Consider the following 72,089-nt stretch of genomic DNA (forward strand, 5'->3'; position numbering starts at 1 on the left):
CCCTCCCCTGCAACCATGTCTTCTTCCTCTTCCTCTTCTTCTTCGTCAGATCTTTCCCACGTGTCCTCTCCCATCCGAGAGTCGACGCCCTCGTGGGGTACGCAAGCGGCGTACGACATCCTCGCCCCAGCGAAGTGGGACAAAGAGGACCTTGACTCCTCCGTCAGGTCCGAGGATGACAAATCTCTGACCGACGGGGAGAGCGACCTCCGCTTCCTTGCCGACGGGGAACCGGAGGAGGAGAGCGATGACGATCGCTTCTCCTGGGCAGACTTCACCACCTCCGAGGAGGTGAAGGAGGAGGAAGAGGAGGAGGAGGACGAAGACAGCTCCTCCGACGAGCCACCGGCGAAACGCCGCCACCTCTGGCCCGGGAACCTCAGCGACGTCGACAGCGACGACGACGCTGACGAAGAGGATGAAGACAACGAGGGCCCCGTCGGCGGCCGCTAGAGCAGCGATGACGAGCCGGTAGGGAGTAGCGCCGACGATGGCGATGCCGGCGACGACGACGACGAGGGCGGCAGCGGCCCCTAGATAGGATCTTAGCATAGGGCTAGCGGTAGCGAGCGGGGCAATGTATCCCCCTAGGACTTCCTTTTGAGAGCAATCAGCTCTTCTATGTAAGAAATCCGGCTTATTAATGAAGAAATTCCCCAATTTGATTTTGCCGATTCCCTTTATGATAATTTAGCCGATTGTCCTTCGTTCGATTCTGCCGACTGCCAATCTAGTCAATGCCCAACAAGCCGATGGCATCGCATCAGTCTCTCACGATAAATTTCGAGATAGATCCACCTGGACCCAAACTCCTCGTCAAACAAGGCCAAGCCATAATCGCGCAAATCCTAGGAGTTGTAAATGCGCATCTCTCAAGATGGCATGTTAAACTTAGCGGCAAGACTCCCGAAATAATGTCCGGTCTCCTTATTAACTTTAAATTTCAGACATTCTTCTGCCGCATTATCCCTCCGACTTCCGCTCGCTCAGCTCCGGCAGCTTCCTTCCGCAATAATCACTCGTCTTTCGAACGAGCCGTCACGAAGAGTGAGCCGATTTCGACAAAATTGGTTAAACCTCGAGGGCGAGCTGCCCCCGAGCCTCGCCCAAGGCGAGGATAAAGAATGGACCATCACCAGCCTTCCAACCGTGGCGCCGCATCTACCGATTCCAATCAAATCGGTCCCCGCATCATTGATATTTCGTGGGGGGGCTCAACCTCGTCCAAGAGAGCTATCCTGCAGGGCCACCAGCCGATCACCTTTCTTCCGTCGAGAGTCAGCCGATCACCTTTCTTCCGTCGAGAGTCTATACAGCCGATCCAGCAGGCTATGATAATTTTGCAACATTAGCACCATTCTTCAGGTAAGTTGTGGTGCAGAGTTTAGCCGATTCCAACGAAATCGGCTCCCGAGCGCAGAACCTTCAAGGCGAGCTGCCCCCGAGCCTCGCTCGGCGAGAATAGCGATGAGCTGATCACGTCGATCATCCTCGGTTTCCAACTCGCAACGCAGTATCAACCGATTCAACAAAATCGGTTCTTTAGAGTGAGGAAATTTCAGGGCGAGCCGCCCTCCCCGAGCTTCTTCGGCCCAATCCTTGCGCCTTGCCGATCGGATCAGCTCATCATCTTTGGCAGGCTGCAGCAACTTCTCGGTGAGAACGTCTTCGCATTTCGACGCCCTCCGGACTCCGGGCGCAACATCTCCCGGAAGTGACATGCTACGAGTCAAACGTGGCAGCCGATGGCGTCGTCATCGGCGGTTCTCCTGGTCTTGGAAGAGATATGCCCCCTTCGTCAGGCTCAACCCTACCCTGACTTGTGCGTTTTAGTCAGGGTCTTAGAAGATGTCACGTTCCTCGCTGCTAACGCCACCGATCTTGGAGACTTGCGAATGGGAGGGAAGATCCACCCCCTGCTCCATTGATTCTTAAGTCGATGCTTGCGCATCGGCTATGCTCGAAAATTTTTGAATTTTTTCGGCCGACTTGTGTATCGGCCCCCATACTCCAATATCTATCATCAAAGGGTGAGACTGCTTTTCCTCGTGTTTTATCCTTCTAGGTGCCCCCCCGAGCCGATTCTGTCAAGAGAATTGATGGTATCGGCTCTGTTGGATCGTGTGTTGAACTCAGGCAGACTGGATGTTGAGGATAATTTTGGCCGATCGCTAGAATCGGCCTCCCATTGCTTTCTCGGTGAAGGTTTTGTGATGTCCCTTCACAAATCTTTTTGGGGCCGATCACAAGGATCGGTCTCGCCACGTTTATCCATCGACATCTGCTTTCGTTACATGGTCAGGCCGGTGGATAAAACCAGCCTAACCCCGTTCTTTGTCACGTCGATGCGCTCACAGTCGTCCAAATTGATACCTGAGAGCGGCTCTTGGCCTGATGTCTCCCAAATGTCCATGCCGGCTGTTGAAACCTCGACCGAATCATCTGCACGGACGACTTCTACTTCATCTCCATCCCACCGTATCGTGCATTGGTGCATCGTGGATGGAATGCAACAGATTGGCGTGGATCCAATCCCTCCCTAGTAGGACAGCGTAGGTACTCTTGCTCGTCGACGATAAAGAACGTCGTAGGGACAGTTTTTCTTCCTACTGGCCGGATCCACATTCGGAACACCTTGTGCGTCGGATGCTTGGCCGTTGAAATCGCTCGGTGTTACGTTGGTCTTGATCAGATCCGAGCTGGAGCGTCCCAACCGACGTAGCATGGAGTATGGCATAATGTTGATCGCCGCTCCGGTGTCCACCAACATCTTGTTGACAAAGCTGCCCATTGATGTAACCTCGCACGTACAGGCCTTCGGATGCCTCGTAACTCCTTTCCTTTGGCTTCTCAAAGATGACCGGCCGTGGGCCGCAGTCTAATTGCGCCACAGGTGCTTCATATCGTCTTGGAGCGCTAAACTCCGATGGAAGGATGAAGACCATGTTTGTGCCAGCCGATGTATCATCATCGGCTTTCCTCTGCTTGGGGCGCCACTCTTTTCTTTGTGGCCGACCTTCTTCGTCCGTGGTTCGCCGAATTTTGGCGGCCGGATCAGGCCGTGCCTTCCTTAGCGTGTGCAGGTACAATCTTTCAGCCTTCTTCCAACCCACGCAGACGCCGAACCCTTCGCTTTGGGAACGGCCGAGCCCATCGGGGCACCACCGGGCCGATGATACTTATCTTCTTCATCATCGTCCTCTAGTTCCTCGAGATCTTCTACCCGAGTGGGCTCAGCATACTTGCTCCGAGGTGGGAGGGGCCCTAGACGCTCGAACACGGACACGTTGGCTGCCTCCTTCTTCTTCCGGTTGCATTCTGGGCAATTCTCGATTGTTGGCAATCGGCTCATTCCTGAGTCCCAGCAATGTTTGAAGAACGGACAGCTCCAGTGCCTATCCATGTTATCCTGCCCCCTTGACCTTCCTTCAGTGCGACGATTGTATCCGTCGTCGCTTCTATCATGTTGACGCGTACCTCCCGACCTCCGCATCGGACCGACAATTCCTCTCATCATCTACGTCGCAGCGCCGACGTCTGGTCGTGTCGCTGCTCATATTTGTCGAGGAGGCGCTCGGAGAGTGGACGTTGATACCGCACGCTTCTCATCCCCTCCCCTGCCGGGTACCGCCTGTCATCATCTTGGGGCCGGCCGCGTGGATCGGCCTCCTCTTCATCGTTGCCACGGGAGTGGCTGCTTTCTCGCTCGTCTTTGCCGTGGCGGCTTGCAAGCCCTGCCATGTTGACACCAAAGGAGGACTTTGGCTGGCCTATGGAGTGGCTGAGATCCACCATGTTGACGCCGGCGACGGACTCGAGTCTCTATCGAGCTTGATATCGTGCGGCCGGGTCTTCTCGGAGGAGCCGATGAGTTCGGCTTCGAGGGTTGCCTTGATCTCGTCATGTTTCCTTTTTAGCTCCTCGGCGGATCCTCGTACTTCGGCTGACCTGGTGCGTTCTTCGACGGGGCGGATGAATCCACCCCATCGAGTGCGCCTTCAGTGCGAAACCCTTCCACCCGACGCCATGGGAGCGGGTTCGGTGGAAGGAGCCGATGAATTCGGCTTCGAGGACCGCCTTGATTTCGTCATGCTTCTTCTTGAGGTCATCAGGCAGGTCCTCGTACTTGACCGGAGTGCTTTCCGCCATCTCGGATGTAGATGGCGATATTGTCGATGTCGAAGGTCGTCCCACCGGCGTGCTGCAATGTGTTGACGTCGAAACCCACCGGCGGGCGAGACGGGCAACACCGTAGAGCCGGGAACAACTAGGGCTGCGGCTGGCCCTAGTCCCTCCGAGCGACGGCCCGCAAAGCCTCCCCGGTCGCACGCACCGATGTTTATCACAAGGGCGTGCCACCTGACCTATACCGGTCGTGAAGGTGTGGATGATGCCTCGCTTAGTTTCCTGCGTGGGCACACACGTAAACGTTAAATACGAGCCTCGATCGGCTCTCGAGTTATCCCGTGAATCGGCTCAAAGAGCCGATCCACCCATGATTCGGACGGGGTGTCCGAATATATGGTGGTCCCGCTTGATCAAGGTAAAGCTAATGAGATCTACGACGATTTAGGGTTTTCACCGCATAATCGGATCATCCTACTCAGGTTCGGGCCTCGCGCTCGCGCACGGTGACCGTAAGCCGATCCTAGACAGGGCCTAAAAACCAACACGAGGTTGATCCCCGGAACATCCGTTCTAGGACTAGCAAACGCCACCCTACACGCCGCTGGATCCTCCGCCCCTTGTAAGGCCTAACTATTGCAGTATATTAAACTAATCCTTGTAGAACAAGGAGCAATCGTAACGGATCGGATCTACTAAACTATGATCAAGCGGGTGCCGCCCTACACCTGAGATAGGTGTAGGGCGGCTAGACATGCAAGGGTTGCACTACGAAAGCATGTAACATGAAGAACAATGCTAACCCTAACATGTCTAAGATAACTACGTTGCTCGCCATCAAAAAGGCTTCAGCACGAGCAACGCATGAACAACGTAGGCAGGCTTGGCTGCCTAGATCGCAAGATGCGATCTAGGCAAGCATGATGCTTACCAGTAGAAACCCTCGAGACGAAGGAGTTGGCGATGCGCCGAGATTTTTTGTGGTTGAACGTTGGTTGTTGTTTATTCCATAAACCCTAGGTACATATTTATAGTCCAGGGGACTTTCTAATGTGGGCGTGCACTAAACCGTGCACGGGTAAAACTCTAACTTTTAATCTAGATACAATCTACTGTAATTAAAGATACACGGGCAACCTAGCCCAAATTCTCCGTGCAAGGCCGCTTCATAGATCTTCCATGTGTAATCTTCCAAGCCCATCTTGATCGCGGCCCACCTCCTGATTTAGCCCAAAATCTGGTGATAACATTAGGGTAATTATTTAATATTTGAATTTAAAATTCAAATTCAACTTTGGTTTGAATTCAACCATGCCACTTAATTTAGAATTCAATCATGCAACTTAAGTTTGATGCAAACTCTCCCCTCTCTTCTCAAAACCCTAAACTAGTTAAGTGAGATGCAAGTTTGTCGCACTCTCAAAACCCTAACCCTGTAAGGTGTCGAGAGAGAAACTTGTCCCCCTTCGATGCAGTTGTTGTTTAAAAGCGCGAAATTTCCCCAGAATTTGCAATGCAATGCACATCCCTTTCTAAAATCTACCCCTCGATCGTCTCTAAACCTGGGACATTACAACTCGTCCCCGTCTTCGATGGCGCGGCGAATGTTGGCCTCGTGGGCCTCCTCCGGGTCCCACTCCGGCGTCGGCTCGCGGGAGGGGGAGGACTGGGTGGAAAGACCCGACGAGGCAGAGGAGGAAGAAGACATGGTGGCAGAGGAGGGCTTTTGGAGTGCTAATGCGAAGGGGATGAAGAAGCGAACTGTTTGGAGCGGTTAAATAAAAGGGGATGTAGTGGAGATTCAATGCCACAGCAGTTTCCGAGGAAGTGGTGCCCAAAGAAAAAAAATTTGCCAGGTCACGCGGAGAAGCGGAGGAGGCAAGGCATCATGATGATGGATACTGCGACGGTTCTGCTCTGCCACAACATGACCCGACGAAGAAAAAGCAGAGTGATTTTGGAATTGTCATTTCCAAAACCAGGGGGGCATGTGTTATCACCAGAATTTCACCGGATCAGAGGTGGGCCGCGATTGAATATGGGCTTGAAGAATATACATGAAGGAATACATGAATCGGCCTTGTATACAAAGTTTGGGCTAGTTTGCCCGTGTATCTGTAATATAGTAGGATACGTGTCGGTTAGATAGAATTTGGCTCGTGCACGGTTGGGATTATTCCCACGTTAGAAAGTCTACGGACTATAAATATGTATCTAGGGTTTCTGAAATAAACAACAATCACGTTCACCACAAACCAATCTAGGCGCATCGCCAACTCCCTTGTCTCGAGGGTTTCTTCCGGTAAGCATCATGCTGCCTAGATCGCATCTTGCGATCTAGAGCGATACACGTTTATTCGCTGTTCATGCGTTGCTCGTGCTGAAGCCTTGTTGATGGCGAACAACGTAGTTATCATAGACGTATTAGGGTTAGCATTGTTTCATCGTATCATATGCTTTCGTCCGTGCAACCCCTAGACGTCTAGCCGCCCTTACACCTATCTTAGGTGTAAGGGCGGCACCCGCTGATCATTATTTAGTAGATCCGATCCGTTATGATTGCTCCTTGTTCTTCAAGGATTAGTTTAATATATGCATAGTTAGGCCTTACAAACGGGTTGAAGGATCCAGTGGCACGTAGGGTGTAGTTTGCTAGCCCTAGACAGGATGTTCCGGGGATCAACTTCATGTTGGTTTTTAGGCCTTGTCTAGGGTGGGTTTATGATCACCGTGTGTGGCCGCCAGGCTCAATCACGCGTAGGATGTTCCGATTATATGGTGAAAACCCTAAATCGTAGTAGGTCGTTTTAGCTTTGTTTTGATCAAGCAGGACCACCATCTGATCGTACACCTCGTACGAATCATGGGTGGATTGGCTCCTTGAGCCGATTCACGAGACAACTCCGAGAGCCGATCGAGGCTCGTATTTAATGTTTACGTGTATGCCATGCAGGAAACTAAGCGAGGCAAATCCATCACCTTCCCGACCGGTATAAGTCAGGTGGCACGCCCTTGCACCAGACATCGGACGTGCGTGCCGAGTCTTTGCGGGCCGTCGCTCGAGGGACCAGGGCCAGCCGCAGTCCTGGGAGCCTCCCGGCTCTACTGTGTTGCCCGTCGCTGCTCGCCGGTGGGTTTCTGACCGCAACACATTCTCTAGTTCGGCGAAGAGATAGTGAAATACAAGTGGTATGAATGAATATGAGCAGTAGTAACGGCGCCAGAAAAGTGCTTGATGGCGTGCAGTTGATGGTAGTAATATTGCAGGAAGTAAAGATGCAGTAAAACAGTAAACAAGCGATGATTGCGGTATTTGGAAACAAGGCCTAGGGATCATACTTTCACTAGTGGACACTCTCAACATTGATCACATAAATAAATAAGTTCTCTTCCTTTGTGCTACATATACTCTTGTTTGATAATGAACACCATTCATTGTGTAGGGCTACAAGAGCACCTCAATGCCGGAGTTAACAAGCTCCACAACATTCGACATTCATATTTAAGTAACCTTTAGAGCATAATAGATCTTTGCAATTTAAACCGAGTACTAACATAGCATGCACACTGTCACCATCACACTACGAAGGGGGAATAAATCACATCAATACTATCATAGTAATAATTAACTCCATAACCTACAAGAGATTATGATCATAGCCTACGCCAAGTACTACACGATGCACACACTGTCACCATTACACAGTGAAGGAGGAATAGACTACTTTAATAACATCACAAGAGTAGCACATGGACTAATAGTGATACAAAACTCATATGAATCTCAATCATGTAAGGCAGCTCATGAGATCATTGTATTGAAGTACATAGGAGAGAGATTAACCACATAGCTACCGGTACAGCCCCGAGCCTCGATGGAGAACTACTCCCTCCTCATGGGAGACAGCAGCGTTGATGAAGATGGCGGTGGTGTCGATGGAGGAGCCTTCCGGGGCACTTCCCCGTCCCGGCGGCGTGCGCGAACGAGACTCCTGTCCCCCGGATCTTGGCTTCGCGATGGCGGCGGCTGCGGAAGGTTTCTCGTACCGTGGCTTTTCCGTATCGAAGTTTTAGGTCGGGGACCTTTAAATAGGCGAAGAGGCGGAGTCGGAAGGCCGACGGGGCGCCTCACAATAGGGGGCGCGCCCCCTGGGCCGCGCCGCCCTATCATCCGAGTGGCCCTGTGGCCCCCCTGCGGTTGCTCTCGGGTGTTCTGGAAGCTTCGTGGAATTCTAAGATGCTGGGCGTTGATTTCGTCCGATTCCGAGAATATTTCCTTACTAGGATTTCTGAAACCAAAAACAGCAGAAAACAGGAACTGGCACTTCAGCATCTCGTCAATAGGTTAGTTCCGTAAAACGCATAAATATGACATATAATGTGTATAAAACATGTGAGTATCATCATAAAAGTAGCATGGAACATAAGAAATTATAGATACGTTTGAGACGTATCACTCCGCCTGCGCCCTCGCCCGGGTCCTTGCCTCCTTCCTTGCCGCCGCCGCCTCCAGTGCCTCTAGCCATGCGAACTTGGCGTTGGAGTCCTCCTCCTCCTCCTCCTCCTCCTGGCCGTCGCTGCCAACGGCGCCTTCGTCCTCCTCGACCTCCCTCGGCGGGGAGCTAGGGTCGCTGGGCGTCGTAGCCGTATCCCACCAATGTCGCCATCCCGGCGGCTTGCCCTCGCTATCCGTGTCCTACGGCAAGGACAAGTTGCTCATGGTGGCCGGCTAGCCGGTGTTGGAGAAGAAGAAGAAGAATGGCAGCCGGTTTGACGTGAATTACAGCAGGCGCAGGGGTTATATTCAGCGGGGATTAATGGCGGCGCGTATAACGAAGAGGCATGCGGTTGCTCTTCCGCGGCGGTTCGGCGCTCCATTCCGGCGGTTGGCGGGTTGATCGGCGCGGTTGCCACTCCGGTGGTTGACATCGACGCGCTTGCTGTGCTTTAATTCGCGCCGATCGAGCTAGGGTCGCTGCCAGGTGGGCCCGCGAGGGAAGCAAGCGGATGCTCGACTTGACCGTGCAACGTCCGCGGAGACGCAAACGTGCCGCATTTTTCCGTCGCGTTTGCGTCGCTGCAGACGTCCTAAACACGATGCATCTCTCCGCTGGAGCAAGATGCATACACATTTCCGATCCGTGCGGATGCAAACGATCGCGCAACCATCCATTTGGATCCCGCCGGTTGGAGATGCCTAAGGGCATCTCCAGCGGCGCGACGCAAACGGACGCTCAACGACCGTTTTCGTCCGCCGTGACCGGAAATGCGTCTGGGGCCTGTTCCAGCGGGGCGACGCAAAGTGACCGGGACGTCCGCGGACACGCAAACCTGGCCCAAATATGCGCCTCGGATGTGTCTCTGCGGACGCCCGGAAACGTCCGCTCGTGTCTGGCGGACGTTTCGGCTGGCCCGCCTGGCAGCGACCCTGCGTCGATGCGTCTTCTCAAACGCGCCAGCGACTCCGCCGCTGCGTCGCTGCGTCGCTTCGGCACTCTGCGCCACGTTAATGGCGATGATGCCTCGGCTGCCGAGCATGCCGCCGGCCTATATAAAGGGGCCGCGCGTTCTTCTTCCTCATCCACTCCTCCAAAGAAACCCTAGCCGCCACAAAGCTCGAGCGTAGCGCCGCCTAGGTGTTCCTGCGACGCAACCAAGCCCGCGAGGAAGTCCTTGGCCGGTCCTGGTGGCCGGCGAGGCGGTCGAGGCCGCGGCCCTGGGCGCCCCCGTGGCCGGGGTAGGGCCCGCCGTGGTGGAGCAGCTACGGCCCCACGCTCGCCGTCACCTGCGCCCTCCTCGTCCTCGCAGGAGGAGCGCTGCTTCGAGTTCCTCCTCCGCATCGACGACGACCCACTCGCCATCAAGCGGCTACCGGACAAGTTCGCCGAGTTCGTCGACGGCGTCGAGCCGGCGCACTTGCGGCTACGGGAGGCCGGCCGCAACCACCGCGCCTGGACCATGGAGGTCCTGTTCGACGGGCATGGCAAGATGTACCTGCACACGGGGTGGGACAAGTTCGCCCGTGACCTCGACCTCGAGCCCGGCTGCCAGCTCACCTTCCTCTACGATGGGGACGGCGAGATGATCGTCAAGGTGTTCGACGACACAGCCTGCTGCAGGCACTACCACACCGACGACTCCGGCTCCGACACCGATGGTTAGAACGTTGAGTGTTCTTTCTTTGCAGCGAATCTGGCTACCGGCCGGACGAAGCCGATAGTCGAGGTTTCGGATGTTCGCTTCATCGGTAGAACCAACAAGGGCACCATATCCTCCCATCGGATTTTCCGAGCTTGGGTGATCTGGTGCTCCTTGAATGTTCTTTCTTGGCAGCGAACATACGGAAATCAACACAACTGGCTTCTTTTTAAAAAAAAATTATATTTGTGTCAACCATGGTTCAAACTATGTGTTAGTTTGTGTAAACCATGTTCCAAACTATGTGTTAGTTTGTGTAAAATCATGTTTCAAAATGTTATATTTGAAACTATGTTTAAATGGAGAAGATGGGAAAAAGGAAAAAAAATACGAGCAGACCCCAGACGCAAACCAACGCGCGGACAAAAACGGTCATTTTTGCGTCTGCAGCGCGACGCAAACGAACGCTCGCGGACATTAAAATGCGTAGCGCCGCTGAAGATGGCCTCAAATCAAACTGTAATGCGATGTGTTCGCGCCAACAAAGCCAGACTGAAGAAGGCACCGAAAAACGACAAGATGCGTGGACCCATGACGGCACGACCCATCCGGTGAGCCGGTGAGGGGGCCCGTCGGCCAATGGGCGATACGGGCAGCCCGCGAGCGCCACGTACAGGTGAGCAAAGCGGTCAGGCCGGGCGCGTCCGGACGTGCGCTAGCTCCTGCATCGCATCGGCACAGTGCGGCCACCCAATTCCGTAGCCCCATCTGTGCTCGGCCGACCCGACAGACAGGACCGACTATCTTGATGGGCTGCCCCAGGACCTAACAGCACGCAATTTAAGGCCACAGCACATGCCGGCACAGTGGATCTGTACTTCGCAACGCGACAAACGAGTCCTCCCGTGTACACGTGGAGGGAGGGTCTGGTTAGGCGTCTCTTTTGTGAAACTTCATGGTCTAGGTTCTCTGATCTGCCAAATTCGCCAAAAAGCGGTACTGCATAGACTAGCCCTATGCTCTCTTTGATCCTGCATGTAATTGATTGCGCAAAGAAATTGTTGCTCTAAAAAAATGCACCAATAAGTTGTTGATCTAAGCAATTGCACCAAGAAATCAGATTTAATGAAAAAATTAAAACCTTCTTAAAGTTTCCAAGGCTACAAATCAAGCACACTCCACAGATTTTTACTGAAATCCCAACACATAGTTCTCGGTAGAGTCCTACATCATCAAGTTTCGCGATGAACCAACTTTTTTTGTGGTCTATGTAAAAAAGTGAAAGTTTATCTTCTGAAAAGGCTTATTTTTAGCATTAAATTTTATCTTTTTTACACACGCCACACGATAAGTCGTTTTTTCGTGAAACGAGCATGTAGCACGTGAAGCTGTACGTGTGAATTTTTTGTTTCAATTTTTTGAAATTTTAAAATATATGTAACATGCATTTTAAAATAAAGGGAGCATATGCTCCCATGTGCCAAAATACCATTTTCTTTATTTAGGCTATTTTTTTTATGTAGGGATACATGAAGGACTAATAAACAAGTTAGTACGGAGTAGCTCCTTTTTTAGAGGTAATTGTACTTTGATAACTTGGTTTAGTGCTATGGTGACAATCCACTATATCTCAAAGCAAACACCTCCTTCACTAAAGAAAACTTGTTAACTTCTCCATCAGTGCAAGTGCAACCCCACGCACTCCTCTCCCTTTATAAGCACCAGACCCCTTCCCTCGGAGAAAAGATCTCACACTAGCTCGAAAGCAGGGAGGAGCTAGGAAGTCAGACATATCGAGTTGATTAACTAGCTAGCGAGAAGAAACTAAGATTGCATCCATCCCCTTCATGGCCGGCCTGAGCGTGCTCCTAGAGACCCAGGAGAGCAGCTGCATCAGGCCCCAGATCGTGAGCAAGGCCACCCTCCATAGCCCCAAGATCCCGTCCTCCTCCCCGTGGTCGCCGGCGGCGACGCCATCCGCAACCACTACCGGCTCCTTCCTGCAGCGCTGCTTCCTGTGCCACAAGGATCTCGCCGAGAACAATGACATCTACATGTACAGGTTAGCTTGCTAGCTAGGTTTCTCGTGCTTGCCGAGATATATGTAGCTAGCTTTGTTCGTGCATGTCTGACGTCGTACGTCGATCGATCCATGGGCAGAGGGGACAAGGCGTTCTGCAGCGTGGAGTGCCGGTGCCGGCAGATCTTCATCGACGAGGACGCCGGCAGCAGCAGCAGCTTCTGCACCAACGGCGCCTCCGCGCGCTCCGGCCGCCGTGCCAGTGCCACCGGCGGCGGCGGCGGCGTCGTCAGCTTCGCGTACTGATGTGCCCCACCACCGAACAACCGGACGGACGCACATACATGAACGTAACGTACGTGTGCGAAAGCAACAAGAAAAGAAAAGCGAGCTGGTTCTAAGTAGAGCTGGTACTACTAGTACGTGACAGCTCGTCGGCGGGCGCGGGGCCCGCGCACGGGGAGCGTACGTGTCTCGCGGTCGTACCTAACGGATAAGACGGCCGGACAGCTGGCCCCACCTGACCTGAAGCGGATCAGGATCCTCCAGTGAAATGACGACACTTTTTTTTATATCTTCTTTATTGTCACGTCTCCTCTCCACCCGGTGGAGATTAGCGTCTGCACGCAAGGTTAATCAATTAACTAATCATGGCGAGAGGTGAGCTCAGGAATCTGTGATCTGCAGCGAGAGCATTGCAGAGTGAGTGATTAGGATACAGAGGTTTGGTTTGACCTGACTAATGTCCCACAAGGAGATGGAGCTGTTTATTTTTTCCTAGTAGGGAGTATTGCTTTCGTTCAATGTTTGTATTTTTTTTCTTGGTGTAACAGTAACAGCTGGTATTAATTGGTGTATATTGTTTGTATTTAACGGGAAAAGTCTCAAAGGGCCCTGAAACTGCATTAAATTATCAGCGGTACGGTACAAATTACACAGAGGACCTTAGGTACTCCCTTCGTGTGCATGAATAGAAGATCACATTGTTTTTCGTGTCAAACTTTAACAAATAATCTAGTCAACCAAAGATAAGTTATATTTTATTTATAAACATATCATTGAAAAGTTCATTGGAAATATGCATCTGATGATATAATTTTTGAACAACATGTAACTCACATTTGGTTGACCCAATTAGTAATCAATCTTTTCCTAAAAAAAATAAAGTGGCATTGTATTTAAGAACGGAGGAAGTAGTACATAAACTAGAAAACGTTCCTCAACTTTTACATCACAAACCTTAAAACAAAAAAAAGAAGAAAAGCTATCGGGTCCGCTTTTTTCCACCGCATGGATTCAAAGGTCTACAACGACAGCCTCACTCACCAACACCAGGGACGAAACCACTTAGTGGTAGGAGGAAATGAGAAGCCACTGCTGGACCTTTGGAGGGCCTTCGATGGAGGTTGATTTTAACCTGACGTGCCTCATGGGTTGTTCATGCATGGAATTGTTGTCCGGCCAGCACCTTGAGATGGCCACCACACGCAAGCGACCGAGGATGAACTCCAAAAACTAGCAGCTTAAGATCTCCCCCGATCCCATCCGAATCTGTATACTGTCGCACCTACCACTCTATCCCCTTGCCACCACGGTAGGCCAGAAAGAGAGGCATAACGACTAAACTCCAGATGACGAGAAGAACCAAAACAACCCGCTTATTGAAGAAGACCTCACCATAACCGCCACACTCGTCTAACCTCCACCTTGAAAAGTTGATGGGGAGCATCACCGACGACCGTCAGGCACCACGGGAAAGCACAAGAATGACCAGCCTCGGAGAGATTGGGAAAACAACCTTATTGTTGGAGATACCTTACTCCATATTCCTCACATGCCACAACTTCTGCCACCGGAGCAGGGTAGCGAAGAAGACCAAGTAAAGGAGACGCCATATCCGGTCGAAGAGATCTAGCGACCTACTCCAAAACTTCACAAGGATATCACCTAAATCTATCGGAGAAGCTACCTAGGCCGGCACCTCGCCTCCACCATCTCCGAGCGGCAGCGGCCGCTAGAGAAGGCTTTGGTTTGGCCCGGGGTGGAGAAGGAGACTCTCAAAGTTAGCAGGAGAGAGAAGAGAATGGGAGAAACTAATTGCATGGGTATATTGTTTGGCTAATGAGTTGTTTGTGTCTCCAAGTACCACTCCTTTTCTTTCCTTTTCTCCATATTGCATATGCCAGGCCCCCTACCTAACACGAATGAGAACCCTTATATAGCTTCTCTACCATACACCTTAAAATTCTGGCCTTTAAAGCAGGTATAAGTGCAAACGGTATTAGGTTTTGCCGTTTGTGTTTGCTGATCTATTTAGCCGAAGCCCACATGAGACCTTAAAATGGTTTTTTTTAGCATTTTAGCACATTTGTGCGGTTTAAATAATAAGATGTAAATATGTCAACAATATGAATGTTTTAAACATCACACAATACAACAAAATTTCAAATTACATCAATGTTTGTATTATTTTTCTTCATTAGCTGGTCTTGACTGATGTACTATATTGTTTGGCTAATGAGTTATTTTAGTCATTTAGTACCACTCCATTTCTTTGATGTGTATTTAACTGTTCTTATCCCTAGATAATCAATTTAATTATATTATAAAAAAATGTCATTGGAAACTTTAGAAGTTGTTATATTTTTGAATTGTATAATTTGAGATATTATATATTTCCTCCGTCCCACAAAATATTATGTCGGACATTGGTTAAAAGTTGGATATATATAGGTACTATTTAGTAACTAGATATGTTTTGTGGGATGGAGGGAGTGCTGGGTACATCAAACAGATGATACGTTGATACAAATACGTATACCCCCGAGAGTATATGCAAGGCTAACGCAACAGAGGGAACATCAAATTAATGCTTGAGCTGAGAAACACACTGCCAAATCGCAAAAGAGCTGCTTAGAACTGTCATGTGTCAAATTATTTGAACATAGAAAAAGATTAGGCCGTGTCTTTAAAAACCAGAAGCAAAACAATTAATTTAGCTTTGGTTGGGGCGCGCCAGGCCCTAGCAGTAGTGCAACGCTAGGGTGACACGGGACCCAAGCAGCAAGCTGCCTTGGTGGGCCCTTCCCCAGAAAAAATAAATTTAATATCAGTGAGGACGAGGCCTCACATATCAGATATTAAACTGATAAGAACAGATACTACACTTGATCTTAGCCAAAAGGCCGAGAAAGGTATGATTTGCTACCGCGCCCCGCCCCTCCTCTTATACCCGGCTTGTCCTGCTCTGCTTCTCTCGCCAGGCGAGGTGGGACTAAACTTTCGTACCGCTGCTGCTCCCGACCCCGAGCGCTGCCAGCGGAAAGGCGGGCCGTGATGGGCTGAATGCTGTATCCGGCCCATTAACGAAACGAGATTTTCTAGAGCTTGCTGTTGACTTGTCTGGTCTCCAGACGCCGCGAGCGAATCGACGGGATTCCCCTCCCTCGCCTATCCGCTCCACCGGATCGCACCGGCCGGCCGCTCGCCGCCGCGAGAACCTGCCGGCGGGCAGGTTGGCCCCGATGAGCCCTTCTCCGCCGCCGCGTCCGGCTCCCAGCTACCGGCTGCTGCTACTGCTGCTCTTCTTCTCGCCAATCGCGTCGGCTGGTACGAGCAATCGCGTGCGCGAGCGCTCTCGTGATCTCACGCGCGTATTCTTCTTTCCTTGGTATACGCTGCTTTTATCGGCGGGATGAGTTTGCTTTTGAGTCGGCGTGTGTGTTGCTGAGAGAATCCTGATAGGTTTTAGTGGATCAGTGATGTGCTCTGCTCCTAGCCGCTGGAATTGTTGCTGTGTATGTCTGCACTAAGGTACTAGTGTCAGTCTCCCTGGATGTCTAGGCTTACTTCAGTTTGTAAGTTACTAAATCTTGATTTTGCTTCAGAAATGACCGTGCATTATAGGTCACTTTCCAATCCATGACATGGGTTGTACGAATTATCAGTCCGTACAGCATAGGATAGGAAGATCTGTTATCACTTATGATTATATCAAGCTTACATTTTATTTCTAGAAGCTTTGTTGCCCTATTGTTTAGTAATGTCAGTTTCCGGACATTTTTTGCCCATCACAATTCAGATGAACACAGACACTTGCTGTCAAAGCAATAGCTTGAGTCCCTTGCTTGTATACGAACGAGCCTTGTGGTTTCAGATTGAATCGGTGCTTCCAGTTAAGGTAGAGCAGGAGGTTCGGCATTATCTTATTTGGATGGGCAAACGGGCGTTGACCGTTCTGATTTGCACCCTGTGGAACAAACATTTCAAAACTATCTGATATACTAATGCTATTCAGTTTCTTGCTCGACAGGACAACCGAAAGGCGTATGTGTTTCGCCTGGCGGACGGTTCCCTGCTTTCTCATCCGAAGGCAAGCCTCCGGGAAAAGCAGCAAAGGGGCGCAAAGATCTAGCACTATGTAGGATATTCCGCCAGAACACGTGTTGCGATGTGACGCAGACCTTTCCTGCCCTGGTTTCAGTGAGAAGGCTCTCGTCAACTGGCGAGGGCAGTGGAGAATGCCTTCATTTGTGGGAGTTGCTCGAGTGCTCGATTTGCGATCCACGGGTGGGTGTCAGGCCTGGACCTCCTGTTATATGCGCGTCATTCTGTGACATGGTTTTCGATGCTTGTTCGGAGGCATACTTCTGCGTTGATATGAAAACACAGGTACACCCGTTTCTGAAGCTATGTGAGTTATGTCTAATTTAAACCGTCTGGATGTCAAATCGTTTACTATTCTGGAAGTGCAAGCGCAGTTGCCAGATTAGGCTTCATATTTCCATAGTCAGATCATAGCTTATGCAATCATGTTTAGTCAATATCTATTCAGTACCCTGGAATAGCTATTAATATTGCAGAAATTTGTCTTTCTTGTCTTTGTTGAAGTATGTTGTAGCTAATAGATCTTTTTTGTTGGTTCGATTTAACAGTTTGATTACTGATATGCTCCCTTTCTGCTATGCCAGGCCTTATCTCCTTGTGGTTTAGGTGACATCCTTTGTGGCAAAGCAAATAAGTGGGTTTCTAACGGCACAGAGCTATGTCGCCTAGCTGGTTTCTCTGTGAAAGTTTCTGATACCAGTCCTAGTGAAGTCGATGATTTCTGCTATGGTGGGAAAGCAAGTTTGGATTCCATCTCAGGTACATGGACACCTTCAAAAGAACGTCCAACATTACATGGTGTGACCTCTTGGGGTCTCAAAGATTTTCAGAGATGGACAAAAGAAATGCCTGTTGGTGAAAGAATTTCGTGGGCAATAGGAGGAATGGTTCTTACAGCAGGCCTTATTTTTACCAGGTTTTTAATAGTTCCTTCTCTCTTCTACTCCTGGTTTGGCATTATGGTTTTTAAGATTACATATTTACAGTATTTGCACTTCTGCGCACTCAATTTTCTGTGAAACCTCACTTTTATATGTGCTGTGCAGCAAAAGAGAGGCCTACAGGCGTCGTCGAAAGCAAGCTTCTGTTGCTCAAACTGTGAGAAAAAAATGGACTCAGGAGCTAACCCGTGGCAACTCAAACAATGCTAGGAAGACATAGGCACCTGTAGCATTACTAATAGATGATGATCTCTTGGATTTGTACTTATGCCGCTCTGTGGTTATATTCTGATCAACTATGAATGATAAGGTCGTAGGCTATCCTTATCCTGGTATGTAGATACCACCTTTTGTCATTTCTGTGTGAAAGAAAAGCTAAGGTGGTCTATGAATTGTACTTGAGATTCTTTTTGAATGCAATTTTTAGTTTTGCTTGAGTATTTGTATAGTATACTGTTAGAGAGGTCAGAAATAAATTCTTCAGAGGTTAATCTGCACTCACCTATTTCTGCCGGTATCCAGTTGCCATGATTACTGACTCACCTATGTCTAACTAGGGCCTGTCTATATCCACAGGAGAAAATTTCATACAAAGGCTGTCAATTTGTTATAAGCACAATGTAGAGCGTACAGCTTTGTTCCAAATGGAGCCTTGAATAGTTCCAGGAAAGAGGATATCAACTACCAGAGCGGTTCATATTCTAGTAAAGTTCATGATCAAGAATGGAGACCATATTTTTGCATATCGACGTTTGATGCATGATTTGTTTTCTTTGGTCCTTTAGATTCTGGAATCGATTTCAATTAATGAATCTGAAATATATACCGCACATGGAACTTTTCGAAATTTGAAAAATTCCAGTTCAGTATAGAGTTTTATAATATGAAGAATCTGCTATTGATAATTGGATCCTTCTCAAAGACATAAGGTTCCTTCTCAAAGAGCTAATCCTTCAATAAACACATAAGGTTCCCTGCAGGAACACACCCATAAGCAATTCTCTTAATATTTTATTTTGTTGTAGCATTTATATCATGATGTACATGACGAATATACCTATGTTACAACTCTAAGAATAATCAGAAGTAGAACCATCTTTTGGCTTAATGCAGAGCATCTTGCTGCAGAAGCAGTTGTAGAAAACATGGCTTTATATCTCAAATAATATTGTTACAACGCTAGGGTAATGACTACCACATTTTCTGAGTTGTAAGCATCTTGCTGCAGAAGCAGTTGTAGAAACCATGGGTTTATATCTCAAATAATATTGTTACAACGCTAGGGTAATGACTACCGCATTTTCTGAGTTGTAAACCTATCTGAAGGTAGCTGCTCTACCCATCAGTCACTAACAAGCTATAAGAAAAAATCATGTATGTCGAACCGTTTTACCAGTAATCACCGCAAGAACATGCCCCGTCACTGAAATGATGGAACCGGTTGACGTCTCTGATAATAATCTCCCTTGAAACGATCTTCGAAATGAACTTGAATGCAACATGGCAATCTCTGCATATGCGCAGGTTCTTCTTAACCCTAATGGGTGCACCAGCTGGAGTGCTGATCAATGCGAATGCAACAGCCAGTCTCTCACTGTGATGAGAAAGAAGAAACTCCTTTTCGCTCCTCTCTACATCATGCAGATCAACATCTGCATTCGGAACATATCCAGCTTTGCTCATCAGATCTCCCAGTTCTTCTAGCTTTGCATATATGTCCCGTGCCCTTGGGTGGCTCTTGTCACTGACAATGAAAGTATGTACCTTGTCCTTCAATTCAACCCAGCTCATAGCAGGCTCCTTCTTGACATTGTTGTCCTTCATCAATTTTCTCACCTTAGCCACCTCATCCCACATGCCTGCAGATGCATAGGTGTTTGCAAGCAGCACATGTGTGCCAGACTTCTCTGGCTCCAGGATGAAGAGCTTTTCAGCTGCAAGCTTTCCTAGTTCTGGATCTCGGTGTACTCTTGAGGCTGCTAGTAGTGCCCCCCAAACTGCGCCGTTGGCTTCAAATGGCATGCTGTTGACAAGATCCATTGCATCATCTAGTTTACCAGCACGGCCAAGAAGATCAATCATGCATGCATAATGCTCCTCTGTCCTGTCAATTCCAAACATCTCCTTCATCGAATTGAAGTATCGCTTGGCCTCATCGACAAGCCCTGCGTGGTTACAAGCACAGAGAACACTAGTCATAGTGATATGGTTTGGAGCAATGCGGTCATCAACCATCCTGCGGAACACATCTAATGCTCTTTTCCCATGCCCATGTTGTGCTAGCCCTCCAATCATTGCAGACCATGAGACGACTCCCTTCTCTGGCAGTCCAGAGAAAGCAAGGTCTGCATCCTCTATGCTCCCGCACTTTGCATATGTGTACACAAGAGCATTCCCCGCAAACACATCTGACATGAACTGTCTCTTGATCAAGTGAGCATGCACCTGCTTCCCTTGCTCATATGCCGATAGGCTCGCACAAGCATTCAGGAGGCTACTTAGCACGAAAGGATCTGGCTCTAGACCCTTTCTTAGCATCTCCATGAACAACTTCATTGCATCCTCACCGTGGCCACACTGTGCTAGTGCTGTGATCATGGATGTAAAAGCTATGATGTTATCAGAACTGTGTTCTTCAAAGACTCTATTTGCATAGTGGAGGCAATTACACTTCCAATATGAATCAATAAGACCATTGACGACATGAGGGTCAGAAAGGAACCCCATTTTCTCTGAAAGAGCATGAACCTGTCTTGTGTCACTGATTGCCTCCAAGTTTGCTGTTGATTTGAGAACAGCAGCAAGTGTCGTCCTATTGACCTCAAAACATTCCTTTCTCATCCTGCAAAAGAGAGACATCGCCTCGCCATGGCATCCTTCATGTGAGAAGCCTGAGATCAGTGCATTCCACAAAAGCAAATCCTTTCGAGGGATCCACCAATTGAACACCTTCCTCGCATCATCCAAAAGGCCGTGCCTTCCATACATATCCACAAGAGCAACACCGATATAGTCATCTGAATCTGCACAGGCTTTGATCATGAACCCATGAATTTGCCGGCCCAGATTGAATGCGCCAGCACCAGCACAGGCCTTGAGGATGCTGGACAGCGTGAACACGTTAGGCACCAGCCCTGAAGACTTCATCTGCAGCAGCAGCTCCAGTGCATGCTGATCATGTCCATGAAGCACGCACCCGGAAATGAAGGCGTTCCACGAGACGACATCCGTCTCGGGCACCTTCCCGAAAATCACAGCCGCCATCTGAATGTCCCCCAGCTTCGAGTACATGTCTACCAACGCATTGGCAGTGAAGGCGTCCCTGTCGTACCCCGTCCGTACCGCCATGGCATGCACCTTCTTGCCATCCTCCAAATCCCTAGAACCCGTGCAGGCATTCACGACGCAGGAGAACCCAAACTCGTTCGGCCGTAACCCGCTCCACACCATCTCCCCAAACACCTCGACGGCTTCGCTGCACCGGTCATTCTTGACGTAAGCCGACATCAGGCCGTTCCAAGATACGGCGTTCCGCTGGCTGCCGGCCTCGTCGAACACCTTCCTCGCCTCGTCCACGTGGCCAAACCCGCCGTACATGGCGACGAGCGCGTTGGCCACGAAGATGTCCCCGTTGAGCCCAGTGGCCACCGCGACGGCGTGCACCTGCGCGCCGAGCCCGGCGTCCGGCGAGCACTTGAGCACGACGGGGAGCGCGAACTCGTTGCAGCGGACGCCGCGCGCGCGCATGGCGCGGAAGGTGCCGAGCGCGTCCCGGGGAAGGGCATTGTTGGAGTAGGCGGTGACGAGCGAGGACCAGGAGACGTGGCACGGGTTCGGGATTTCGTCGAACACCCTGCGGGCGCTGCCGGGGAGGCGGCACTTGGAGTAGAAGGAGATGAGGTGGTTGCAGAAGGTGGCGAGGAGGCCGGACTTGAGGAGGTTGGCGTGGATGTGGGCTCCCGGGAGCAGAGACTGCGCGGCGGCGTAGCGAGTGAGGAGCGGGCCGATGGTCTCCGGGCTTCTCATCGGCAGCGCATTCTAACACAGGGGCGCCGCCGCGGGGAGGTCGCGGCACAGAGGCGTTCTTGACTTTAGACGAGAGAACTCGGGGACACGTGTACCTCCGTTCCAAATTATGTGGTGCAACGCTTTTTTCTTTTTTTCAGATCGCAACGCATTTCAATGTACACAAAATTGCGTCAATTGATTTAAAACGAAGGTGTAGTATTTAAGTTTTAAAAATTATGATATGGGATACCATGTCATAAATTTGAAGGCTTGCTTCGATTTACATCTCGCTATTAAGAAAAAGATAAACAGTGTCACCCTAGAATTTGTCTTCTTTGTTTCTTGAGTTATGTACTCACTCCGTCTGAATTTAGGTGTCGAACCGTTAGATTTTGCAAATCGCTCCCTAATAAACTTCTGATCAATCCCGTAGTCCCTCCCAGCACGCTCCCTTTTCCTCGCTCTCTTCCCGACGCCGCCGACCACCCGGCGCCGTTCGCCGCCTTGCTCCACCACCCCCTCCCGTCCCACGCCACAGAATTTCTTCCCCCGTGTCGTGCTACCGCACCTTCTTCCTGTCGTGCTTCCTCTCCGTTGCACTACTAGGAAAAGGCCTATAGCTGCAAGAATTATTCCCGGCGCACCAAAAAACGTGCCCGCCGGTGATGACCCAATACTGCCGGCACAGAAAAAAATAGTGCGCCGAGGATAAGGGTGAACCAGGTCCGTGTCGAGTTAAAAATCAGAGCCCCCTTAACGCACAACCATGTTGGTGCGCCGATGGTAAGCAACTTTACCACCGGCGCACAAACATGGTGGTGCACCGGCGGTAAGAGGACCTGCGATTTTTCCTCTCCACGCCCCCCCCCCCCCCAACGGTCGTCTTTTCATTTTTCAGAAAAATCAAAGAAAATGATAGAAAATTCAAAAAATAAAATCCTTTGAAATACCCATGTATTATACAATCTAGTTTTAGTGAAAAGTTTAAAACATGAATTTCTATATATTATGCAAAATGGCTTCATGTTTCGGTAAAACGAGATTTTTGGTCGTATACGATCTCTCATGAAAAAAAAATTATATCAATATGTATCTATCCGAATTCAACCACCTACGGACATTTAGAAAAAAATTGGATTCGTCAAATTCAAAACAAAAACAATACTTTTTCAGCTTTTAGATCTTGATGATTTTTTTTAAAAAAATTACCCCCGACGCACCACCATACTAGGTGCGCCAACGGTAACCTTAGGTATACAAGTTGAAACCAGCATCCTCCTCCTCCCTTCCTCATTTCCACCCTCTTCTCCTTTCCTTCTCTTCCTCTCTTCCTCTTTCTACTCTTCCTCTTCCTCCTCCTACTCTTTTCTGCTCCTCCTCACCTCTTCCTCTAACGCCGCCTCCTCCTCCTTGGACTCGAGCTACCCCGACCAAGAGCCGCCGCCGCCTCCCCTCCCTCGGCCTCAAGCTTCTCGACCTCGAGCTCCGACGACCACAACGGCGGGGGAGTGGTCATGGGGCTGCATGAGCTTGGACATTGTACAATATCTAGCACACTACACCATATTTCGTTTTTTATCATGCTAGAAAATTTCGACACAAAGTTTTGCTTTTAGAGAGAAAAAAAAAAGAAAAGTTTTTGATTAAACAATACATTGCCTTTGTCATATATGAAACGAAATTCATCATCAGCATGGGAATTTCCATCCACAAAGAATAGTGTCACTTTTTTTTTGAATTTCTTTGATACTGGAAAGGTTTTTTTTTCATCCAAGTGTATCCTCAAATCTCTCTATCTGTTCAGATTTCCTTGTCTTTATATTTCTCTCCTGATATCCAGATTGCCTGTCGGGTCCGTCCCCAGCTCTCCAGATACATATGTTCTCCAGATCCTCCCTGAAATCAACGAAATCAGCAACGAAGACACAAAAGATTTCACCATCTGCAACGCCAATGACCGGACCCAATCGTCATGCCGCGGCAAGGTGGCCGGCAAGTTCCCATTATCTGTACCATGTGGTCGCGCACCTGAGGCGGCCGCCGCTGTTCGTGTGCTTGACGTGCCCCTGCGGGAGGCCGTCCTCGAGCAGCGACGAATCTCCGACGCTGGTGGACCGTCAGCGCGCTCGACTTGGCCACCTCAGGGTCATAATCGCCGCCGCTGCCTCACACGCATACAGGCGTCCAGCCGGCGCCCGCTACGGTGCCGCACCAGGACTCCAGGAGGGCCTCCTCGCTGCCCCTCCGTTGTCGCTCCGCGGGGATGAAGAGAACGGGGAGCAGCCAGCGACGACGGCCGTGCTGCTGGCGGCGGCGGCGGCGGTGACGACAACGAGACGAGCTGCTGGAAGGGGAACGGGCCTCGGGGGCCGGAACGGTCCTAGCTGGGCCTCAGTTTTTCAGAGAGGCCTTTTAGTGCGATTCGGTACGGGACGCGAAATACGGTCCGCGGCTAATCTCTGCGCGGTTTTAGTACCATACCGGAAGTTTAGATAAAATCCGAGCTGTTTATAAGGCAGAATTCTGCTGATTGCATCGCCAGCACGAGGATGATGCACGGCTGTCAGCTGTGAAAGATGCCAAAGAGCACAAACAAAAGAGGCCACTGAGCCCAGCCCGTGACCCAGCACTAAAAAGTGCACACGGGAGAAAAGATGGCCTCCGAGCCCACCGTGACCCAGCACCGATAAGTGCGCACGGATGAAAGAAATGCAGTGAAAAGATCCCCTATGCGGGCACAGTCGTAAAAAATAGCGCAATTGCATCCCTCGTGCTGGCATGCGCTAGACATTAGCGCCTGGCTTTTTGTCTCACATTTCACTTTTGCAATTCTAAATTTTTAGGGTTCATGCTATATTTCTCACCTAGTTAAGGATGACGTCAGCGCCTCACATTTTTGTTTTTATTTTTTTGTTCTACAAAGTCTTGAAGGGGTCTTTCCCGTGCATTGGGCGACTTCGTTGTAGCATGTGGATCTGACTAATGAATGATTCTATTACTTCATTGCAGCGTTTGGTGGCACATTGCCGTTGGGTTTCTGAAATTTCAGGAAATTGAAGTATTTGGACCCGTGGCAACGGTTTTCCAGTAAGTTGGATGACATTAGCGCCTGGCTTTTTGTCTCACATTTCACTTTTGCAATTCTAAATTTTTAGGGTTCATGCTATATTTCTCACCTAGTTAGGATGACGTCAGCGCCTCACATTTTTGTTTTTATTTTTTTGTTCTACAAAGTCTTGAAGGGGTCTTTCCCGTGCATTGGGCGACTTCTATTACTTCATTGCAACGTTTGGTGGCACATTGCCGTTGGATTTCTGAAATTTCAGGAAATTGAAGTATTTGGACCCGTGGCAACGGTTTTCCAGTAAGTTGGATGACATATTTGCACATCTGCAATGCCCAATTCATGTTCTTCCCGTGCATTGGGTGACTTCGCTACAGCATCTGCATCTGTGTAATGAGGAAAATTGAAGTATTTGGACCCCCCGAGAGTGGTTTTGTAGGTAAGTTGGATGACACATTTGCACAGTTGTAGATCCAAATTCATGTTGATTTCAGCTGCAATCAGTTGAAATAATCTGCTCAGGTGTTTAAGAGTGATCCAACACCATTGTTCAATATTGTACAGGTGTTCGATAAAAGTTACAATGCGCTTATTGGCAATGTCCTGTAGTTTAACTTCATGATTTCCCTCAAAGTGTTGCGCCTGTTGAACCTAGGAAGCAGGTACTCTGATTTGATTTCCATTTCTTTGGTTATCTGATTTCCACTTGTGTAATATTTTGATATCATTCCTGAAAAACTAGTCTCAACTTGCCCGGTTATCATAAGCTTGCATTCACCCTTGTATTATGAGAAGCAAATGAAAGAATCTTAGAAATGTGGCTAGAGAGGTCATGATATAATCAACCCTTCGTTATAAATTCAACTAGAAATATGACAAATATCAAAACAGTAGCACGCCAAGATAATTTCTGCCAGAATAGCCAACTAGCCAAGTAACTAATACGCTATGGTAAAATGAAAAAAAGTTGCTTAGAAGTTTGGAACATAATTTCTGTTGCTATTTCTCATCTTTCACAAATAGTTTCCCTACTCATGTTATTGTTCACATCTGCATAGTTGGTATTTCTGCATTGAGAGGTTGATGTACCTGGAGCTGACATTGATACTGCTTTCATGTACCATAAGTGTTGTTTATACTTCAGGGATGTCAATAATGTTTTCTACTGTCTTACTGCAGCAAGATTTTTTTACTGCACTTTATGGCATATTAGCACAAATAAAAGAAGTGACTGAACTGCAACCTGTAACTGATGCGTATGTCCCTGTTATGAAATTTAACTCCAAGGAATATCAATCAACCTTCTTTATGCCAGTGTTTCTCTTGCAGTAGTGCCATCAGTAAGTTTGTACTCTATTTTATGTTTTCAGTTTTATACCATGACTGTCTGAAACTAGTTTGTTAGTTCTTTCGGAGAACATCTGCATTTCCACTAGTTAGTTGGTTTATTGCTTGACTCCTGTCTAAGGATGGCAATGGGCAGGGTATGGGCAGGGTAGAGCAATACCATACCCATACCCGTATAGTCAATGAGTACAAACTTCTCATGGATATTGGGTGCAACCGACTGACAACGCTAGCACGGGATTTTTACAGCCGGTGCGGTTGGCGTGCTGATCGAAAACTAACATGATGATGCAAAGGCGTTTCATGCTAGTGGTTTTTAGATGGCTTGTTTTTGTAGCAACTTTGGGTGATGCGTGAGCTGTAATAAGTTTTGACTTTTTTTATTTTGCTACTTGTTATAACTGGATTCGTTTTAATAAAGAAAGCCGCATGCATCAATTGATGCAGAGGCTGGGGATACCCCATTTCGAAAAAAATGAGTACAAACTTCTACCCATACCCGTACCTCCGGTCGGGCATAACCGAACCGAAACCGAAAACCGAAGCCGAAAAAACCTAACTGCACCCAAAAATTCGGTTTTATCAGTTTACAGTTAAGATTACAGTTAGCATAATCACTAACCATTTAACCTTCAGTTTTTTCGGTTTTAAACCGAAAAACCGCGGTTTTAACCGAAACTAACCGCATAGGCACAACCCAGGCCCAGACGCGGAGATGCCTAGGCCGGCAGGCCCAGCTAGTCGCTCCTCCAGACTCCATCTCGTCGTCTCGGCTCGGCCTCGCATCCAGGCCCTAGCACCCCGCAGGCGCGCACGACGCCACGACCCGAGCAGAAGGCGAGCAGAAGGGCGGCGCCGAACCCTAATTCTGCTGGCGGCGGGCCGACCGGCGATGCCCACGTCGACTGCTGCAAGCCTCCGCGGCTCCGCCGGATCCCCACGGGCCACGGCGACCCCCCCCCCCGTCCCCTCCCGTCCGGCCGTCCCCATCCTCTCCACTCTCCAGTCTCCGCCGGATCCCCACGGGCCACGGGCCACGGCGACGGCCGACGGGCGACCCCCTTTTCCATCCCCACGGCTCCACCACGGCCACGGCTCGACGCCTCCACCATCTGCTCTGGTCGTCCTGTAATCAGCGCTCAGCCCTGAGGTAACCACTCCGGCAGTACTGACTTCTTATTTTCTTAGCATAGCACTCCTATTCTTTAGAGATTTCAGAGATTTCCATGTCATGTTTTAGATGTATGAGAGAAATTTCTTATCTTGATTTAGATGTCCGAGACCGAGAGTCATAGTATGGCACACTTGGAAGTTGATCTTGGTTTTGAAGGTGATGGCTCCGGCACTGGTACCGGCATTGGATCTGGTCCTACAAATTCAACCCCTGTCAGCAGTGTTAAGAAACAAATGAACAAACGTAGCAAGATATGGCAACACTTCACTGTCATGAAAATGATCCAAATCGTGCCATTTGTAACTATTGCGGTTCAAATTTGGGCTGCAAATCTTCAAGTGCAGGTACTTCTTCCCTCATAAACCATATGAAATCTTGCAAGAAGAATCCTAGGAAGCTTGGTGGCCATCAAACAGAGCTTATGTACCAACCTAGTTCTGATGGTAATTCTATTCCTTCGGGAGGTACTTGGCAATACAATGAGAAAGAAATCAGGGAAGCATTTGCTCGCATGATAGTAGTCGATGAGCTGCCATTCATATTTTTCAGAAAAAGAAGGTTTTCGGTTCTTCATGTCCAAAGCTTGTGCTAGGTTCATTGTTCCATCTAGAACAACTATGTATAGAGATGTTATGGCTCTTTACAATTCTGAGAAAGCTAAGCTCAAAAAATATTTCATTGATTCCCATCAAACTGTTTGCCTCACCACTGATTGTTGGACATCGTCAAAGGCTCAAGGATACATGGTTCTTACTGCACATTACATCACCCCTGAATGGAATCTTCAAAAAAAAATACTTAGCTTTGTGTTGGTAGATGGCCACAAAGGGGAGGAAATTGGGAAATCATTAGATAAACTACTAATGGAGTGGGGCATTGATAAAGTGTGCACTATTACCGTAGATAATGCTTCTTCCAATGGTACTTGCTTAAATTACATGAAGAGTTCTTTGACAAATAGGGGCTGTACTATGGCAAAGGCTAAACACCTTCACATGAGGTGTGTGGCTCATATTCTTAATCTTGTGGTTGGAGATGGGCTAAAGATAATGTGCCATCCAGGTTAACAGAGTTCGAAATGCTATCAAATACGTGAGAAGCTCTCCAACTAGGATGACTTTATTTAAAAAGTGTGTGGTAAAAAGCAAGGTAGAGAGTAAAGGTTTGCTTCATATTGATTGCTGCACTAGATGGAACTCCACATATCTGATGTTAAATAGCGTTGAGAAGTTTGAGAGAGCTTTTTGTCAGTATGCACTTGATGATCCCAACTTCAAGAGTGAGCTAGCAAAAATGGGTTCAGATAAGTTTCCTCCTGAACGTGGTGCTCCAACTCACGGTGATTGGGTATATATCCGTGAGTTTAAGAAGTTCCTCAAATACTTGTATGACCTCACCAATAAGGTTTCTGGCACCAAGTATATCACTTCCAACACTTTCTTTGAAGAGATTGCTGCTGTCAGCTATTTGTTGGGTGAATGGAGTGAACATGTGATTTGTGGTGATGATGAAATCTTTAAAAGCATGGCTATCAAGATGAAGGATAAGTATGAGAAGTATTGGGGTGATCCGGAGAAGATGAACAAATATATATTCATTGCTGCCATGTTTGATCCTAGGTATTAAATTGCTGCCATCTTTGTCAATACATGGCTATTGTTATCCGGAGAAGATGAACAAATATATATTTTGCGGCCATCTTTCTAACCTCTCTTTTTTCATTATTTATGCAAGGACCAAGGAATCTCATTTCTTTAAGGACCTACTTGAGGACACATATGGCAGTACTAAAGGTAACGCAATATTGGATGCGGCACACAAAGAATTTGTATCTCTTTTTGTAGAATACAAACAATTGTATGGTGCTTCTTCTACCGAATTTGTATCGCAGTCTGAAATTACTCAAAATGCTCCTGAGAATTCTCTTATGAGAGAACGATACAACAAGAGAATGCGACTTAATAATATGGATGGTGCAAATAGCAAAACTGAATTGGACAAGTACCTATCCGAGGATCCAGAAGAGCAATCTCCTGAATTTGATGTTCTCTGTTGGTGGAAGTGCAACTCTGCTCGTTTTCCCGTCCTTTCAAAACTGGCACGTGACATACTAGCAATCCCCATCTCAACTGTTGCTTCTGAATCAGCTTTCAGTACTAGTGGTCGTATTCTAGATGACTTCAGAAGCTCTTTGACCCCGATGACACTACAAGCCTTGATATGTACACAAGACTGGTTGCTCCGTAAGCGTATCAATATTGAGGCTGATCTTGCTGAGTTGACCAAGCTAGAGGAAGGTAAAAACGGTGTGCATTTCTATTGTTTATGGATTATACAACCTTCCATACTAATTCTATTCCTGGTGTTATAATGTAGATTTTGGAGGCCTCCAAGTGGATGATGATGAGATAATACCTCTTGATTGATCTTCATGTGTGGAGATGTAGAGTAACTGTTGGCGAAAATCCAAGACCATGGTGTATCCGTGTATGCTAGTTGCTAGCTGTAGCTAGTTGCCTGTTTGAGTTGGCGAAAATCCAATACCATGCTGTAGCTAGTTGCCTGTTTGAGTTTGCCCCATGGACCAGATGATGTACTGATCTGCTATGGTGCTATTTCCTGTTCAAGTTGCCTGTTCAAGTTTGCCCCATGGTGTATACTGCTAGTTGTAGCTACCCTGTAGCTGCTACTAATCTGCTATGGTGCTATTTTCTATGTACTGATGTTATGTACTGAATCATTGTATCTGTGATACTGTGATGTATCTGTAATTCTGTATCCCCGTATGTTTGCTAGACTTGTTCTCTTGCTTTTGTTTCATTGCTTCTTACTTGTTCATCATATATTATTATCCTGTGAATTTATGAGTTTGCACAATATTTGTGAATATATCTCTCCTGTTATATTTTGGCATGAAACAAAAAGGTCATGCCAAAATTTTCACTTGACCGAATGCACCATAGAAAAAGACATGCCAAAAGTTGTCTCCTGTTCAAAAATTCGCGACAACTTTGGTTAATTTGGTTATTACCGAAACCGAACCGGATGTTATTGGTTATTACCGAAACCGAATCGTATTCTCATACAAAACCGTGTTTACCGAAGTATTGAAATCGTATTTACCGAAAACCCGTATAAACCGAACCGATTTAACCGAATGCGCAGCCGGACCCGTACCCATGGGTATAAAACTTTACCCATACCCATACCCGGCGGGTACCCGTACCCATTGGGTACCCGGTGGGTAGGTTAAATTTTACACAAGTCAATCACAATTTTACATTTATCGATAAAAAGTTCGATTAAAAAAATTAATTATCTCAACTCAATAACAGATAGTTGAGTGCATAACAATTAACATAATATAAAAATCACATTCTCATATTCTCACCCACAAGTCAAAAAAATAGATGTGCGTATGAATTTGACAATAAACGGGCAGGGTATGAGTATACTCACGGGTACGAGGCTATACCCGTGCCCTGCCCATGACTTAACGGGCAGGGTATGGGTACTACCCATGGGCATAAAAGTGTACCCATACCCTGCCCATGCGGGTACGGTATCCGCGGGTACCCGTACCCGTGGGTAAAATTGCCATCCTTACTCCTGTCCTGTTATTCTGTCTATACTATAAAGCGAATGAGAAGTAAAATGTAGCTTGAGGAGCGGGCCGATGGTCTCCGGGCTTCTCATCGGCAGCGCATTCTAACACATAGGGGCGCCGCCGCAAGGAGGTCGCGGCACAGAGGCGGTCTGGGGGCACGTGTACCTCCGTTCCAAATTATGTGGTGCAACGCATTTCAATGTACACAAAGTTTTTTTTTTGAACGGGAATGGCCCCGAAGGGCCGAGAAGCTGCATTAAATTAGGGCGGTTACAGACCTTTTTACAAAAGGACCCAGGAAGATAGGAAAAATATAAGCAAGCCCTGAACATAAGCACAAAGGACCTTAAGAAGAAAAGGAACAAAGCAATCAAGTCCTTGGTCACCACCGACGCGCAAGCTCCAGAAACGGCTGTCTTCCACACCGCCGGGGAACATGCCACTTGGGATGTGGTCGACACCAGAGGCCGTCGAGGAGTTGAAGAAGGGCCTCCACAAACGGAGGTTGAACAGACGCCTCCATGGCGTTCCAGAGTCGAGAAGAGTCACCCTTCGACCAAAAGTAGCAGAGGCGAGGCGGTAGACGCCGGCATAAGTCCCCTGCCGTTGAACTCCTCGAGGAAGACGCCACTTCGACAGCGTCAATTGATGCCCCGCGGCAAAGATCGATGATCTGCACAGGACCATCGGAAGAAATCTCTGAATTGCAGCTTGAGAAGTTCCCAACCACCGACGAAATCCCAGTCGCTCCAAGCTGAAATTCTCCTCTCCCTCGCCTCCATGGCCGGCCAAGAGGAAGATGGCAGCAACAGTACCAGAGCTCCGTCGATGGGCGCACTTAATGAGTGAGCCCGTCCTTGCAACCTCCTCGTTCATCTTCCTCCATGGAAACTTGAAGGAGCAGGGCTTGGACGACCCGCCAGCAGCATGCAAGGCCACCAGAGGGGATGAGCTCAGAAAGACAACTTTATTGTCGGAGATCCCTGGGCGGCGCTCCCTCACCGGCAACGACTCCTGCACCAGAGCATTACCGCGAGGAAGGCGAGACCCAGGCCACACCAGAGCCAACCGACGAGCTCCAGCGACCTACTCCCAAACACCATAATGGACAAACTAACTAACAAACCTAGAACTACTCTGTACAGGACTGGGCCGGCGCCGCGCCTCAACCATTCCCGAGCGGCATCGCCGCCAAGAACGGCCTCGGTTTGGCCCGGATATGTGGGTGGAGCTCTCAAGAACTGTTCAGAAGAGGGGTTGTGTCAATTGATTTAAAATGAAGGTACTACAGTAGTAGTATTTAAGTTTTAAAAATTATGATATAGGGATACCATGTCATTAATTTGAAGGCTAGTCTCGATTTACATCTCGTTATTAAGAAAAAGATAACGGTTTTGCTATGTCTCGGTCAACTGAGAATTTCTCAATCATTCACATAATATACTTTTCTGTCAATAAAGTGCAACTAGAAAAGTACAGCTAATCTAAGTTGCACTTTTTAAAGCACTTTTCTAAAGTAACTGAGACTTAAGAAAATCTCAATCAACCGAGACATAGACACACCCAAAAGATAAACCCAAAAGATAAACACGTTGGAAATGGGAATAGTGTCACCCTAATATTTGTCTTCTTTGTTGAGTTATGTACTCCCTCCGTCTGGATTTAGGTGTCGGACCATCGATTTTGCAAACCGCACCTGATAAACTCCCGACCAATCCCGCAGTCCCTCCCAACACGCTCCCTCTTCCTCGCTCTCTTTCCAATGATGCCGGCCACCCGACGCTGCTCACCGCCTTGCTCCACCACCTCCTCCCGCCCCACGCCGCAGAATTTCTTCCCCTGTGCCGTGCTACCGCACCTTCTTCCCCTCGGGCTTCCTCTCTCTTGGCAGTCGTTTCCCCACGACGGTCGGGGAGTGGTCATGGGGTTGCATGAGCTTGGACATTTTCGGCGATACCTACGGCCTATGATCACGTGCAATATCTAGCATACTACAACAAATTTGGTTTTTTATCATGCTAGAAAAATTTTACACAAAAGTTTTGCTTTTAGAGAAAGAAAGAAATGTTTTTGATTAAACGATACATTGCCTTTGTCCAGTGGCGGACCTAGGACTTCAGCGAAGGGTATGCCTACCAAAATTCTGAGGTGCATATTGATAATTAGTTTATACAAAAAAGAAATGAATTTTTTTAAATATGCTAAATTAATTAGATAAAAATATATTTTCATTATATTTAAAAAATTAAATTGTTGGACACATGCACCGTTTGATGGGGTGTTCTAATATTAAACTAAATTCTTGTTGGTGCATGCAACCTTAAATTAGCGGGGTAACCATTTCGGGAACTCTATAAAATACAATCAGATTGCGTTAAAATAAACATAAAAATGTGACTGCGTTAAAATAAACATAAAAATGTGCAGAAAGATGTTACTCCCTCAGATCCATATTAATTAATGCTAAAATGGATGTAACTACAACTAAAATACATCTAGATATATCTATATTAGCATCAAGTAATATGAATCGGAGGGAGTATAAAAAATACAACAGAACATTTTAAAGTTAATCATGCACTTGACTATTAAGACTAAATTATTAGCCCCATGTACTCAAAAATAGCTACATGGTAAAACACGGATGCATGGTGCATGGGCATAAGCATAGCTAGCTTGCAGGCTTACACACGATACTAATAAAGTTCATCATCTATACTATTATATTGAAGTTGATCGTTTGTCACTCAACGCGTTTGATGGTCATCATTGGATGCATCTTGTCCGTTTAATCTAAGTCAAAGCCTCCGCTTAAAATTCATCCGTCTAATCTATTATAGCTAATCATGATATAAATTGTAATCAATGCAGATTAATTATTTACCATTAAATGAGAGTTAGAATGGTAGGTCGTCCTCAGAAATACCACAATCAAGGAATAAATCTTTACTATTCCTTCCCATACGTCGCTTAGGGAGAAAAATTACAAATTTATTGCTATACCAATCGAGATAGGAGCAGAAAAACAAGAAAACCAAGCTATTTAGTAAGATTTTACAATGTTTTGGCTTATATTAGTATGTTGGTCCATGAATCTTTGGGCTCCAGAACAAGAGATATATGTCATTCAATTTTTATTTTATTTTCAGACACAACACCTTGAACATTTTTCTTCCGCTTTGAAGTAATCGACTTTAAAGCCCATCACATTGGTTAGAATGCCCAATCATTTGTAGTTGAGTACTTAAGGTGTTAGTATAAGTACATGTGATAAATTGCTTACAAATATGGAAATAAAAGAACAAAAAAATACCATGCTAAATACACAATAGCAGGATCCTTATTCGGGTGTTGTTTCATAATACAATAGGATAATCAGTTAGATTACATAATTGCACGGGGAGAAACTGCATCTTGCAAACATCACTTAAACCTCAGTGCCATTTCTTATATTCAACAAATATCAGCCGGTACCAATGATCGGCCCTACCCATGCTTGCAATTCTGCGTGTGCTTGACATTGCCTTCTTGCTGTTCCACCGATTTGTTGGAACTCCGCCCGCTTGTGCTTCACGCATTATCGTCCTTCCACCCGGGATCGCCACACAATATCAGGCTTCCACTCAGGATCAACATTGTGGTCTCGCCGTTGTGCGACTTCACCGAGCTTTGTCCGCTCGCGCTCCACCCAAGGTACATTGATTGGGCTAGGATGTGAGGAGCTGAGGGGAGGCCTTCGGGGAACCGATACGGTGCTACGATGTAGGTGGTTGTTGTAAAATAGGAAAAAAAAGGAAAGACTAACAAGATGCTCCTTGTCATCTCATAGCAACTTCAAATTCATGGACAATGGAAAACTTGTAATCTACTACAACGATTTGAAAAAGTTGGAGTGCACAAGGACTAGTGTCATGTTTGAGTAGGAGGACTATGGAGTACTGTGGTTGCGATGTTGGAGTGAGTTGACTATGTAGAAAAATGACTATATGAAAAAAAATGATGTCAGGTGGTAACACAAGGATATTTAACTAGATATCTTCTATCAACCCGTTACAACCTACGGGCATTTAACTAGTCTTGATAGACATACGAGTGATTAGTTGCCAAAGCCAATGCAGTCCCTAACGAACAGCTGCATGTGTTAGCTCAGATTGCTTAACCAGCCAGTTGATTAAAAGGGGATGCACTTGCAATGCCGGCCGTGGGTATGCCGTGGCATATACGGCATACCCTTAGAGCATCTTCACCGGTAGAGCCGTCAGCACTGCCGTATGAGGGCGTCGGCAAAGCATGCTCTATTTGGGGATGTTGTTTCCACATCGGCGTCCTTCATACGATAACTTCGATAGAAATTCAAACTTATTAAGACATTTTGAAAACGAAATTCATACGAAATTTAACGAAATTCATACAAAAGTAACTCAATTTTAAACTAAAAAACTAAAAAAAATCTAGCGACAGCGTGCGTCGAAGCCGCTGAAGTCGAGGTTGTTGTCGTCGTCGCCGTCGCCGTTGGATGACTTGAAGGACCAGTCGTCATCGTCCTTCTCCTCCTTTGGCGGCGGCAGCTCGGAAGGTCCAGCGAGGTCGACTAAGTTGAAGCTGTGGTCCCTGGCGGATCATACCGCCGCCTTACGCGGGTCCATCGTGATCTACCGGTAGTCCTCGTCGACGGAGCGGCCGACGATGAAGTTCTGGCCGGGAACTCCTCTAGGTCGTTGCCCCACGGAGGGCCGCCTGCGCCTCCACCTCCATCTCCCACCATTGCTTCTTCGCACGCGGAAGTGGTGGCGAGGCCGCGACGTCCTCCTCCTTGAGGCGGCGGCATTCGCGGTGATCCAGCATACCACTGCATGTTGTAGTATACAAGTCGTTGATATGATCTTTGTGAAGGAACTTCTTCACAATTGTCATATCCCTCAGAGTGGTACAACAGAAACATTGCAGGTCATAACACTCCAGATATTATTACAAACATAGTCTTAACAAGTTGGTATTTTCACAGGTCCGATGAGAACACCCTAAGATATTACTTAAGTACTATTACAACTCACATATAGATGAAAGAGAGCTCAGCAACTTATTTAGGTAAGTTCTACGCTGCTTGGCTCTATGATACTAAGGTATGTCACTACTCCTCCGCCTCATTCTCGTCGGGTCCGTAAACTATCCCATAGTCTACTCCTTCAACTCCTCCGGTCAGATCAGGTTCCTCGTAGACCAGCTCGTAGTCTCCTTCCGGTGCTCCATCGGCGATGGCCTCCACTTCAGTGTCACAGTCTAGCAAGGGTGTCGAAAGAAAGTGAGTATAGAGGTACTCCGCAAGTTCAAAAGAGTAAAAGGTGTTTGATTCACTAGCTACGACCGTTGATCAGGAAATCTCAAGTCAATGCATGTTTCGAAAACATTTCTTTAAAAGGTTGATTTTATTATGAAAACTATGCCCGTCAGTCTTCACAGGTTGAACAGAACTTCACGGAGTTCCTTTCCTGCCGCGTTCATAGTTCCCTTCCCGGAACAAGGAGTGGCAGCCACAATTTGATACACTCTGCAGAGGTGCGTTACTTTTCCCATAAGAGACCTCATCCTTTTTGTCATCCGCAGGGACTTGCCCCTGTTCACACTTCCTTGGTGTGAGGCCAGGAAAGAAGATCCAAGCCCACACCGCCTTCTACGTGACCCTGCAAACCCACCCTTTTGTCCATCCGTACACCCCCGGTAGACATCTCCCGATCATACGGCTTTACCCCCGGTGTACTATGGATAATCCTTCATAGACGGTAGAGCCTCTCATCCACACGGATGGGGATTTTAAAGGATTTCCCAACCTACGGCAGTGTTCTCCCAACACCCCGTCAGGCTCTATCAAGTCCGTTGGCGTGCAGGAGGGAAAAGATACAGCTGGCTTCCCTAGAGCCATTATTGATCTTATGGCCAACGCGATATGTACGGCGCTAGAATCACTGGACGGCATTGGTACTTAACCCTAGGTTAATAAAACCCATGCAATGGAACCTCCACCATATCAACACATACCATGGTTCCATTGCCAACCACATAGTCATATTCATAATTGGAAAAGTAATATTTCATTTTCAATTCAGGAATGATAAGTATATAGATTTGCAGTAAATTGATAGAAATTACTCAAGTTGACATGAGCAAGGATGAACTTTCCTGTGGACTGCGAGATAGTGCAGTTCAATGCAGTGGATGGAACCTGAACCTCGGGTTCTGTAAAGAAGCATCATTGTCCAGTAAGGACAATGTTATAAAATCCAAATAATGCAGTCATGAATGTATTATTTTATGTTGAGTCCCTTACCCCACTATTTTATTAAGATTTAGGGTTGAATTAAGGTTTGTGCCTTTGGCAGTAATTTGCAATTACTCGTAATTGTAGAAACACTTTCATTTCATAAAGAAAGAATTGTTCAAAGTAATACAACTTTACTTTGGTAAAATTATTTATTTCAAAAATAATTTGAAATAATAGAGGTTTCTCTATATTTTTGGAGTAAGAAGAATAGAGTATTTTCCTTTGGAAAATATCCATCTTAAAAGAAATAACTTGGATTATTAGAATTTCCTCTTTGAAATATGTTAAAACAAATATTTAAACTCATTTGAAATTTTCCTTGATTTTTAAATACAAGGAAAATTATAAATAAAATTTCCAAGTTTGAATTCAATTTCAAAAATTTCAAAATTTGAATTTGTTATCTAAATTTCATTTCTTATTTTATTCTTGTTAAGAATAATTTTTCATGCACTAATCCAATTTTCTTGGATTTTTAGGGGTATATTTTATTAATTAAAATTTGGTTAAATTCTAGGGCTATTTTCAAAATAGAAAAGGACTAAAATACCTCCTAGCCTAATTGGGCCAGCCCACTTAATAGGCCCATTTGGACGACCTGTTAAGGCTCGTCCAAATCGGTTCGGTGGGAACCGATTCGGCCCACCTCTCTCACTCGCCCGCTCACCTCTCTCGCTCGAACCCTAGTTCTCTCTGGCGATTCTTTTGGCGACTGCGTCGCCGCCATGGCCGCCGCCTCGCTCCGACCAAGTCCGGCCGCCCCTGACCTCGCCACCGACACCGCCTGAACCGTTGTGCGACGATCTATCGATTTGTCCGCGCGGTTTCGTCGATTTCTTCCTCCTCCTCCAAATCGCCCCCCGGCCAGATCTGGAGACGAATCGCCTCCGGCGATTGGTGGTCTCCGGCGAGCTGTTGTAACATCCCAAATTTTAAAACAAAGAGAAAATGAATTTCCTTTTTCCAAAAATGAGAACCAACAAAAACTTTTCTTACATGGGGTATTATGCATAGTGCTCAGACCTAATGCTTGTGTATCTCTATGATTGGTTGTTTGTTACCTTGAACATTTTTTTTCCAAAACCTAAAACCCTAACCATCTCAAAAACAAAGTGGGTCAAATTTGAGAAACCAAAATAAAGTAAAAAGACATATGTGGGCCTATAGCCCTAGTATGTAAATCTTGAACCCTACCTTTCTTATTTTGCTAAATGGTGGTGAACCATGGTAAACCCCACTAAACCCTAAACCTCATCTCTCTTATCACCATCCTTTGAAGAACAAAATAAAAAGAAAGGATATTAAATAAGAAAAAGGCATATGTAAGCCTATGGCTATTTTTACAAATAATAAACTTTGCTTTGGCTACCTTGTGTAGATGATTTGAAATACTTCAACAAACCTAACCTAGTGCTTACCAACAAATCCAAGTGAGAAACAAAAATAAAATAAAGCATATGCATAGAGGCATATGTGGCACTTAGCCATAATACCAAATTTTTACCTAGGCACCCACATTGTCCCAAAATGGTTTGAACCCTTTACCCAACTCAATCTAACCCTAAATAAACCTCACACATGCCTAAGTGAAGCAAAGAAAAAGAAAAGAATAAAAGCTAGAAAATCACCAAAACCCTCACATATGGTTTATGCCATTTTTACAAATCTTTGACCTAGACCAATTTGGCCTTCACCCTTAGTTGTATTATGTTACTAAACACTTATTACAACTTTTGGAATCAAAGAAACACCAATCAAATCAAATTCAAACTCAAATTGTGATCACATAGAATAATGGTCAAATCTACCATTTACAATCTGGTCACCACTTTGAGCCCCTCGATTTCAAGTTTTTCAAACCAAACTTTCCCAATTCTTTGCACCACATCCAATTAAACATCAAGTTGAACAACTTTTGTAAAGGTCACCATATCAAAATCATCTTGGATCAAAAACTATGCTCATGCAAAGTTGAGACTTTTTAACCTTGTCAACAATCTCACACTTTGCCAATTTTGCACTTCTTTTAATTTTACAATGCCACCACCACCTTTGTTTGTCTCTGATCAATTGCAACTCATCCAAACCAACCCAATTCAATTTTTTGAACCACATTGCTTAGATCAAATTGGGCACAAATTTGAAATGGCATTTATGATCAAATCTCAACACTATTTGAAATAGTGTTTGCCTACCTCTAAAAACCACCACTTGAACCCTTCTTGCTCCCTGGTCCCCTCTCTCCCTAACACTAGCATAGAAACCCTAGGTGGAGGCTAAACCTAGCCATGGACATGGCCATGCCGGCCATGTTCCACTTGGCAAGCTCCCCTCTTCCCCTTTCCTCACCAGCCGTGCCCACTGATGTCTACGGGTGCTTCTATTCTTGTAGACAGTGTTGGGCCTCCAAGAGCAGAGGTTTGTAGAACAGCAGCAAGTTTCCCTTAAGTGGATCACCCAAGGTTTATCGAACTCAGGGAGGAAGAGGTCAAAGATATCCCTCTCAAGCAACCCCGCAATCACGATACAAGAAGTCTCTTGTGTCCCCAACACACCTAATACACTTGTCAGATGTATAGGTGCACTAGTTCGGCGAAGAGATAGTAAAATACAAGTAGTATGGATGTATATGAGTGGTAATAACAATCTGAATAAAATATGGCAGTGAGTAAACATGCAACGAAACGATAAACAAACGGAGATTCGATGTTTGGAAACAAGGCCTAGGGATCCTACTTTCACTAGTGGACACTCTCAACATTGATCACATAATAAAACCACTCTACACTCTCTTGTTGGATGATGAACACCACTAATTGTGTAGGGCTACAAGAGCACCTCAATGCCGGAGTTAACAAGCTCCACAACATTCGATATTCATATTTAAATAACCTTAGAGTGCATGATAGACCAACGAAATCACACCGAGAACTAACATAGCATGCACACCGTCACCGACAGACTATTAAAGGGGGAATAAATTGCATCAATACCATCATAGTAATAGTTAACTTCATAATCTACAAGAGATCACAATCATAAACTACGCCAAGTACTACACGATGCACACACCGTCACCATTGCACCATGGAGGAGGAATAGTCTACTTTAATAACATCAGTAGAGTAGCACATAGATGATATTCAACTAGATCACAAAGAGAGAGATGAACCACATAGCTACAGCAGAGCCCTCAGCCCCGGGGGTGAATTACTCCCTCCTCATCATGGAGACAGCGATGGCGGTTGATACGTCTCCAACGTATCGATAATTTCTTGTGTTCCATGCCACATTATTGATGTTATCTACATGTTTTATGCACACTTTATGTCATATTCGTGCATTTTCTGGAACTAACCTATTAACAAGATGCCGAAGTGCCGGTTCATGTTTTACTGCTGTTTTTGGTTTCAGAAATCCTAGTAACGAAATATTCTCGGAATCGGACGAAATCAACGCCAAAGTTCCTATTTTCATCGGAAGCATCCAGAACACCGGGAAGGACCGGAGGGGGCCACGGGGCCACCAAACCCTAGGCTGGCGCGGCCGAGAGGGGGCCGCGCCGCCTATGGTGTGGCCCCCCTGTCGGCCCTCTGCGCCGCCTCTTCGCCTATATAAAGCCCCTGGATCAGAAAACCCGATGACCAATTGACGAAACCCACGAAAACCTGCCGGAGCCGCCGCCATCGCGAAGCCAAGATGCGGGGGACGGGATCTCTGTTCCGGCACCCTGCCGGAGCGGGGAAGTGCCCCGGAAGGCTTCTCCATCGACACCGCTGCCATCTCCACCGCCATCTTCATCACCGCTGCTTGCTCCCATGAGGAGGGAGTAGTTCTCCATCGAGGCTCGGGGCTGTACCGGTAGCTATGTGGTTCATCTCTCTCCTATGTGCTTCAATACAATAATCTCATGAGCTGCCTTACATGATTGAGATTCATATGATGATGCTTGTAATCTAGATGTCATTATGCTAGTCAAGTGGGTTTTACTTATGTGATCTCCAGGAGACTCCTCGTCCCACGTGTGTAAAGGTGACGAGTGTGTGCACCGTGTGGGTCTCTTAGGCTAGATTTCACGAGAATACTTATTCATTGTTGAATGGCATAGTGAGGTGCTTATTTATATCTCTTTAAGATTGCAGCATGTTGTATCACAATTTATCCATGTGCTACTCTAGTGATTTGTTATTAAAGTAGTTTATTCCTCCTGCATGTGTGCAATGGTGACAGTGCGTGCACCGTGTTAGTACTTGGTTTATGCTATGATCATGATCTCTTGTAGATTATGGAGTTAACTATTGCTATGATAATATTGATGTGATCTATTCCTCCTACATATGCATGAAGGTGACAGTGTGCATGCTATGCTAGTACTTGGTTTAGTAGCGTTGATCTATCTTACACTAAAGGTTACTTAAACATGAGCATTATTGTGGAGCTTGTTAACTCCGGCATTGAGGGTTCGTGTAATCCTACGCAATGTGTTCATCATCCAACAAAAGTGTAGAGTATGCATTTATCTATTCTGTTATGTGATCAATGTTGAGAGTGTCCACTAGTGAAAGTGTAATCCCTAGGCCTTGTTCCTAAATACTGCTTGAGTTACTACTTGCTTGTTTACTCTGTTTTCTTTGCGTTACTACTCTGCTGCAATACCACCACCATCAACTACACGCCAAGCACTTTTACGGCACCGTTGCTCTTGCTCATACTTATTTATACCACCTGTATTTCACTATCTCTTCGCCGAACTAGTGCACCTATTTGGTGTGTTGGGGACACAAGAGACTTCTTGCTTTGTGGTTGCGGGGTTGCATGAGAGGGATATCTTTGACCTCTTCCTCCCCGAGTTCGATAAACCTTGGGTATCCACTTAAGGGAAACTTGCTTGCTTGTTCTACAAACCTCTGCTCTTGGAGGCCCAACAACGTCTACGGGAAAGGAGGGGAACGTAGACATCAAGCACTTTTACAGGCGCCGTTGCTGGGGAGGAAAGGTAAAAGGCTCTCATACTACGGTCTCGGGTAAAGTATTTTTACGGCGCCGTTGTGTGTGTGCTCAAAGCTATTTCCTTTAGATCCTGCAATTGCATCTTGTTGTTTCTTGTTTACACTAGTTTGGCATAATGTACAAGAGTGAGCTTCTTATTCTATTTCCTGATTTAAAACATGGATTGTTTGATGCGAAAATTAAAAAACCTATGAAATCTTCTTTGCATGCTTGGTAGTAATATTAGTATGAACGCTTTGAACACCATTGTTGACAATGATATAGAAAGTTCTAAGCTTGGGGAAGCTGGTTTGCATGATATTTTTAGTCCCCCAAGCATTGAGGAGAAAATTTTCTTTGATGATACTTTGCCTCCTATTTCTGATGATGATAATGATAATGGTCTTTTGGTGCCACTTACTGCTGAGAGTAAATTTTGTTGTGATTATACTATGCCTCCTACACTTGATGAGAATAATAATGATAGCTACTTTGTTGAATTTGCTCCCACTACAACTAATAAAATTGATTATGCTTATGTGGAGAGTAATAATTTTATGCATGAGACTCATGATAAGAATGCTTTATGTGATAGTTATATTGTTGAGTTTGCTCATGATGCTACTGAAAGTTATTATGAGAGAGGAAAATATGGTTGTAGAAATTTTCATGTTACTAAAACACCTCTCTATGTGCTGAAATTTTTGAAGCTACACTTGTTTTATCTTCCTATGCTTGTTACTTTGCTCCTCATGAACTTGTTTATTTACAAGATTCCTATGCATAGGAAGCATGTTAGACTTAAATGTGTTTTGAATTTGCCTCTTGATGCTCTCTTTTGCTTCATACTACTATTTCTTGCGAGTGCATCATTAAAGCTGCTTGAGCCCATCTTAATGGCTATAAAGAAAGAACTTCTTGGGAGATAACCCATGTGTTATTTTGCTACAGTACTTTGTTTTATATTTGTGTCTTGGAAGTTGTTTACTACTGTAGCAACCTCTCCTTATCTTAGTTTTGATGTTTTGTTGTGCCAAGTAAAGTCTTTGATAGAAAAGTAAGTACTAGATTTGGATTACTGCGCAGTTCCAGATTTCTTTGCTGTCACGAATCTGAGCCCACTGCCCTGCAGGAAGCTCAGAAAATTATGCCAATTTACGTGCATGATCCTCAGATATGTACGCAACTTTCATTCAATTTGAGCATTTTCATTTGAGCAGGTCTGGTGGCCTAATAAAATCCATCTTTACGGACTGTTCTGTTTTGACAGATTCTGCCTTTTATTTCGCATTGCCTCTTTTGCTATGTTGGATGAATTTCTTTGATCCATTGATGTCCAGTAGCTTTATGCAATGTCCAGAAGTGTTAAGAATGATTGTGTCACCTCTGAACATGTGAATTTTTATTGTCCACTAACCCTCTAATGAGTTGTTTCGAGTTTGGTGTGGAGGAAGTTTTCAAGGGTCAAGAGAGGAGGATGATATACTACGATCAAGGAGAGTGAAAAGCTCTAAGCTTGGGGATGCACCCGGTGGTTCATCCCTGCATATATCAAGAAGACTCAAGCGTCTAAGCTTGGGGATGCCCAAGGCATCCCCTTCTTCATCGACAACATTATCAGGTTCCTTCTCTTGAAACTATATTTTTATTCGGTCACATCTTATGTGCTTTTACTTGGAGCGTCTGTTTGTTTGTTTCTATTTTTGTTTGTGTTTGAATAAATTGGATTACATCATGCTTGTGTGGGAGAGAGACACGCTCCGCTGGTTCGAATGAACACATGTGTTCTTAGCTCATAATATTCATGGCGAAGTTTCCTCTTCGTTAAATTGTTATATGGTTGGAATTGGAAAATGATACATGTAGTAATTGCTATAAATGTCTTGGGTAATGTGATACTTGGCAATTGTTGTGCTCATGTTTAAGCTCTTGCATCATATACTTTGCACCCATTAGTGAAGAAATACATAGAGCATGCTAAAATTTGGTTTGCATAATTGGTCTCTCTAAGGTCTAGATAATTTCTAGTAAGGTGTTTGAACAACAAGGAAGACGATGTATAGTCTTATAATACTTGTAATATGTCTTTTATGTGAGTTTTGCTGTACTAGTTCATCCTTGTGTTTGCCTCAAACAACCTTGCTAGCCTAAACCTTGTATCGAGAGGGAATACTTCTCATGCATCCAAATACTTGAGCCAACACTATGCCATTTGTGTCCACCATACCTACCTACTACATGGTATTTCTCCGCCATTCCAAAGTAAATTGCTTGAGTGCTACCTTTAAACAATTCAAAATTTATTACCTCTTATTTGTGTCAATGTTTTATAGCTCATGAGGAAGTATGTGGTGTTTATCTTTCAATCTTGTTGGGCAACTTTCACCAATGGACTAGTGGCTTCATCCGCTTATCCAATAATTTTGCAAAAAGAGCTGGCAATGGGATTCCCGAGTCCCAAATTAATTAACCAAAAATAGACACTCCTCCATGGTATGTGATTGTTGGACGGCACCCGAAGGATTCGGTTAGCCATGGCTTGTGTAAGCAAAGGTTGGGAGGAGTGTCATCATAATAAAACTAAAATAAAAAGGTACTCCTTCATGGTATGAGATTGTTGGCGGGCACCAGAGGATTCGGTTAGCCATGGTTTGTGAAAGAAAGGTTGGAAGGAGTGCCATCCAAAAATAAAATAAAATGGGAGCCGCTCTTTGAAGGTTTGTACGGCAAGGGGGTTAGAGTACCCGCTACCATTCGTTGACAACAACAAACACCTCTCAAAACTTTACTTTTATGCTCTCTTTATGTTTTCAAAATCAAAGCTCTAGCACAAATATAGCAATCGATGCTTTTCCTCTATGAAGGACCATTCTTTTACTTTCATTGTTGAGTCGGTTCACCTATTTCTCTCCACCTCAAGAAGCAAACACTTGTGTGAGCTGTGCATTGATTCTTACATATTTGCATATTGCATTTGTTATATTGCTTTGCATTGACAATTATCCATGAGATATACATGTTACAAGTTGAAAGCAACCGCTGAAACTTAATCTTCTTTTGTGTTGCTTCAATGCCTTTACTTTGAATTATTGCTTTATGAGTTAACTCTTATGCAAGACTTATTGATGCTTGTCTTGAAGTGCTATTCATGAAAAGTCTTTGCTATATGATTCAGTTGTTTACTCATGTCATTACCATTGTTTTGATCGCTGCATTCACTACATATGCTTTACAAATAGTATGATCAAGTTTATGATGGCATGTCACTCCAGAAATTATCTTTGTTATCGTTTTACCTGCTCGGGACGAGCGAGAACTAAGCTTAGGGATGCTGATACGTCTCCAACGTATCGATAATTTCTTGTGTTCCATGCCACATTATTGATGTTATCTACATGTTTTATGCACACTTTATGTCATATTCGTGCATTTTACGGAACTAACCTATTAACAAGATGCCGAAGTGCCGGTTCATGTTTTCTGCTGTTTTTGGTTTCAGAAATCCTAGTAACGAAATATTCTCGGAATCGGACGAAATCAACGCCAAAGTTCCTATTTTCATCGGAAGCATCCAGAACACCGGGAAGGACCGGAGGGGGCCACGGGGCCACCAAACCCTAGGCTGGCGCGGCCGAGAGGGGGCCGCGCCGCCTATGGTGTGGCCCCCCTGTCGGCCCTCTGCGCCGCCTCTTCGCCTATATAAAGCCCCTGGATCAGAAAACCCGATACCAATTGACGAAACCCACGAAACCTGCCGGAGCCGCCGCCATCGCGAAGCCAAGATGCAGGGGACGGGATCTACTGTTCCGGCACCCTGCCGGAGCGGGGAAGTGCCCCGGAAGGCTTCTCCATCGACACCGCTGCCATCTCCACCGCCATCTTCATCACCGCTGCTTGCTCCCATGAGGAGGGAGTAGTTCTCCATCGAGGCTCGGGGCTGTACCGGTAGCTATGTGGTTCATCTCTCTCCTATGTAGCTTCAATACAATAATCTCATGAGCTGCCTTACATGATTGAGATTCATATGATGATGCTTGTAATCTAGATGTCATTATGCTAGTCAAGTGGGTTTTACTTATGTGATCTCCGGAGACTCCTCGTCCCACGTGTGTAAAGGTGACGAGTGTGTGCACCGTGTGGGTCTCTTAGGCTAGATTTCACGAGAATACTTATTCATGTTGAATGGCATAGTGAGGTGCTTATTTATATCTCTTTAAGATTGCGGCATGTTGTATCACAATTTATCCATGTGCTACTCTAGTGATTTGTTATTAAAGTAGTTTATTCCTCCTGCATGTGTGCAAAGGTGACGGTGCGTGCACCGTGTTAGTACTTGGTTTATGCTATGATCATGATCTCTTGTAGATTATGGAGTTAACTATTGCTATGATAATATTGATGTGATCTATTCCTCCTACATATGCATGAAGGTGACGGTGTGCATGCTATGCTAGTACTTGGTTTAGTAGCGTTGATCTATCTTACACTAAAGGTTACTTAAACATGAGCATTATTGTGGAGCTTGTTAACTCCGGCATTGAGGGTTCGTGTAATCCTACGCAATGTGTTCATCATCCAACAAAAGTGTAGAGTATGCATTTATCTATTCTGTTATGTGATCAATGTTGAGAGTGTCCACTAGTGAAAGTGTAATCCCTAGGCCTTGTTCCTAAATACTGCTGAGTTACTACTTGCTTGTTTATCTTGTTTATCTTGCGTTACTACTTGCTGCAATACCACCACCATCAACTACACGCCAAGCACTTTTACGGCACCGTTGCTACTTGCTCATACTTATTTATACCACACTGTATTTCACTATCTCTTCGCCGAACTAGTGCACCTATTTGGTGTGTTGGGGACACAAGAGACTTCTTGCTTTGTGGTTGCGGGGTTGCATGAGAGGGATATCTTTGACCTCTTCCTCCCTGAGTTCGATAAACCTTGGGTATCCACTTAAGGGAAACTTGCTGCTGTTCTACAAACCTCTACTCTTGGAGGCCCAACACTGTCTACAGGAAAGGAGGGGGAACGTAGACATCAGCGGTGAAGATGGCAATGGAGACGGCGGTGGAGATGACTCCGGGGGCAATTCCCCGTCCCGGCAGGGTGCCGGAACAGAGACTTCTGTCCCCCGAAACGGAGTTTCGCGATGGCGGCGGCTCTGGAAGGTTTTCTCGGGTTTCGTCAATCGTGATAGGGTTTTCGCGACGGAGACCTTAAGTAGGCGGAAGGGCAGCCTCGGAGGGGGCCTGGTGGGCCCACACACTAGGGGGGCGCGCCCCACCCCTTGGCCGCGCCGCCCTGGCGTGTGGGCCCCCCTGGCTCCTCTCGGTACTTCTTCGATGCTCTGGAACCTTCCGGGAAAAATAAGGTGCTCGGGCGTTGATTTCGTCCGATTCCGAGAATATTTCCTTACTAGGATTTACGAAACCAAAAACAGCGAAAACGAGAAGCGGCACTTCGGCATCTCGTCAATAGGTTAGTTCTGGAAAATGCATAATAATGACATATAATGTGTATAAAACATGTGACTATCATCATAAGAGTAGCATGGAACATAAGAAATTATAGATACGTTTGAGACGTATCAAGCATCCCCAAGCTTAGTTCCTACTCGCCCTCGAGTAGGTTAACGATAACAAAGATAATTTCTGAAGTGACATGCTATCATAATCTTGATCATACTATTGTAAAGCATATGAGATGAATGAAGCGATTCGAAGCAATGATGAAGACAATGAGTAAACAATTGAATCATATAGCAAAGACTTTTCATGAATAGTACTTTCAAGACAAGCATCAATAAGACTTGCATAAGAGTTAACTCATAAAGCAATACATTCATAGTAAAGGCATTGAAGCAACGCAAAGGAAGATTAAGTTTCAGAGGTTGCTTTCAACTTTCAACATGCATATCTCATGGATAAATGTCAACACAAAGTAATATAACAAGTGCAATAGGTAAACATGTAAGAATCAATGCACACAGTTGACACAAGTGTTTGCTTCTGGGATAGAAAGAATAAGCAAACTGACTCAACAATAAAGTAAAAGATAGGCCCTTCATAGAGGGAAGCATTGATTACTATATTTGTGCTAGAGCTTTTCATTTTGAAAACAAGAAACAATTTTGTCAACGGTAGTAATAAAGCATATGTGTTATGTATAAGATATCCTATAAGTTGCAAGCCTCATGCATAGTATACTAATAGTGCTCGCACCTTGTCCTAATTAGCTTGGATTAACACGGATTATCATTGCATAGCATATGTTTTAACCAAGTGTCACAAAGGGGTACCTCTATGCCGCCTGTACAAAGGTCTAAGGAGAAAGATCGCATTGGATTTCTCGCTTTTGATTATTCTCAACTTAGACATCCATACCGGGACAGCATAGACAACAGATAATGGACTCCTCTTTAATGCATACTCCCTCTGTTCTGATTTAGTCTACATTCTAGAAAAAATGAGACAAACTAGTATTGCATTTATTAGTACTACTTAGATATGTGAACAACCAATCAAAGCTACATTGAAAATAACAACAACCAATAAAGAGAGCAAAAGCACTTCGTTTTCAGTGTTGTTGTTGACTAAAAGCTAGAATGTAGAGTATTTCAGAACAAAATTTGAAGCTAGAATGTAGACTATTTCAGAACGGAGGGAGTAAGCATTCAACAACAGTTAAAATTCTTATAAGAGATTGAGGATTAGTTGTACAAACTGAAACTTCCACCATGGATCATGGCTTTAGTTAGCGGCCCAATGTTCTTCTCTAACAATATGCATACTCAAACCATTTGATCATGAAAATCGCCCTTACTTCAGACAAGACGAACATGCATAGCAACTCACATGATATTCAACAAAGGTTTAATAGTTGGTGGCGTCCCCAGAAGCATGGTTACCGCTCAACAAGCAACTTATAAGAAATAAGATACATAGCTACATATTCTTCACCACAATAGTTTTTAAGGCTATTTTTCCCATGAGCTATATATCGCAAAGGCAAAGAATAGAATTTTTAAAGGTAGCACTCAAGTAATGTACTTTGGAATGGCGGAGAAATACCATGTGGTAGGTAGGTATGGTGGACACAAATGGCATGGTTATTGGCTCAAGGATTTGGATGCATGAGAAGAATTCCCTCTCAATACAAGGCTAGGCTAGCAAGGTTGTTTGAAGCAAACTCAAGTATAAAAGGTGCAGCAAAGCTCACATATGAACATATTGTAACTATTATAAGACTTTACATTGTCTCCTTGTTGTTCAAACACCTCAACCGAGAAAATATCTAGACTCTAGAGATCAATCATGCAAACCAAATTTTAACAAGCTCTATGTAGTTATTCATTAATGAGTACAAGGTACATGATGCAAGAGCTTAAACATGATCTATATGAGCACAACAATTGCCAAGTATCACATTATTCAAGACATTAAACCATTTACCACATGCGGCATTTTCCGTTTCCAACCATATAACAATGAATGAAATAGTCCAACTTTCGCAATGAACATTAAAGATAAAGCTAAGAACATATGTGTTCATACGAAACAACGGAGCGTGTCTCTCTCCCACACAAGCATGTATTTATTCAGAGAATGAAAATAACAAAACAAAAATAAAACACACAGACGCTCCAAGTAAAGCACATAAGATGTGACCGAATAAAAATATAGTTTCAAGAGAGGAAACCTGATAATTTGTCGATGAAGAAGGGGATACCTTGGGCATCCCCAAGCTTAGATGCTTGAGTCTTCTTGAAATAAGCAGGGATGAACCATGGGGGCATCCCCAAGCTTAGACTCTTCACTCTTCTTGATCATAGTATATCATCCTCCTCTCTTGACCCTTGAAAACTTCCTCCACACCAAACTCGAAACAAACTCATTAGAGGGTTAGTGCATAATCAAAAATTCACATATTCAGAGGTGAAACAATCATTCTTAACACTTCTGGACATTGCTCAAAGCTACTGGAAGGTAATGGAACAAAGAAATCCATCCAACACAGCAAAAGAGGCAATGCGAAATAAAAGGCAGAATCTGTCAAAACAGAACAATCCGTAAAGACGAATTTTAAAGAGGCACCAGACTTGCTCAGATGAAAATGCTCAAATTGAATGAAAGTTGCGTACATATCTGAGGATCACTCACGTAAATTGGCAGATTTTTCTGAGTTACCCACAGAGAATCATACCCAAATTCGTGACAGCAAGAAATCTGTTTCTGCGCAGTAACCCAAATCTAGTATCAACCTTACTATCAAAGACTTTACTTGGCACAACAATGCAATAAAATAAAGATAAAGAGAGGTTGCTACAGTAGTAACAACTTCCAAAACACAACAAAATAGTGGCAAAATAAACACATGGGTTATCTCCCAAGAAGTGCTTTCTTTATAGCCATTAAGATGAGCTCAGTAATTTTAATGATGCACTCGCAAGACATAAGAGTTGAAGCAAAAGAGAGCATCAAAAAGCAAGTTCAAAACACATTTAAGTCTAACCCACTTCCTATGCATAGGAATCTTGTACACAAATGAATTCATGAAGAACAAAGTGACAAGCATAGGAAGATAAAACACGAGTAACTTCAAGATTCTCAACATAGAGATGGGAAACTTAATATTATTAAGATGTATATAACCATGTTTCCCTCTCTCATAATAACTTTCAGTAGCATCATTGATGAAATCCACAATATAACCATCACTTAAAACATTCTTATCATAGTTCATATGCATAAAGGTATCATTAATTTGGGCATAAGAAGAGTTCTTCTCATTAATAGTAATTGGAGCAAGATTATTATCAAGAATTTGAACATGGTAAACAAGTTGCATATTAAGGGAATTGTTTTTAGCAATCCAATCATAACTATGACAAGTTTCATAAGGATAGTTATAACCTATATCATAGCATTCTTTATAATAATCATCAAAGATTGGAGGCATAGTGTCATCGTAAGAAATAGAATAGTTATCTTTCACAGTATGCTCATCTGTGACCATTCCATCGTTGTTACTAGAAGGAGATGTATCAAACACATAATGATCAGTAGCAAAAGGATTTTCAAACACCTCATCCCCAAGCTTAGAGCTTTCTATATCATTATGGGAGGAAGCATGGATAGTACTGATACTATGGCAATTATTAACATCATCATTTTCAGAATTAGTTTCCCAGAGATTTCCAATATCAAAAGTAGTGTGCTCTTTCAAATCATGATCACTAATGTAGGTAAAGGGCATAGGAAGATCATTGTACTCAGATTCATTATCATAATAATCATTAGGAGCAACATACTTACGGTTACCTGTCGTTATCTCATACACGCGGGGATATGCCGTTACCTCTTTCTCTTTATTCCCCTTCTTCTTCTTCTTCTTCTTCTTCTTCGTTCCCTTCTTCTTCTTTTCCTCCTCCTTCTCCTCGTTCCCTTCTTTAGGAGGAAGAGGCTTGAAGGGGGGCTCCTCCACATAACCTGATTTATTTCCAGAAACAATAGAAGAAACTTGGGAGGATTCCTCCTTTTCATTAATAAGTTCAAAACACACGAGAGGTCCTATCATATTTTGGCAAAGTGTCATCTTCTAAAATATTTTGTATGTAAGTATTTGTATGGCAATTATCAATGCAATAAGAAAAACACCCACGCAGGACATCATCAATATCAAGATCACTCATATGTAACAAAGAGATTTTTCTTGATAACTCTTCACACCACAAAAATAAAGTAAGTTCATCATGCTGATTAAGAGTAATTTCATCATTATAATACAAATTTGCAGCACTCATGGGGTGCGAATTATAGTTGGAGGAGCATTGAAAATTAAAATGACCCACTTCATGACAAAGTTCACAAATAAAAGGATAGCTGGCACAAACTTTTTTACCAAGATCATCTAGAGCCCTAGACCACTTTCTAGTTTTTTCATTAATATGGTGGATACAATATTCATCTTCGATTTGATTAATTCCACAGGGTCTATGCATTCCACAAAAATTAACATGCTTATAAGAAACAGAAGTTTGGGCACGTTCATTGCAATCATTAATAACCGTTTCATCCTTCATGCAAGTGTCTTTAAAAGGTTCATGATACTTATCAAAATTCTTCCTAGGCAATTCAAAATGAGAAGCAAAAGCTTTATAAAGATTTGCAACAACTTGAGAGTCAAGACCATAAGTAGCACTCATATTTCAAATTTTATCAGTATCCATAAAAGTTTCAATGCAGTCATAATCATAATTTATACCTGACTCTTTACCTTTGTTGTTCTCCCATCCTTCAGTATTCTCCTGAATCCGATCAAGAAGGTCCCTTTTAAACTCTTCTTCATTGTGTGTAAATGATCCAGAACAAGTAGTATCCAGCAAGGTTTTATCCTGAAAAGAAAGTCTTGCATAGAAATTATCAATGATGATATTACCAGGAAGCTCATGAGTGGGGCATTTGAGCATTAAAGACTTCAATCTCCCCCAAGCTTGGGCAATACTCTCTTCATCATGAGGCCAGAAGTTATATATGCGGTTTCGGTCTTTGTGAATTTCGCTTGGAGGATAGAATTTAGAATAAAATAGAGGCACAATATCCTTCCAATCAAGAGAATGCCCATCCTTCAGCAGTTTATACCAATGCGCCGCTTTACCAGACAACGATATAGAGAATAGTTTCTTCCTAAATTCATCCATAGAGATACCTGCACACTTGAATAACCCGCATAATTCATGCAAAAATAGTAAATGATCTCCAGGATGGACAGTTCCATCCCCTTCATAGCGGTTATCCATAACATGTTCAATAATTTTCATAGGTATTTTATATGAAACACTTTCAGCAGGTGGATTTAAAATATCAGAAGCATCATTAGAGTTATCGCATATGGGAGACGAAGCATTATCAGAGCAAAATATTTCTTCCAAAGCTGAGGAGCAAAAAAGATTATTTTTATATAAACTAGCTTCCCCAAGCTTAGACTTTTCCATAGCATTAGCAGTAATTGCATTCATTCTAATAACATTGCTACTATCATGCAGATAAGGTTCCATAGGTTTTTTAATTTTCGCATCAAACAATTCATATCTTAACTCAGGAAATAGATTAAAAAGCTCATTGTTGTTTTCCATTATGCCTAACTAGTGAAAAAATAAAAACAAGAAACAAAAAGACGCAATTGCAGGATCTAAAGGAAATAGCTTTGAGCACACACACAACGGCGCCAGAAAAGTACTTTACCTGAGACCGGAGTATGAGTGCCTTTTACCTTACCTCCCCGGCAACGGCGCCAGAAAAGTGCTTGATGTCTACGGGTGCTTCTATTCTTGTAGACAGTGTTGGGCCTCCAAGAGCAGAGGTTTGTAGAACGGCAGCAAGTTTCCCTTAAGTGGATCACCCAAGGTTTATCGAACTCGGGGAGGAAGAGGTCAAAGATATCCCTCTCAAGCAACCCTGCAATCACGATACAAGAAGTCTCTTGTGTCCCCAACACACCTAATACACTTGTCAGATGTATAGGTGCACTAGTTCGGCGAAGAGATAGTAAAATACAAGTAGTATGGATGTATATGAGTGGTAATAACAATCTGAATAAAATATGGCAGCGAGTAAACATGCAACGAACGATAAACAAACGGAGATTCGATGTTTGGAAACAAGGCCTAGGGATCCTACTTTCACTAGTGGACACTCTCAACATTGATCACATAATAAAACCACTCTACACTCTCTTGTTGGATGATGAACACCACTAATTGTGTAGGGCTACAAGAGCACCTCAATGCCGGAGTTAACAAGCTCCACAACATTCGATATTCATATTTAAATAACCTTAGAGTGCATGATAGACCAACGCAATCACACCGAGAACTAACATAGCATGCACACCGTCACCGACGGACTATGAAAGGGGGAATAAATTGCATCAATACCATCATAGTAATAGTTAACTTCATAATCTACAAGAGATCACAATCATAAACTACGCCAAGTACTACACGATGCACACACCGTCACCATTGCACCATGGAGGAGGAATAGTCTACTTTAATAACATCAGTAGAGTAGCACATAGATGATATTCAACTAGATCACAAAGAGAGAGATGAACCACATAGCTACAGCAGAGCCCTCAGCCCCGGGGGTGAATTACTCCCTCCTCATCATGGAGACAGCGATGGCGGTGAAGATGGCGATAGAGACGGCGGTGGAGATGACTCCGGGGGCAATTCCCCGTCCCGGCAGGGTGCCGGAACAGAGACTTCTGTCCCCCGAAACGGAGTTTTGCGATGGCGGCGGCTCTGGAAGGTTTTCTCGGGTTTCGTCAATCGTGATAGGGTTTTCGCGACGGAGACCTTAAGTAGGCGGAAGGGCAGCCTCGGAGGGGGCCTGGTGGGCCCACACACTAGGGGGGAGCGCCCCACCCCTTGGCCGCGCCGCCCTGGCGTGTGGGCCCCCCTGGCTCCTCTCCGGTACTTCTTCGATGCTCTGGAACCTTCCGGGAAAAATAAGGTGCTGGGCGTTGATTTTGTCCGATTCCGAGAATATTTCCTTACTAGGATTTCTGAAACCAAAAACAGCAGAAAACAGGAACTGGCACTTCGGCATCTCGTCAATAGGTTAGTTCCGGAAAATGCATAATAATGACATATAATGTGTATAAAACATGTGAGTATCATCATAAAAGTAGCATGGAACATAAGAAATTATAGATACGTTTGAGACGTATCACCCACCATGTCCTGGAGCTCCACCTCGACCTCCTACACCTGCTCATGCCCGCCATCGCCGGAGAAGGAGCTTGCACGCGTCAGACAGCGCACGCCCAGACCATCCCAAGGCCATGCCGAGGACGTCGTGCGCGCGCCAGGGACACGCGCATAGCACCTATCGCCTTGCCGAACGAAGGCACCCTGGCCCCCCTCTCAGCACCTTGAGCTTCACCGCCGTCCCTGCAACCCACCAGACACGCGCCCGTGTCCTCGCGAGCGCCGTCGCCGTCGACCACCTCGCCGATCTTCCGCACCCGTGCCGCCTGGCATCAACCTCGCCCGCGCTCACCTGGCCATCCCCCACCTCGCCAGCAAGCGATCTAGCTTCGCCTGGACGCCGCCTACGCAGCCCTGCTCTCGCCTGTCCCCTTCCATCGCCGGAATCGCCGCGCCGCTGTCGACCTCGCCGCAGACCCACGGTCACCTCGCGCCATTATAAATAGAGCCAACCCCGCGCCTCCTTCTCCACACCAAACCTGCTCGCCTCCTTCTCCTTGATCTCCTCGACCCACTTCCCCTCTGCAATTCACACCGGAGCTCGTCAATTGCTCGTTGGAGTCCGCGGCGGTGCTGAGGAAGAAGCCATCGATTGACGCCTCCCCGAGCGACGCCGCCGGTACCAGTGCACTCCCCATCCTCGACAACCTCCTCCTGCCTCGTCGCCGACCATCGCCGGAGCCCCAGCTCGCTGACGACCCCCTACCTCCGCCGCGGCAGTAAGTCCCTCTCGTCGATGACGATGACGACCCTGCGTCGTTGATCCTCCTCTTGATCCTATGGCTCCCATTGCTGCGTACCGATTCGGGTTTAAAGACCCACTGACAGGTGGGGTCTACTGTCAGTTGGCCCGTGATGCGCTGAAACGTTACTGGGCCAGCCCAGTCCGTCTCCCCTCGTTTCGGCCCGTTGGCCTTCCCGCGCAAGCCCAACGCGTTTGAAATTCAAATTTTGGATTTCAATATTTTCCTTGCAGATGCTTTTTCAAAATTAAATAGATTCAAATCTACCCAACCAAATTTGATGAATTTTATATTTTTGGAAAGCTTATGAAAAGCTCTATCCAACCACACTGGTTTCACACCAAAATTTTGTGTATAATTAATGTGATAAAAAGAACAAGGAAGAGACTTTTTCAACTTCAAATAATTTTTAAAAATCAACCAAAAATGATATTAAGTTGATTTCAACTCTCATAGCTCACATTTCACTTGCACTAATTGTTTCTGAAAAAACATGGCATGGTTACTTTGAGTGATCATAGCCTAGTTTAAATAAAGGACTATATGGCTAGTTTAGTTAAGTGATATTGTCCAAAACTATTATGTAAATCTTATGAAGTGTTTTACTTCATTTAAATCTTGTCCCAAGTACTTTCATATGAAGTATGGCCCTGGTATAAATACTCTCACGTGAAATACTTGGTGATATTAAATCATATTTAATAGTGGTAAATGGTATGAGGTATTCTACCTCATTTAAATCATTTCCCCAAATGATGATGATGAATGGTTGAGTTAGGTCAACATGATTTCATGCATGATTGTTTGAGGAAGTTAAATCTTAAGAAGATTCAATGAGAGGAAATTATTTCCTCAAGAACTAAAGGGAAACTATCATTTACATATGTAATGAGAGGAAATTATTTTTCCTCAAGAAAGAAAACCAATGCACCTAAATGTGTTATGTGTGTTATTATAATAGTTGTGTGAAGCCATGGTGTGCTTAGTATAGCTCTTGAACTTTGTTGGGTGATTGTATCTCGTATTCGTTTTTAGACGCTAGTACCGGAGAATACCCGGAAGAGGAAGGATTCTACCATGAGGAGGACGAGGAGAACTTTGACCACTACCAAGGCAAGCTAATATTCTTGCAAGTGCAAAGCTCTCATGAGCAAGGCACCACTCCACTTTACCTTTTGCTTAATGATCCCATCCCAAGTTTTTACATTGCAAGCTTTTACTTGATTTATTTAAAGCTTACTTTTATAGTTAACTTTGGTCTAAGTTTAGAGTAGAGCAAGAGTATCAAACTTAGCCTAAGAAGCTTATGAGTAAAGTAGCACCCCTCATGACTAGTTGCTAGTGCTAATAAATAAAATTGACTACTCTAGATGGGAACTTGTGAGTTTGAAATGAATTTGAAAACCTTGGAATGATGAAGTCATTCTATTGAAAGAGTTGGAAGGTGACTTGTGAATGATATGGTGAACTTTGATAAAACTGATATTGGTTTGGATGCGATACCTTTCCAATTTTTGAGTACCCCCACAATACCTGATTATGGGTAGGGCTTAACTGGAAGTTTATACATCTTAGTATGGGTTCCCTCTGAACAAGCATCATAGGGGTTATGCCGAGGCTGCCTCCGTTGTAGGAGAAATGATGTGATATGAGGTGAATTGTACGACCAAGCCCTGTGCAGTTCCCAGGTTGACAGTTGGTCTTCACTGGGAGGCCAAGCTCATGGGGAGAGGTGCCTATACTAGGGTTTGTAAGTGAAAGGTTATGGTTGATGATCCGCGTATTGTGTTACGATGATTCGGGGTTATCCCGACGGATGAAATCAAATATTGTGGCACAAGTGTGCAACCTCTGCAGAGTGTAAACCTATTCGAATAGCCGTGTCCACGGTTACGGACGGTTGGAAAGGCCATACTGTTGCCGGTGTCAGAAACTTTTTAAAAAGGTTGATGATTTGAATGGTGACTTGACTTGAATCACAACTGAGTGGTGGGAATGACACTAATGTTCCCACTTGAGTTAGTTAGCACATGAAAGAGTCTTTTATCAAATGCTTGTGAAATAAAATTGGTTTTATGCAAATAAACTAGAACTTAGCACCCCCTTACTAGAATTGATAGTACTTACTTTAGTATTAGTTTGCGAGTACTTTAAAGTACTCACGACTGTGTCCCTGGCTATTCAAATGGCCAGACTATGAAGGAGAGCAGCAGTACCACGACGAAGGACAGCAAGACGCCTACGACAACTAGGGAATCTTCTGACGTCAGACATTGGCCTGTGGATTAGATAGTCCACTTCCGTTACGCTTCCGCCATGTAATATGTTCGTTGATCATTAGATCAACTATTTGTGTAATATTGGATCATGTGATCTCTATCTGTAAGACGACTATGGTATGTAATGAATGATGACTTATGATATTCGACTGTTATGTCTCGCAACAACAATATTCCTGGGATTGCGATGAATGGCATAATAGGCATCTGGACTTAAAAATCCGGGCGTTGACAAGTTGGTATCAGAGCCATTGTTTGACCTTAGGAGACCCTAGTTAGAATGGACGTCTGAAAAACTTAGTTTGAAAAACCAATGAAGTGAATATTTGTGAAAACTTATTCTCACTTTTATCCTTGAGATCTTTTTCAAAAATGAGAAACCCATGCTCTACTTTTCTTTGCAAGCCTACATAAAATTTTGCACACTTGACTACTTCTTTAACTTACTCATCCTAATTGCTCACAGATGGAGTACACCTGCAAGTCCTATCAGCTTGGCCACGGAGGAAACCTGATGTTCGAGAAGGATTTGAAGCAACTAGTGGAATATCTAGGACGCCCGTACCCCGAGTTCTTCGGAATACCCCTCAATAATCAGTTGGGAGGACCCCCTCGGTGGGAAGTTACTGCAGATCTGAGAGGAAAGCTTGGAGCCCCAATATGGGAAACCTTTTGGTTTTCTGTAACGGGAAACACTTGGAAGGAAGGACTAGTCAGAGCTATGCAAGAAGCAATTGCCCGTCTGTGTGGACAAAATGAGACCAAGATCCAGAACACTCGCTTCATCTACTACCCAAGACATGACCCCATGGGAAGACCGATGACCATGCCCCCGCACACGGAGATGAACCACTATGTAGCACACCTGGACTTCATGCTGTACAAGACCCGCAAGGAGTTGGACAACGCCCTCGCCTTTCGCCAAGCACATTACCCCTGAAGACGAAGAATCCACCCGGAAGAGTAGTATCACCCCAGCACTTGAGTAGGTGTGAGTTGTATCAGGATCCCCTTGTATCGTAGAGCGAATGAATGGTTCTTCAAACCAACGGTGTGTTAGATTTGTAATGTGTGATGTTTGCTATGAATGAAAAAGTGTTGTTGGTTTTACCCCCTCAACACTACTCAAGTTTTCAAGTTTTGAACTTTTTGAACTTTAAATCAAACAAACCATAGAAATTTCCCTCTTATCTTATCATATACATCATATGTTCAGATGGCCCCACCAACCCGCAGCGCCAACCAAGGCGCCATGATGCAGATGCTACAGATGATGATGGAAGACCGAGAAGCCGAGAGAGCTGAACGACAAGCCAACATTGCCGCACTACAGCAGATCGCTCAGAACAATCACGGCCATGGAAACCACGACCACCCTGGGTCGAAGCTGAAGAACTTTCAGAACACCAACCCACCCATTTTCAGCAAGACCGAAGAGCCCCTTGACGCAGATGACTGGCTCCAGACAATGGAGAACAACCTGGATGTTGCGGGAGTCGAAGCCGCAGAGAAAGTGCTATTCGCCACCCACTACCTGTCAGGACCTGCACGAGCCTGGTGGACCAGCGCCCGCGCAATGAATGCGGGATAGATGATGACCTGGGAAGACTTCAAGCTGAAGTTCAGCAAATACCATGTGCCCCAAGGACTGATTAAGAAGATGAGAGACGATTTCCGTGAACTTAAACAAGGCAGGATGTCCGTGGTAGAATACCGCGACATATTCCTCACTCTGTCAAGGTACGCCCCGGACGAAACCGACACCAATGAGAAGAGGAAAGAGAGATTTCTGAACGGACTGCACGACGAAATGCAAACTGTACTGGTCAACATTCCCTTTGCTGACCTAGAAGCCCTGGTGGACTCTGCCATCCAGATGGAAGGAAAACTTCACCAAGCCAACGAGAACCGCAAGCGCCGGATGATGAACCAGCATGGGTCCAGCAATGCCCAAAAGTACCGCAACAACTCCTCTGGAGAGTTCACTCCAAGAAACAACAGGCCACCTACTCAGAATTACCGCCCAAACTACACCAACAACCATGGAGGACCCCCGAAGCCCGGAGGCAACAACAACAACAACCCCACCAGCAACAACAACAACGGGACCAACAACAACAACACTGGTCCGAGGACTGGAAGCAACGCCATCCCCGTCACCCCCAAGGACAAGTCGACCATAACTTGTTACGAGTGTGGAATTGTGGGACACAACTCCAATGAGTGCCCCAAAAGGTTAGCCAAGGTTGCCGCCAATACCGCTGCACCATCTCAGAACCAGCGCCGCTCTGCAGCAAGAAGGAACCAGAACAACAACGGCCGCCTCTACCACATGAATGCAACAGAAGCACAGGAAGCACCTCAGGCCACGCCAAGTATGTTTTCCTGTTAATCCAGTTGCTCAATCTCTCTTAGGAACCTAACTTTTCTTAAAATCTCGGGACGAGATTTGTTTAAGGGGGAAGGGTTTGTAACATCCCAAATTTTAAAACAAAGAGAAAATGAATTTCCTTTTTCCAAAAATGAGAACCAACAAAAACTTTTCTTACATGGGGTATTATGCATAGTGCTCATACCTAATGCTTGTGTATCTCTATGATTGGTTGTTTGTTACCTTGAACATTTTTTTCCAAAACCTAAAACCCTAACCATCTCAAAAACAAAGTGGGTCAAATTTGAGAAACCAAAATAAAGTAAAAAGACATATGTGGGCCTATAGCCCTAGTATGTAAATCTTGAACCCTACCTTTCTTATTTTGCTAAATGGTGGTGAACCATGGTAAACCCCACTAAACCCTAAACCTCATCTCTCTTATCACCATCCTTTGAAGAACAAAATAAAAAGAAAGGATATTAAATAAGAAAAAGGCATATGTAAGCCTATGGCTATTTTTACAAATAATAAACTTTGCTTTGGCTACCTTGTGTAGATGATTTGAAATACTTCAACAAACCTAACCTAGTGCTTACCAACAAATCCAAGTGAGAAACAAAAATAAAATAAAACATATGCATAGAGACATATGTGGCACTTAGCCATAATACCAAATTTTTACCTAGGCACCCACATTGTCCCAAAATGGTTTGAACCCTTTACCCAACTCAATCTAACCCTAAATAAACCTCACACATGCCTAAGTGAAGCAAAGAAAAAGAAAAGAATAAAAGCTAGAAAATTACCAAAACCCTCACATATGGTTTATGCCATTTTTACAAATCTTTGACCTAGACCAATTTGGCCTTCACCCTTAGTTGTATTATGTTACTAAACACTTATTACAACTTTTGGAATCAAAGAAACACCAATCAAATCAAATTCAAACTCAAATTGTGATCACATAGAATAATGGTCAAATCTGCCATTTACAATCTGGTCACCACTTTGAGCCCCTGGATTTCAAGTTTTTCAAACCAAACTTTCCCAATTCTTTGCAGCACATCCAAGTACACATCAAGGTGAACAACTTTTGTAAAGGTCACCATATCAAAATCATCTTGGATCAAAAACTATGCTCATGCAAAGTTGAGACTTTTTAACCTTGTCAACAATCTCACACTTTGCCAATTTTGCACTTCTTTTAATTTTACAATGCCACCACCACCTTTGTTTGTCTCTCGATCAATTGCAACTCGTCCAAACCAACCCAATTCAAATTTTTGAACCACATTGCTTAGATCAAATTGGGCACAAATTTGAAATGGCATTTATGATCAAATCTCAACACTATTTGAAATAGTGTTTGCCTACCTCTAAAAACCACCACTTGAACCCTACTTGCTCCCCGGTCCCCTCTCTCCCTAACACTAGCATAGAAACCCTAGGTGGAGGCTAAACCTAGCCATGGACATGGCCATGCCGGCCATGTTCCACTTGGCAAGCTCCCCTCTTCCCCTTTCCTCACCAGCCGTGCCCACCATGTCCTAGAGCTCCACCTCGACCTCCTACACCTGCTCATGCCCGCCATTGCCGGAGAAGGAGCCTGCACGCGTCAGACAGCGCACGCCCAGACCAGCCCAGGGCCATGCCGAGGACGTCGTGCGCGCGCCACGGACACGCGCAGAGCACCTGTCGCCTCGCCGAACGAAGCCACCCCTGGCCCCCCTCTCAACACCTTGAGCTTCACCGCCGTCCCTGCAACCCACCAGACACGCGCCCGTGTCCTCGTGAGCGCCGTCGCCATCGACCACCTCGCCGATCTTCCGCACCCGTGCCGCCAGGCATCAACCTCGCCCGCGCTCACCTGGCCGTCCCCCACCTCGCCAGTAAGCGATCTAGCTTCGCCTGGACGCCGCCTACGCAGACCTGCTCTCGCATGTCCCCTTCCATCGCCGGAATCGCCGCGCCGCTGTCGACCTCGCCGCAGACCCACGGTCACCTCGCGCCATTATAAATAGAGCCAACCCCGCGCCTCCTTCTCCACACCAAACCTGCTCGCCTCCTTCTCCTTGATCTCCTCGACCCACTTCCCCTCTCCAATTCACACCGGAGCTCGTCAATTGCTCGCTGGAGTCCGCGGCGGTGCTGAGGAAGAAGCCGTCGATTGACGCCTCCCCGGGCGACGCCGCTGGTACCAGTGCACTCCCCATCCTCGACAACCTCCTCCTGCCTCGTCGCCGACCATCGCCGGAGCCCCAGCTCGCCGCCGACCCCCTACCTCCGCCGCGGCAATAAGTCCCTCTCGTCGATGATGACGACGACCCATCGCCGTTGATCCTCCTCTTGATCCTACGACTCCCATTGCTGCGTACCGATTCGGGTTTAAAGACCCACTGACAGGTGGGGTCTACTGTCAGTTGGCCCGTGACGCGCTGAAACGTTACTGGGCCAGCCCAGTCCGTCTCCCGTTGTTTCGGCCCGTTGGCCTTCCCGCGTAAGCCCAACGCGTTTGAAATTCAAATTTTGGATTTCAATATTTTCCTTGCATATGCTTTTTCAGAATTAAATAGATTCAAATCTACCCAACCAAATTTGATGAATTTTATATTGTTGGAAAGCTTATGAAAATATCTATCCAACCACACTGGTTTCACACCAAAATGTTGTGTAGAATTAATGTGATAAAAAGAACAAGGCAGAGTTTTTCAACTTCAAATAATTTTTAAAATCAACCAAAAATGATATTAAGTTGATTTCAACTCTCATAGCTCACATTTCACTTACACTAATTGTTTCTGCAAAAACATGGCATGGTTACTTTGAGTGATCATGGCCTAGTTTAAATAACGGATTATATGGCTAGTTTAGTTAAGTGATATTGTCCAAAACTATTATGTAAATCTTATGAAGTGTTTTACTTCATTTAAATATTGTCCCAAGTACTTTCATATGAAGTATGTCCCTGATCTAAATACTCTCACGTGAAATACTTGGTGATATTAAATCATATTTAATAGTGTTAAATGGTATGAGGTATTCTACCTCATTTAAATCATTTCCCCAAATGATGATGATGAATGGTTGAGTTAGGTCAACATGATTTCATGCATGATTGTTTGAGGAAGTTAAATCTTAAGAAGATTCAATGATAGGAAATTATTTCCTCAAGAACTAAAGGGAAACTATCATTTACATATGTAATGAGAGGAAATTATTTTTCCTCAAGAAAGAAAACCAATGCACCTAAATGTGTTATGTGTGTTATTATAATAGTTGTGTGAAGCCATGGTGTGCTTAGTATAGCTCTTGAACTTTGTTGGGTGATTGTATCTCGTATTCATTTTTAGACGCTAGTACCGGAGAATACCCGGAAGAGGAAGGATTCTACCAAGAGGAGGACGAGGAGAACTTTGACCACTACCAAGGCAAGCTAATATTCTTGCAAGTGCAAAGCTCTCATGAGAAAGGCACCACTCCACTTTACCTTTTGCTTAATGATCCCATCCCAAGTTTTTACATTGCAAGCTTTTACTTGATTTATTTAAAGCTTACTTTTATAGTTAACTTTGGTCTAAGTTTAGAGTAGAGCAAGAGTATCAAACTTAGCCTAAGAAGCTTATGAGTAAAGTAGCACCCCTCATGACTAGTTGCTAGTGCTAATAAATAAAATTGACTACTCTAGATGGGAACTTGTGAGTTTGAAATGAATTTGAAAACATTGGAATGATGAAGTCATTCTATTGAAAGAGTTGGAAGGTGACTTGTGAATGATATGGTGAACTTTGATAAAACTGATATTGGTTTGGATGCGATACCTTTCCAATTTTTGAGTACCCCCACAATACCCGATTATGGGTAGGGCTTAACCGGAAGTTTATACATCTTAGTATGGGTTCCCTCTGAACAAGCATCATAGGGGTTATGCCGAGGCTGCCTCCGTTGTAGGAGAAATGATGTGATATGAGGTGAATTGTACGGCCAAGCCCTGTGCAGTTCCCAGGTTGACAGTTGGTCTTCACTGGGAGGCCAAGCTCATGGGGAGAGGTGCCTATACTAGGGTTTGTAAGTGAAAGGTTATGGTTGATGATCCGCGTATCGTGTTACGATGATTCGGGGTTATCCCGACGGATGAAATCAAATATTGTGGCACAAGTGTGCAACCTCTCGCGAGTGTAAACCTATTCGAATAGTCGTGTCCACGGTTACGGACGGTTGGAAAGGCCATACTGTTACCGGTGTCAGAAACTTTTTAAAAAGGTTGATGATTTGAATGGTGACTTGACTTGAATCACAACTGAGTGGTGGGAATGACACTAATGTTCCCACTTGAGTTATTTAGCACATGAAAGAGTCTTTTATCAAATGCTTGTGAACTAAAATTGGTTTTGTGCAAATAAACTAGAACTTAGCACCCCCTTACTAGAATTGATAGTACTTACTTTAGTATTAGTTTGCGAGTACTTTAAAGTACTCACGGCTGTGTCCCTGGCTATTCAAATGGCCAGACTATGAAGGAGAGCAGCAGTACCACGACGAAGGACAGCAAGACGCCTACGACAACTAGGGAATCTTCTGACGTCAGACGTTGGCCTGTGGATTAGATAGTCCACTTCCGTTACGCTTCCGCCATGTAATATGTTTGTTGATCATTAGATCAACTATTTGTTTAATATTGGATCATGTGATCTCTATCTGTAAGACGACTATGGTATGTAATGAATGATGACTTATGATATTCGACTGTTATGTCTCACAACAACAATATTCCTGGGATTGCGATGAATGGCATAATAGGCATCTGGACTTAAATTCCGGGTGTTGACAGTTGTGGTCTTCGCCGTCGACGCTAGCACGCTCCTGGAACCGTCCTGGCGCGGGTGTTGTGCTCTCAGCGCCTGTGCCGTCGTTCCCGGGGTGATGTGTTGTTCGAGGTGTTCGTCGGCGTAACGCCGGCGTCCTCCCTGGCTTTGCAGCTGTTACGGCCGCGCGGGCACTGCCTCGCCATGCCGTAGCTTCTGCTTCCATGCGCGGGTAAGCTTCACCTCTGCTCCTCCTCCTCATCACCATGTCTGTGCGCCTCCCATGCTACTGTGCTTCTTCCTCCTCTATCTTCCCGGCATATCCTGATGATCCCATGATCATACAGGGCCTTGCTGCTGCTGCCTATGCATCCTATGCCTTCTTTCTGCAAGCCCTGGCCAATGCACCAAACACTGGTTACTGACCAAGTGTCTACTACTTGTTGTTCATGGCTATTGTTGCCCTCTTACTGCTTCTGCCATGCTATGCCTTGCTATGCCGTGCTCAAAATGCTATACCATGCTACCTAGGCTTACTTGTATGCTTTGCTTGCTTGTCTAGGTATACTGCTATGCATTACTGAGATACTTGTGATGCCTGGGAGGTGCTTCTGTGCCTTCTATATGATCTATTGGATAAGTAAATCCTGATGGCTAGACTCTCTGTGTTGCTTGACTTGATCTAATTGATCCATTTGATCAATTAAATGTTGGTGACTGATTACTGTTGGATTCCTTTGCTAAATGGATGGTTTGCTTACTGATGCTGCTACTCAAGCTTACTTATGCTACTGTGGGTGTGTGCTGTTGCCATCCATAGCTCCCTGGACTTGATCCAGTAGCTAGGATGCAATGGTACAATCTTATGTTGCCTTTCAGTGATGCTACTATATACTTGTGCATAGATTAATTATGTATTCATGCATGGATGAATTATTTATTGATGAACTGCTTATGCAGTGTTGATTAAATGACTTGCTAAGCATGATTTGATTTTCCATGATTAATTGGGAAACAAATGGAGTCTGAATCCATTACTGGATAGTGATGATTTAATGTTTGGCTTTACTTTGGATGGTTTTGTGTTTGTTGTGACCTCAGTAGCATTGCTACTGACTGGTTGCTCACACAATTGGATGGATTGGTTGGCTAGTCATCTTTGCTTGCATAGTTGGGAATCATAATTAATATGAATGCCATTATGCTTGCCTGTGAAGAAAATCTAAGGTTTTCCTGATGGTTATTTGCTTAGGATCTCATTGTGTAGTCCTTGGTAGCTGCTATTCCTAGTAATCCATCTACTGGTGCTATCTGTGCATGTGTTCTTGCTGGTGCGTGCATCTGTGCATGTATTCGAGCTTATGTGCACAAGATCTGTATCTGGATGGCTCTAGTTTTAATGGTTTTCCTCTTCTGCCAGTGATCCTTGGTGAAAACCAAGTGATGATCACCCTTGAGCATCTTCTCATACCCCATGACCTGTGTCATGCATGAATAATGGATTGGATCCACTGGATCCAGTCCAGGAATTTGGTATACCTTGTTCCAGCTCCTAGAAAGATATTTTGTGTTGATGCAGACTTCTGGTTTGTTTGGTCAAAGCCCTTCACCTCCAGTTCTTGGTTGATCTCCTTAGGTCACCATGTTTCTCTGGTTGATTGCTTGATGGTTTTGGATGGATGATTGGTTCTGTGAAGTTTGTGCTGTTCTTGAGCAAGAACAGGATGAACTCTATCCTATCTTTCCCTCTGGTTTCCTGGTGAATGCTTATCTGGTCGACTGTGCATGATTTCTAGGGTTTGTGTCTCTTTTATACCCTGGCTACTTCTCCTCTGGCCATTCTTGTTTTGATGACTAAGCTATGCATGCCTTGTTGTTGCTTGCACAGCACACATGAGCAGTGTGCTCATATGCTGAAACTTGAGCCCTGAGTGTGCTCAGTTTTGGTCTGCTCCATCTTATCCTGTGTTGTCCATGTCTTTGGACCAGTACAAGTGTACATGACACTTGGTTTCTATCAAATCTAAATATGTATTGATTACTAATCCTCTGGCTAGTATTGTTGTTTTGCAGGTTTTGAAGATGGATATGGCTATAGAAGCATTTCTTCCAAGTCCTTAGTCTAGGATTATAGTTTAGGATCAAATGATGTAATCTTCTTTTTATCTCTGTTTATTTTCCATTAAATTCTTGTATCAAGAATATTGTAATGACAATGTATGTGTGTGTATATCAATAAAGCTCAAGGTTTATTTATGAGCTTGTGTGTGGTATTTAAATTTCAATTTGAAATTCAAAGTCATTTGAATTTATGAGTTGGTTTGAAATTATGAATTCATATTCCATATTTACTTTTGCTTATTGTTATTATTGAGTTATCAATTCACTATTACTTATCAAATAAAATCAAATTCCAAAAATCAACAAGTTACAAAAGAGTTCATGTCAAAATTGACACCTCAACTTGCCTAACCCTAATTTCAATTCGAGAGAGAAGCTCGATCCCTCTTAGGTTTAGTTGCAATAAGGCGCGAAAATTTCCCCCGTTTTGCGATGAAATGCACATCCCATTCCTAAATCTACTCTTCGTTGATCCTATGTTCTGGGTTATTACAGCCTCTCCCCCTTAACAGAAACTTCGTCCCGAAGTTAAGATTGGTACCTGAATAGCTCGGGATAAGACTTCCTGAGCTCCGCTTCTGTCTCCCATGTTGCTTCTCGTTCAGGGTGATGTTGCCATTGGATCTTGCAATATTTGATTGCTCTATTTCTTAACTTCTTCCATTGTACCTCCAAAATATTTTCAGGCTTCTCCACATAAGTTAGGTCTGATTGCAACTCTATTTCTTCATGTGTGATGAGATCATCTGGTGCCTTTAAACACTTTCTGAGTTGTGATACATGAAATACATTGTGAATCAGACTTAGTTGCTTGGTAATTCCAATTCAAAAGCTGTTCCTCGATTCTGACTGAGTATTTTGAATGGTCCTATGTATCGAGGACTTAACTTTCCTTTTACTCCGAACCTCTTGAGTCCTTTCATTGGGCTAACCTTCAGATATACCATGTCTCCTACTTTTGGTTCCCAAACTCTTCTCCTTTGGTCGGCATAACTCTTTTGTCGACTCTGAGCTATCTTGAGTCTATCCCGGATCACCTCGAGGACTCCTTGTCTCTCCTTGATGTAGTCCGGTGTAAACTCCTTGTTCTCCCCTGTTTCAAACCAACAGATTGGAGATCTACATTTCCTCCCGTACAATGCTTCATACGGTGCCATTTGTATGCTACTCTGATAGCTATTGTCGTATGAGAATTCAGCTAATGGTAGATGATTGATACGTCCAAATTGCATCACTATTTTATATCATAATTTGCTGTTATTCATCGATATATTTCATATTGGGACACAATACTTATGTTATTTCATCTATTTTGCATGTTTCATCATTATTGGAGGATCGAACGCCGGAGCCGGGATTCTGCTGGAAAAAGCACCGTCGAACGCAATATTTTGGAAGATCAAGCTGTGGAAGGAAATTATACCAAAAATCCTATTTTTCAAGATGACGAAGGAAGCCGGAAGGAGGAGCCGGGAGGAGCCGGGGTGGGCCCACACCCTAGGGCGGCGCGGCCCGGGCCCTGGCCGCGCCGCCATGTGGTGCTGGGGGCCCACGACCCCTTTCGCCTCCTTTTCTTCGCCAAACCCTTCGTCCCGAAGACCTAAGCCACGAGAGGGTACCTCGCGAAGAGTTACGGCCGCCTCGCGGGGCGGAGAACACCGAGAGAGAAAAGAGCTCTCCGGCGGGCGGGAATCCGCCGGGGAAATTCCCTCCGGGAGGGGAAATCGACGCCATCGTCACCGTCATCGAGCTGGACATCATCTCCATCACCATCATCATCATCTCCACCATCATCACCGCCATCTCCTCCGCAGCACCTCGTCACCGCCGTAGCAATTTGGGTTTGATCTTGATTGTTTGATAGGGGAAACTCTCCCGGTATCGATCTATACTTGTTGTTGATGCTATTGAGTGAAACCATTGAACCAAGTTTATGTTCAGATTGTTATTCATCATCATATCACCTCTGATCATGTTCCATATGATGTCTCGTGAGTAGTTCGTTTAGTTCTTGAGGACATGGGTGAAGTCTAAATGTTAGTAGTGAACTATGGTTGAGTAATATTCAATGGTGTGATATTTAAGTTGTGGTGTTATTCTTCTAGTGGTGTCATGTGAACGTCGACTACATGACACTTCAACATTTATGGGCCTAGGGGAATGCATCTTGTATTCGTTTGCTAATTGCGGGGTTGCCGGAGTGACGAAACCTAAACCCCCGTTGGTATATCGATGCGGGAGGGATCGCGGGATCTCGAGTTTAAGGCTGTGGTTAGATTTATTCTTAATTACTTTCTTGTAGTTGCGGATGCTTGCAAGGGGTATAATCACAAGTATGTATTTAGTCCTAGGAAGGGCGGTACATTAGCATAGGTTCACCCACACAACACTTATCATAACAATGAAGATTATTTAGCCGTATGTAGCGAAAGCACTAGACTAAAATCCCATGTGTCCTCGAGAACGTTTGGTCATTATAAGTAAACAAACCGGCTTGTCCTTTGTGCTAAAAAGGATTGGGCCACTCGCTGCAATTATTACTCTCGCACTTTACATACTCGTACTTTATTCAAGCTGTTACATCAAAACCCCCGAATACTTGTACGTGAGCATTTACGGTGAATCCTTCATCGAAACTGCTTGTCAACACCTTCGCTCCTCGTTGGGATCGACATTCTTACTTATCGAAGATACTACGATACACCCCCTATACTTGTGGGTCATCAAGACTATTTTACGGCGCCGTTGCCGGGGAGTGAAGCGCTATTGGTAAGTGGAATTGGTAAGGAAAACCTTTCTTGTTGTGCTGATTTTATTTACTGCTCGTTGCTATAAGTCATTATGGAGAGATCTTCTCTTCATTTTCTATTTGGGAAATCTACTACTACTGCAACGGTAGTGGATGAGGCGCCAGGTGAGGAAGTAATACCATATAAAATACCTACGAAAATTATTGAACATGTTATGGATAACCGCTATGAAGGGGATGGAACTGTCCATCCTGGTGATCATTTACTGTTTTTGCATGAATTATGCGGGTTATTCAAGTGTGCAGGTATTGCTATGAATGAAGTTAGGAAGAAGCTATTCTCTATATCGTTGTCCGGTAAGGCGGCGCATTGGTATAAATTACTGGATAATGGGGATTCTCTTGAATGGAATGATATTGTACCCCGGTTTTATTCTAAGTTCTATCCTCCAAGTGAAATTCATAAGGATCGGAATCGCATATATAATTTTTGGCCTCATGATGGAGAGAGTATTGCCCAAGCTTGGGGAGATTGAAGTCTTTAATGCTCAAATGCCCCATTCATGAGCTTCCTGGTAATATTATTATTGATAATTTCTATGCAAGACTTTCTTTTCAAGACAAGACCTTGCTGGATACTTCTTGTTCTGGATCATTTACACGCAACAGAGAAGAGTTTAAAAGGGACCTTCTTGATCGGATCCAAGAAAATTCTGAAGGTTGGGAGAACGACAAAGATAGAGAATCAGGTATAATTTATGATTATAAATGCATTGAAGCTTTTATGGATACTTGATAAATTTCGTAATATGAGTGCTACATATGGTCTTGATTCTCAAGTTGCTTGTAAATCTTTATAAAGCTTTTGCCTCTCATTATGAATTGCCTAAGAAGAATTTTGATAAGTATCATGAACCATACAAAGATAAAATTGATTCATCTATTAATAAGTGTGTTGTAATTGAAACTGCTGATTGTGTTATTCCTGAAGCCTATATTGAAAAAACTCCTTTTCCTGCTAAAATGAAAGAGTACTCTGTTATAAATAGTGCGGTTCATAAAAGTGAAAAGAAACCTGTAGAACCTGAAGAACAAATAAAAATTGAACCTGCTGTTGCAATTGTTAAAGATCTTGTGACTGAAAATGTGGAGGATGGTCATATTATTTTCTGTGAAGATGCTTCTAATATTGTTTCGCATCCTAATAAACCCAAACAAGCTAGTGTTCCTATGCTATCTGTTAAAATTGGTGATCATTGCTATTATGGATTATGTGATATTGGTGCAAGTGTTAGTGCTATTCCGTATGAGCTCTACACGGAAATTATGCACGAAATTGATTCTTGTGAACTTGAAGATATTGATGTGGTTATTCAGCTGGCTAATAGAGAAACTATTTCACCAATTGGTATTGTCCGAGATGTGGAAGTTTTATGCGGTAAGATTAAATATCCTGCTGACTTTTTGGTACTTGGTTCTGCTTGCTAGTGATTATTGTCCTATCATTTTTGGTAGACCTTTTCTAAATACTTGTGGAGCTATTATAGATTGCAAGAAAGAGAAAATTTTGACTAAATTTGCTGGTGAATCTTATGAGTTTAACTTCTCTAAATTTACTAAAACTCCTTATAAAGCTGATTTGCCTAGTAATGATTTTAAAATGGAGCGAGTGTGCATCTATTGTTCTTGTTCCTAACAATCCTTTGCAGCAACATTTGGAGGGTAGCGAGAGTGAAATTTTTAGGAAAGAAAGAGATGAACTTGAGGAAATCTTTCTTCGCCAACCTATTCTCAAGCACGATTTACCGGTGGAAGATTTGGGTACAACACCGCCACCTAAGGAAGATCCTGTTTTTGATTTAAAGCCTTTGACTGATAATCTTAAGTATGCTCATATTGATGATAAGAAAATATATCCTGTTATTATTAGTTCTAAGCTTACAGAGTTTGAAGAAGAAAGATTATTGCAAATATTGAAGAAACACCGAGGAGCTATTGGCTACACTCTTGATGATTTGAAGGGGATTTCTCCCTCTATTTGCCAACACGCCATTAATATGGAAGATGATGCGAAGCCTGTTGTTGAACCTCCGCGTCGTCTAATTCCTAAGATGAAGGAAGTGGTAAG

General features: G+C 44.8%; 3 protein-coding genes and 1 non-coding gene across 4 annotated transcripts; 2 read left to right on the forward strand and 2 right to left on the reverse strand.

Annotated features, from left to right (window-relative positions):
• The first annotated feature begins 12,017 nt into the window (after nucleotides 1-12,017).
• On the forward strand, nucleotides 12,018-13,156 carry LOC124687868 (FCS-Like Zinc finger 15-like). Its single transcript, XM_047221599.1, has 2 exons — nucleotides 12,018-12,325; nucleotides 12,424-13,156. Exons 1-2 carry the CDS (start codon nucleotides 12,111-12,113, stop codon nucleotides 12,587-12,589), a joined length of 381 nt encoding a protein of 126 aa, XP_047077555.1. The 5' UTR covers nucleotides 12,018-12,110; the 3' UTR covers nucleotides 12,590-13,156.
• Nucleotides 13,157-15,288: 2,132 nt separating this feature from the next.
• LOC124693981 lies at nucleotides 15,289-15,481 on the reverse strand. Its single transcript, XR_007000418.1, has one exon. It is a non-coding gene; the product is annotated as a U2 spliceosomal RNA (small nuclear RNA).
• A 64-nt stretch (nucleotides 15,482-15,545) lies between these two features.
• On the forward strand, nucleotides 15,546-18,050 carry LOC124692746. Its single transcript, XM_047226178.1, has 4 exons — nucleotides 15,546-15,892; nucleotides 16,596-16,954; nucleotides 17,254-17,585; nucleotides 17,716-18,050. Exons 1-4 carry the CDS (start codon nucleotides 15,808-15,810, stop codon nucleotides 17,828-17,830), a joined length of 891 nt encoding a protein of 296 aa, XP_047082134.1. The 5' UTR covers nucleotides 15,546-15,807; the 3' UTR covers nucleotides 17,831-18,050.
• Nucleotides 18,051-18,763: 713 nt separating this feature from the next.
• On the reverse strand, nucleotides 18,764-21,636 carry LOC124687869 (putative pentatricopeptide repeat-containing protein At5g52630). The gene has a single exon (XM_047221600.1). The coding sequence runs from the start codon at nucleotides 21,634-21,636 to the stop codon at nucleotides 19,000-19,002; it is 2,637 nt and encodes an 878-aa protein (XP_047077556.1). The 3' UTR covers nucleotides 18,764-18,999.
• Between the last annotated feature and the right edge of the window lie 50,453 nt (nucleotides 21,637-72,089).

This window comes from Lolium rigidum, chromosome 2 (genome assembly GCF_022539505.1).
Source record: "Lolium rigidum isolate FL_2022 chromosome 2, APGP_CSIRO_Lrig_0.1, whole genome shotgun sequence".
Lineage (NCBI taxonomy): Eukaryota > Viridiplantae > Streptophyta > Magnoliopsida > Poales > Poaceae > Lolium > Lolium rigidum.

What these genes read in the sequence shown, in the direction of transcription:
- LOC124687868 (XM_047221599.1), top strand. Translation starts at nt 12,111, where the DNA reads ATGGCCGGCCTGAGCGTGCTCCTAGAGACCCAGGAGAGCAGCTGCATC. An exon ending in AATGACATCTACATGTACAG is followed by an intron (nt 12,326 to 12,423) that starts GTTAGCTTGCTA and finishes ATCCATGGGCAG; the next exon opens with AGGGGACAAGGCGTTCTGCA.
- LOC124692746 (XM_047226178.1), top strand. Translation starts at nt 15,808, where the DNA reads ATGAGCCCTTCTCCGCCGCCGCGTCCGGCTCCCAGCTACCGGCTGCTG. An exon ending in CTCGCCAATCGCGTCGGCTG is followed by an intron (nt 15,893 to 16,595) that starts GTACGAGCAATC and finishes CTTGCTCGACAG; the next exon opens with GACAACCGAAAGGCGTATGT. An exon ending in GCAGGCCTTATTTTTACCAG is followed by an intron (nt 17,586 to 17,715) that starts GTTTTTAATAGT and finishes TGTGCTGTGCAG; the next exon opens with CAAAAGAGAGGCCTACAGGC.
- LOC124687869 (XM_047221600.1), bottom strand. Translation starts at nt 21,636, where the DNA reads ATGAGAAGCCCGGAGACCATCGGCCCGCTCCTCACTCGCTACGCCGCC.